The following is a 72089-nucleotide window of genomic DNA, read 5'->3' on the forward strand; positions in this document are numbered from 1 at the left end:
CAGAGACCCCCAAACAATGGGTCTAAAGTCCTGTCATTCCGGATGCTCCTATCTGGAAGCCACAAGTGTTTTTGAAAAAGCTTCCCTACGCTATGACTACAAATGGCTTGAACATCTGGACGCCTTTTTGGCTCTGCCATTTCAAGCCATCTATTAAGCTGTATCGCTTTATAGTACATCTGGTAGGCCTAGTCCTCCTTTTTATTTTCTTCTATATATGCTATCAGGTGCACCCACTGTGATCTGATGTACATAGGTAGCACAGCCCGCAAATTTAAAAGCCGCATCCTTGAACACCTGAACTACATTAGCAATCCAAACATTCTGAACATTTCAAACATAGCTAGGCATTTTATACAAGAATATGCGCGTCAGGTTTCGTTTTTCCAGGCATATGCTATAGAGAGAGTACTTGTACCCAAAAGGGGAGGGGATCATCGGAAAAAAATCCTTCTTTGTGAGGCCTACTGGATTTTTAGACTTGGTACTAGAACTCCAGCAGGTCTCAATCTGAAAAAAGAATTAATGTATTTATACCAGTGAATTATTGGATATTCAGATTACTACCAATATTATATGAAAGCTGAATACGAAGGTTTAATACATAACTAATAGATTAATCTTCCTCTATCTATAAGTAACTAGAGTCCAGACAGGTAAAGACGTGATACATACATCCCCCGACTGCATACAGGACATTGATCACATGGGACGTGAGTCCACATTATCCTGGTTTAAACGTAGTAATTATAAGACATAGTACACTAAGGGTTAATGGAAGACTATTGTCATATACCCCATTCAAATAGTGCTTGCAACTGACAAATATGAGATATTCCAACCTGTGCTCAGCGAAATAACAAGTTCATGTATCCGCAGGTTGTAATAATTATGAGTATTGTAACATTTCAATGTAATGTGTCATAATGTTATGAATTTTAGCCAGTAACAGGGCAGAAGGCCATTTTTTGTTAGTACTATATGTTTTTAATCTGTAAAGTGACGGCTATTCACATTCTGCGGCTTTCTCTTCTGAATGATTAAGCACCTTGGTATCGCCAGGGTTAATATGCTCAGTGAATGTCCGCCCAATGTGTTACCCATCACATCTGTGATTGAAGTAGAGAATGAAAAGGTGTGTCAATATGTGGCAACCAATGGGACTGGAGACTCCTTCCCTGATTTTGGAGGAGGAGTTCTCCAAGCTCTTTAAATTGTGGGGTCACACTTGGCAAACTGTTACGACTAAGGGTACTCACCCGAAACGCGTCAACGTCCTTGCCATGTATGAAGTGGCTATGTCCGTTTTTATCATCTGATCAATAAAGAAGAGCTAAAAGAGGATCTCAATTGTCTCTGGGACCTTCCTTATTTACTTGCAGCCTGCTACAGGAACGCTCCCCCAGGGCCCCAGGAGCCGGGATAATTTAACATACCAGAAAGGTGAGCTGGATTAAAGTTCCTTTAAAATCTTTGCTTCTGACTAAGATTTCATGAGATATCCTAGGTTTCCTACCATTCCACAAGAACTTGGAAAACATACTTTTCACACTCTTAAAGAATGATTTGGGAAGCCAGATCGGGACCAGCTGCATAGTATAAAGGACTTTCGGCATGACATATGCCTTCAGAACGTTTTTCCGCCCCATCAGAGAGAGATAGGGGAGATTGTATGTTTGTAACAAGCGCTGTATATCCCCCAAAAGAGAGGCCTAATTTTGTTGGTATAGATCGTTGATGTGCCTGGGGATTAAAATCCCTAGATATTTAATTGGTCCTTTGGTCAAATGAAATGCAAGGAAGTGGTTTTGGATTCAGGTAGGGAGATGTTCAATATCTCTGATTTAGAGTGGTTGACTTTAAAATCTGATAGAGAACTGTACTCGGCTATTTTCTCTACTAACGGATCTAACCCTTTCTCCGGATCCATTATCAGGAACAATAAGTCATCAGCGAATGCAGTACATGACTTAGGGAGGAAAGACCTTTTTTCAGACCCTTCACAACACCCACCATCCCCATTAACACACGTAGACCGTAATTGTTGGTGTAAAGGCCATAGCAGCCGTTTATTAAACAGCCAAAATATTCCACCATCATTTTTAAATTATACATTAATAAACATCAACCAATACACACAAACATGTAAATACACTGTAATAATAACATTCACTTATTGGAAGGATCCTAGAAGGCAACCCTAGCAAGCTGCGATCTTCACTCCACACATCTCCATCCTTACCCTCGGCCGCACTCGCCGACCCAAGGGCACCAAATCCTCCAGAACCAAATATATTCCTCCACCCCTGCAGGCCTTCCAGCCCAACAGGAGCCCCCAGCTTTCAGCTTACCGAACCACATAGATGCACGTTCCAACGTGTCATGCACCTACTAAACATAGTATTGCCTTCCAGGACCCCCCTGTTAACCAGCCCCTCTGCTATGACATAAGAAACAAACATACAAATAAAGGGCGGGAGGGTGGGCAACTTCTCCTGAACTATGATGGCCTCTGGTGCCGCCCCCTTCACCCCCCTGCATATAAATGGCCCGCGAAAATGCAGCACCGCCCCCCCTGTACGTCCCCAGCATCACTCCACCCACCCACTAGAATTAACCCCATCCTGGTCTTCAGCTTCCCCCCTCAGTCAGTTTTCACTGCGCTACGTCTGCGCCCCGCTCCGTTGTCCCTATGACTTAGGGAGGAAAGACCTTTTTTCAGACCCTTCACACCACCCACCATCCCCATTAACACACGTAGACCGTAATTGTTGGTGTAAAGGCCATAGCAGCCGTTTATTAAACAGCCAAAATATTCCACCATCATTTTTAAATTATACATTAATAAACATCAACCAATACACACAAACATGTAAATACACTGTAATAATAACATTCACTTATTGGAAGGATCCTAGAAGGCAACCCTAGCAAGCTGCGATCTTCACTCCACACATCTCCATCCTTACCCTCGGCCGCACTCGCCGACCCAAGGGCACCAAATCCTCCAGAACCAAATATATTCCTCCACCCCTGCAGGCCTTCCAGCCCAACAGGAGCCCCCAGCTTTCAGCTTACCGAACCACATAGATGCACGTTCCAACGTGTCATGCACCTACTAAACATAGTATTGCCTTCCAGGACCCCCCTGTTAACCAGCCACAGACGCACATTGGGGACACCTCACCTATGGGCGTCCCGCCACACCCGGAATGCTGTCTCCAAACCACCCTGCAGCCCCAGAGCCCACAAATCAATGCCAATCTCATTCAAATGCACCCCGTCCGACCGAAGGAACTGAGGCGACGCCACCTCCAACTCCCTATGTCGGACCACAAAACCACCTTGCCTGCGCACAAAACGCCCCACCTCCTTATTCAACTTCGCCCTAGCCTTGTTGATCCGATCCACCGACCTCGCAAAACGCCACGAACTCCTGGCTACCACCTCCGACCACACTACCAACAAATCCGGGAACTCCGCCATCAGACGCAACAAATCCAGTTTGATGTCCCTGATCACATCCCTCGAGCGACGAACGCCCAAGTCGTTCCCGCCCACGTGCAAAACCACAATATCCGGGCACCTATCCAATGAGACAAAAGCATGAAACTCAGGCAACACGCGGCCCCATAACATACCCCGGACCCCAATCCACCGGACCTGCAACTCATCCGGCTGGAACCCCAACTGCCGACCACTTCTCCTCACATCCGCTCTCAACGCTCCCCAGTACACATAAGAATGGCCAAAAATCCACGCCAAACAAGCACGCGAACCTGCAAAACATGAAGGAAACGATTACCCCACATGAAGAAAACAAACATAACCACCCCCAGCTCACTCCCCCCACCAACCTTACAACAAATGAGGCCGAATATATGACCGAAAACACGCAGACTCCCACCGGCCAATCCGCATAATCGCATCCTCACCCAAACCCCATCTAGCAGCCTCCGTCGCCGCACCAATGCGAAAAGAATGAGACGCAAACTCACTCGCCACCAAACCCGCCGCCGTCAAACATTTACGAAAAACCGCCACAAACTGATAACGGGACAAGGCCGAGCCATCCTGATGCACCAGCAATCCCGTCCCTCCAAGCGGTCGACGGGCCACATACTCTTCCACACAGCGAACCGGGCACACCACTGATCCAGACAAAGGTCGCAACCAAATACACACCCCCTTGCCCACCTGATCCGTCTTGGACCTGCGTAACACACACCGCAAACCCTCCGCACCAAAGCTCACATCCTCCCGTAATAAACCACCTCCACGCACCCGACTGACCGCCACCAGCTCAGAAACCCGGAACGCCCCAAAGAAAGCCAAGGAAAAAGCTGCACGAAATAAACACACCTCATACCCCGACTCGCACACACACCCCACCTTATCCCATAACAACTGCAGAACCTGAAAAGACACCGGACGCCGGGAATCCTTCCTCACCACACTGCGACGATACCCTTTTAAGGCTTGCCTCACCAAAAAACTCCGAGACACATCCGCCAACCCCCGCATTCGTAACCAAAAAGCCACCGCCGCAACCCTCTTAGTAGCAACAGAAAAAGACAAACCATCGCTAAACGACTGACCTACGAAATACACCAGCAAAGAATGGAAATCTCCAACCCCCTCACAACCCCCCACCTGCTCAATCAAACGCTCCCAGTGCGACCACACAGCAGAATAAGCCAACCACGTACCGCTACTCACGGACCGCCGAACCAGATCTACCGAGACCCCAAGGCCACGCTCCAGAGCCACTGAGGACACAGCAGACCCGACACCTCTGCTCCCGGCACCAAACTGCGAAAACGATCCCACTGGAAACTGAGAAAGAGCATCAGCAATAGAATTATCAACCCCAGGTACATGAACCGCCACAAAACATGCATTTAACTTTAAACCGTTCAAAACCAAGTGACGAAGCAACCGCACCACCGGGGGCGAATTCGCTGACTGACTATTCACCGCCTGCACCACCCCCAAATTGTCACAACAAAACCGCACCCTCTTATTTCGCAACAAATCCCCCCACAACTCAGTCGCCAAAACAATAGGGAACAACTCCAATAAGGCCAAATTCCCCAACAAACCAGCCACCCTCCATTCCACCGGCCACGCACCCGCGCTCCATTGACCCTGACAAAAAGCCCCGTAACCACAGGACCCCGACGCATCTGTAAACAACTCCAAATCCACATTACAAACGAGCGCCTCCATCCATACCGACCGACCGTTATAGTCCCTCAAAAAACGCTCCCACACTTCCAGATCCGCACGCACCTCCGCAGACAACCGTACAAAATGAAACGGGGCCTTCACACCCGCTGTGGCCATAGCCAAACGTCTACAGAAAACCCTACCCATAGGCAAAATCCTACAGGCAAAATTTAACTTCCCCAAAACAGACTGCACCCGTCTAAGCTGCACCTTCTTCGCCATCCGCAACCAACCCACCTCACAACGCAAATCCTCCACCTTATCCAAAGGCAACCGACACTCCATGGCTACGCTATCGATCTCAATCCCTAAAAACCGCATTGTCGTAGCCGGGCCCTCAGTCTTCTCCCGTGCCAACGGCACCCCAAAACTAGCGGACACTCGCTCCATGGTGTGCAACAACACAGAACACACCCTGGACCCAGCCGGCCCCAAAAACAAAAAATCATCTAGGTAATGCAAAACGGAACTCCAACCCGCCTCCTGCCGCACAACCCATTCCAAAAAGGAACTAAACGCCTCAAACAGTGAACACGAGATAGCACATCCCATAGGCAAACAACAATCCACAAAAAACTGCCCCTCCCACTTAAAACCCAACAAACGAAAACTATCCGGATGAATCGGCAACAAGCGAAAAGCAGCCTCAATATCCGTCTTAGCTAACAACGCACCCCGCCCAAAAAGACGGACCCACTTCACCGCCTCATCAAAGGACGTGTACGAAACCGAGCACAACTCATCCTCAATGCCGTCGTTGACCGAACACCCCGCCGGGTATGACAAATTATGAATTAACCGAAATTTGTTAGGCTCCTTCTTCGGGACCAACCCCAAAGGAGAAACCCGCAAATCCGGCAACGGACACTCGCCAAATGGGCCTACCACCCTCCCCGCTGCCACCTCCTTCGCAATCTTTTCCGAAACCACCTCCGGCCGCATCAACGCTGACGACAAATTACGCCCGGCTACACCCGCCCCAACCGCCGAACACGGAATCCTAAAACCGTCCCTAAACCCAGCCAGCAATAAAGCCGCCGCCTCCCTATTTGGATATCTCTCTAGAAACGGCTCCATCACGTCCACCCTCACCGGGGTCACCCCTCTTCTGCGCAACCTCAAAACCCCTTCCCCGTCCCCGCTTGAAACACCGCGTAAAGCTATGGGCCCCCCCGCAGCCCGAGCACTCATGCTTGAAGCGACAATCGGACAGGTATTTACAGTGACCCTCGTTGAACTGCCAACAACAACCCTTTCGGACCCCCCCAGCTGACTCTGACGCCGAGGGACCCCCGGCCGCCCCACGAAAGGGCTGACTCACACCCTTTGGGGCCGTCATCAAACGCATCCACAGACCTATATCCTTGTGATCCCAACGAATACTAGGCCTGACCGCCTTCCTCTGGCGAAACTGCTCATCATACCTGAGCCACGCCACCCCACCGTACGTCCGGTACGCCTCCCCAATGGCATCCATGTAGCAAAACAGAGCCGAACAGTGTTCCGGCGCCTTTTCGCCCACCACACTGGCTAGAATAGCAAACGCCTGCAGCCAATTCTGGAAAGTACGCGGGATCAACCTGTACCTCCGCTTCTCCTCCTCCTCCTTCTTACTCTCGTCCGGTTTCACCCTGTCCAATTGAAACTTATCCAACGGAAGCAGCGAGAAAATCTCCACATACTCATCCCTCCAAATTTTCTCCCTGACCTCCACCTTCAAATGGGCCCCCAACGGCCCTTCAAAGCACACATAGACTTCACCCTTGGCCGCGTCCGCTAACCTGACCTCATCTCCAGCACCCTGACCCCCACTACCTCCAGCGACTGCAACCGCCGCCGCACCCTCCCTCGACTGCAGAAGGGCCCCCCACAGCAGCCGCACAACACCGCTCCCCGCCCCCAACCGCAGGCGCAGCAGCCCAAACTGCGGCCGGAGACGACTCCGCCCCGGACTTCCATTGCGATAACAGAGTCCACATACCCGCCAATAAATCTCGCGCTAAACTGTCACCCCCCGCCTGACCCCCCCCCACCCCCCCAGCTGGGCCCGGACCCGACATCGTCTCACCTGGCCGTCCCTGGGACGTTCCCCCAGCAGCCGCCGACCGCACCGTTGCACCTCTCTGCGAAGACTCCATCGCCGACCCGGACGCAGCAGGACATGCGCCGACAGCATCGTCCCTCCGGTCCCCGACCTCCCAAGCCTCCTGGCTGAGTTCACCGTCCTCCAGCGCTTGATCTTCGACGAAACCCCCACCAACATCCCATTGGCGAGGTTGCACTGTAGCATCATCCCTGTCGACAGACCCACCTCCTGGCGGCCGTGAACCATAGGCATCATCCGCTGCAGTCCCACCAAAAACCAGCTCCACAGAAGTCCCTCCATGAGCCGCATCAGACCTGTGCACAGTCCTGCAGTCCCCCAGCTGCACTGAGGGCGGAGCCAAGCCAGTTCCCCCAGCCAGCGCACTCCGCTGAACCTCTCTGCCCGGCACCTCAAAGGCACCAGCAGGTGGCGACATCCCAGCTCCATCACGCAGCTGCGCACCCGACCCCCGCCGCCGGCCAGCAGACCGGGACCGCAGGGCCGCCCTCCTACTCCCAGCCAAGTCTCCCGCCGCCGCACCAGCGCCCGCAGACCGAGCCGCCTCCAACTCAGGACTCTGCGCTGCCTCCGCACACCTCCTGCGCTCAGCCGCCGCCCGATCCTCACCCAGGGTAAGTGAGACCGCACTGCAGCTGCCACCGACACCGCCAGCCACTCGAGACCCAAGGCCCTGTCCGCCCGCCCGCGCCTCACCCCGCTCCACTGCATCGCGCCGCGCACTCCTAGCCGGCCGCGCCGCCTCCCTACCTCGTCCCCTCTGCACCTCCGACGCATCTGCGCAACGCCGCGCCGAACTCCGACCGCTGCGCCGGCACACCGGACCATCAGCCGCACCACCCGGGGCAAAGGCAGGGGTAACCGTGGGGCTCCCAAGCCGGCGCCTCGACCGGGGAGTCACCTCCGGACTCAAGCGCTCCGGCGGGACAGATCTCCTCGCCCTCACTCTGCCAGCCACCGCCACCGGAGGGACAACCGGGGCCCCCACCGCCGCTTGCAGACTACTCACAAGCCAATCCGAGCCATGCTGCTCCGCCGCTGCCCGCACCGCCGCCAACAAATCCTCAAGCGCCGACATGCCTCAACACTACGCCTACAGCTACCAACAACCGCAACTGCTCCCAACTTCGCAACTTCTCCTGAACTATGATGGCCTCTGGTGCCGCCCCCTTCACCCCCCTGCATATAAATGGCCCGCGAAAATGCAGCACCGCCCCCCCTGTACGTCCCCAGCATCACTCCACCCACCCACTAGAATTAACCCCATCCTGGTCTTCAGCTTCCCCCCTCAGTCAGTTTTCACTGCGCTACGTCTGCGCCCCGCTCCGTTGTCCCTATTTCAGTTCCCTGCCACCATATTTAACACCTGAGATTTCTGGGGACTACCTAACTAATTGTAGGAGCCACTCTACTACTAAAATAAACAAGGAGGGGGACAGGGGACAACCCTGCCTAGTTCTGTTTGTTATGTCAAAGGATAGTGAGAGCGTGCCATTTACTTTCAGCCTGGCATATGGGTTTTGGTAGAGAGTAAATATCGCTCTAGTAAATGCATCTGGGAAGGCAAAGTGCCGGAGAGTTAATTTCATGAACAGCCAATTGACTCTGTCAAACGCCTTTTCAGCGTCAATACTTAGTAAGGCTAAGGGTAGTTTCTTTCTGTGTGCCATATGTATAGCATGAAATATCCTGTAGGAGTTGTCTTTTCCCTCTCGACCCTGGATAAAGCCAGATTGTTCATTGCCAATCAAGGCTGGCAGGAACTTACTTAGTCTACCAGCCAAAATCTTGGCCCACAGTTTTAAATCCAGGTTCAGGAGGGAAATCGGGCGGTAACTGCCGCAATTCAAAGGGTCTTTACCCTCTTTAGGTATCAGAGTGACATAGGATTCAAGCGTCTGCTTAGGCAGAGAGTTCCCCTGCATGAGTGCATTGCACATTTCCGTAAACCTAGGGATGAGGATATCTTGCATTCCCTGCCCTTTTATATGCCATCATAGGAGGATCTCTAAAGGCCGCTATTGTAGCGTGGCCACTACTAAGTAGTGCCCAATGCCGCCTCACTATATGTTCTATGTTTGGACTCAATTCATTATAGGATGACACAAAATGTAACCTTTCACTTGCCTGCTTCTGTTTTGTAATTAACAGTTCATCTCTGGACATTTTTCTTACTTTCTCTGCATGTCTTTTAACCAAATTTCTAGGGTAGCCTCTGTTCACAAATGACATCTCCATATTTCTTAGTGCCTGATTCATATTCTCTTCTTTATCCACTATCCTCCTCACTCTGAGCATTTGGCTGAATGGTAAAGAGTTCAACATCCTCCTTGGATGTCCACTTGCAAAATGCAATAATGTGTTCTTATCAGTTGGTTTAATATTCAAATCCATATGTATTGTTTCATCCTCTATAGGTGACTTGATAAAGGTTCTGTGAGAGAACCAAAATGTTGTCAATATTTGATATGTGTGAATAACGAGCACATTTTATTCTTCAAGGAGTGCTGCGGATCTTCTTTATTATATATATATATATATATATATATATATATATATATATATATGTAGAGAATCGGACAGCACTCCAAGACTTGAAAAAAGTAGAAATCTTTATTCACCCATGTGAAAAATAATTGCAACGTTTCAGCTCACAATCGAGCCTTTCTCAAGCCTTGAGAAAGGCTCGATTGTGAGCTGAAACGTTGCAATTATTTTTCACATGGGTGAATAAAGATTTCTACTTTTTTCAAGTCTTGGAGTGCTGTCCGATTCTCTACATATATAAGAAGGTGAAAAGCTCATTCCTTTGGACATAGCACCTGAGCCAACAGACTGGTGCCGCCGAATCTCTTTTTCTGCTATATATATATATATATATATATATATGTGTAGGGCTTGAAAAATTTGGCGGTGTTTCACCAGTCAGCATGACCTGACTATTGCCTTGCAATATATGCAGCAAAAAAAAAATTCAGGAGAGATAGAGCTTTCTTTTGTGATCCCACGGGGTGTTATTTATTTTTTACTATATAATGAAAAAAGTACCATAAATGTAATAAAAAAAAGTTTCACTATTTCCCTATGTTATAAAACATTTATTCTTACCCATATTTTTACTAAAACATAAAAGTCGGGGTCACGTCGGGTAAATAGACACCAAACATGTCAATCCTTAAAATTGTGTGTGCCCGCAAAATCGCCAAAAACGCCCATATGCGACGATTAAAATGCTTTCACTGCTCATCAGTTTAGTGTTATCAGTGATTAATGGCTCTAGAATTATTGCTCTCACTCAGACATTTGCAGCGATATGTAACATGTGCGGCACAATAGGAGAAATCGTCGTTTTTGCACCTGACGCATATCTATGTGGGGGGCGGGGACTTAAAAAAGTTTTATTTTATGATTCTTTCATTTTTATATAACTTTATATATATATATATATATATATATATATATAGATATATATATTTATTTTAAACACAGAACTTTATTGCTATTACATGGGGGGATAAGAAGCCCCCTATGGGATAGCTAATTTACATGACAGGTCCTCTTAATGGAGACATCAGGGGTCTCCAAGACCCCTAAAGTCAACTAGGGACCCCCAGAGAAGCTGATGAAGCAGAGATCGGCTACATCAGCTTCTGTAGCTGGAGAGTGACACTGAATGCAGGAAGTGATGTAATATACATCACTTCCTGCATTCAGGGACTGGAGAGGAGATCAAAGGGAGTTTGTATACTAAACTCTCTTTGATCTCCTGTCACAGAGCCGTGCTGGTCCCGGCCGCATCGGGCACAGCGGATCTCGGGACCGGCAACGGCAGTGACAGCTGCTGATACAAGCGATCAAGTGTCTATAGAGATGCTCGATCGCTTGACTGTGTCAAGCTCCCGGCCGGCCGGCTGTGTAATTGCAACGGCCAGCCGGGAAGCTGCTCGTCGGGCTCCACCGTCCTGTCGTCGGGCTCCACCATCCTGTCGTCACAGACGAGTGGACGAGTGGATTTCTCAAGCCCTAAGCTTTGAATATACAGTGGATATACAGTTTGGTGTGACTCTTTGTTCAAAAAAACTTGTCTGAACATGGCAGCATGAACAAATCCCAATAAACCAAGTTAAGTCCTACTGGCAGACGTGGGTTTGAGCACCCTTAGAATTGCCTTCCTGAGGGACCCTAACATAATATATACATATATATAGGAGGTTGGCTCCAGCATCGGCACGTGGAGGCAGGCGGGGGGCTCTGGCAGTGTAGCGTGGAGGCGGGTGGGGGCAGCTCTGAAAGCGTCGAGCATGAGGCGGGGAGGAGGTGCAGCGCGTGTGGATTGATGAACAGGGACAAGTAATAGAAAGCCAATCAATCCATAATTGAAAATGTTGATAAATTTTTCATTTGTGGATTATATTCGAATTAGCTGATTAGTTGTTGCAGAACTAATAACATGTAGTTGTACTATGGATCATTTAACCTATTTATATTAGCAGGGAATCATTGTAAATCTATTGCTGCAGCAAACAAATGCAAGCTTTTTTTCCTTTGTGCCTAAAATTCAAACATAACAATGTATGATTTTAAAACTGTAAAAATATTTTTTTTAAACTTTTATAAATGTGTGGGAAAAACTTTGAATGTAGCACAGTAATCATTTCTACAAGCATGCAGTTCTTGTAGCCCTCTAGATAATTTAGCTTTAATATTTAGTTTTGTCTTTCCAGCCCATTGTTTATGTGGATTGCAATTAGCATTTCTGAAGTTTGGTGGAGATGTGCCCATTTCTGATTTTAGAAGAAAAAAAAAATGTCAAAACATTAAAATATGTGTGAAGGCAGTTTGCCTGGATTTGTGGGAGGGGCTGAGGTCCGCCTCCAGCCTATTTAGGGCACCCCCTTTACCTGGCTCCTGCACCGTCCGAGGTCTGAGCTTTGAGAGAGAGAGTCGCTTGGGGAGGCGCTGGAGTTTTGCTTGCGAGTTGCTGAGTTTTCTGAAGTTCGTTGCTTTCGGGTCCAGGATTTGGAGCATTCCGGTTTCATCCGTCCGGCTTCACCTGGTTCTCTGCGGGTCGCGTTTGCCCGTTAAACTGTGAGTCATCCATACGGTACAGCACAGGGCCTCACGGTTGCCCCCTGTACTAGCTCAATTCATTTCACCATTTTCATTTCACCCATGTCACAGTTTCACTCCAAGTCACGGTTCATGTCTGCCACGATTTCCGGCATGCATGCACGCGTACCACACCGCATCCCCACTCCAAGCACTGCCAGCACGTGTACCAGGTTTCCCATGGCGGCCACCAACGCCGTTTCCCCTCCTCACCAACATCTCTCTCACACACATTCCGCCGCCCTCCCCTCACACCCCTCGTCCAGCTCCACTGCCGCGGTCCCCCCTTTCCCCACCGCCGCGCCTCCGTCCTTCTGCCGCGCTGCCGATGGCGGCCGCCGCGTCCCGGCGCCCGATCTGCGCATGCGCGCGGGGGTGCTGCACGTGCGCGGTCGCGTCGGCGCATGCGCGGTAGCCTGGCGGCCGGCCACCGGCGCCGCGCATATGCGTATGTATGTGGGGGGGGGGGGGCCGAGGGGTGCCGCATGCACACCCCTGCACCAGCACCACAGATCCAGCTACCGCTCCCCTCCATCAGGCAGCGCTTTTCAGGGGGAGCGCAAGTCAAATCATCAACTGAGCATGCATCAGGGAGCACCCGCCATGCCAAAAAATAAATGAATAAATAAAATCCACCATATCAATACCACTCAAAACACATCATAAAATCACAAAGAAACCCGCCATATAGTGAAAAAAATAAAAATAAATAAATAAATAAGTCTGCTCGGCTCCAGTCAATCAGTGTTCCGCCATAGGGTTTCAGCCGCTGTCCCCCTCCATCAGGCGGCACAATTCAGGAGGGGCTCAGACTGTTTCCCCTCCACACCCCCCCCCCCCTTTCACACCAATACCCCCCACCACACCAGGCCACAGTTCCCTCCATCATAAACCCGCCACATCACCCACGCGCCCCGGAAAAAAAAAAAAAAATCAATTATTTAAAGTTCCAATAGCGTCATAGGTAGAAACCCGCCATACAGCCCTGGGACACAAAAAAGGAGAAAGGAAAATAATTGTGCCACCTCATCGCCGCCCGGCACACGTGCCGCGACCACAGAGCCCCCGCTCTGCCTCCGGTTCCTGCTTACCTCCGTCCCTCCTGTCACGCGGCCGGCCGCGTCCTCCTGGCTGGTCTGCGCACGCGCGGCCTGGCGGTACTGCGCATGCGCGGCGGGTCCCGTCCGCCGCATGCGCGATGGTCGGCCCGGCATCCACGGCCACGGCTAAGTACGGGGGACCGCCGGCATCCAGGGTTGTCCGTCTCTACCAGCTGCCGGCGGAGCCCGGAGCAGGCGGTCAGCTTCCTACCCCACACTCAATTAGGCAGCACGATCCCCCCAACAGGTCAAGCACCACAATCACAACACAAACCCGCCACATCACCCGCGTGCCCCATGGTCCAAAGTAAACAAATAAACAGATAAAAGAGAGGGAATCTCGCAATATAGTCCATGGCCACAAAAATAAATAAATAAATAAATAAAAAAAATAAAAAAATTAATTCTGCCATTAGTCGCTCACGCATGGCTTCTCCGTTTTAGTTTCACTCACAGCACTCCGCCATTTGGTCTCCCACGCGTGTCTTCTCCGGTTTAGCACGCACCCACGACTCCACCATTAGTCTCCCACGCATGGTTTCTCCGGTTCAGTTGCATACATACGACCCCGCTATTTGAGTCTCACGCCTGGCTCCGCCATTAGAGTCTCTCGCGCATGGCTTTCTCCATTTTAGTGTTTCACACACAAATCCGCCATTAGTCTCACACATGGCTTCTCCGTTTCAGTGTTTCACATATAACTCCGCCATTAGAGTCCCTCACGCATTACTTCGCCGGTTAGTTTCACACACATTTCTCCGCCATTACAGACTCTCACGCATCACTTCGCCGTTTTAGTTTACACACAATTCTCCGCCATTACAGACTCTCACGCATTACTTCGCCGTTTTAGTTTACACACAATTCTCCGCCATTACAGACTCTCACGCATTACTTCGCCGTTTAGTTTCACACACATTTCTCCGCCATTACAGACTCTCACGCATTACTTCGCCGTTTTAGTTTACACACAATTCTCCGCCATTACAGACTCTCACGCATTACTTCGCCGTTTAGTTTTACACACATTTCTCCGCCATTATAGACTCTCATGCATTACTTCGTCGTTTAGGTCACACTCATAACTCCGCCATTAGAGTCTCACGCATCACTTCGCCGTTGGTTTCACACAATAACTCCGCCATTAGAGACTCTCTCGCATCACTTCGCCGTTGGTTTCACACAATAACTCCGCCATTAGAGTCTCTCACATATGACTCCGCCATTAGAGTTTTCTCACGTATGGCTTCTCCGTTTTAGTGTCACACACATGACTCCGCATTAGTCTCACGCATGGCTTCTCCGTTTGGTGTCACACATATGGCTTCGCCAGTAGAATCTCTCACGCACGGCCCTGCCATTAGAGTCTCTCACGCATGGCTTCTCCGCATTTTACACATATGGCTCCGCCATTAGTCTCTCACGCACGGCTCCGCCATTAAAGTCTCACGCATGGCTTCTCCGTATTAATTTCACACACATGACCCCGCCATTAGAGCCTCTCACGCATGGCTTCTCCGTATTATTTTTACACAGATGGCTCCGCCATTAGCGTCTCTCACGCATGGCTTCTCCGTATTAATGTTTATACATATGGCTCCGCCATTAGAGTCTCACGCATGGCTTCTCCGCATATATCTCATTCACATGACCCCGCCATTAGAGTCTCTCACGCATGGCTCCGCCATTAGAGTCTCTCACGCATGGCTTCTCCGTATTAATTTCACACACACGACCCCGCCATTAGAGTCTCTCACGCATGGCTTCGCCATTAGAGTCTCTCACGCATGGCTTCTCCATATTATTTTACACACACGACCCCGCCATTAGAGTCTCTCACGCATGGCTCCACCATTAGAGTCTCTCACGCATGGCTTCTCCGTATTTAATTTCACACACACGACCCCGCCATTAGAGTCTCTCACGCATGGCTCCGCCATTAGAGTCTCTCACGCATGGCTTCTCTGTCAATTTTCACACATATGGCTCCGCCATTAGAGTCTCTCACGTATCGCTTCCCCATTCAAATTCCACACACATAACTCCGCCAGTCGAGGCCGGCTGCGTGGTCCCACAACCAGCAGGTTCCATGTCTTTTCTGCCTTCAGACCCGCTCGCATGGCTCGGTCATCTGTGGCTCGCAATACATTATCTTGTGGTGACTCGCACGCGTGGCTTGCGCCATTAGAGTCTCTCTCACGTTATCATTTTCTCTGACTTTTAATTTCTAGGTTGTCAGATTCCTCCTGGAGCATAACATCACGCCCCCTTTTGTCATGTCTTCTCTTCTGGGGTTTGCTTCTTTTTGCCACCTTAAACTCAAATGTCATACAACGCCATCATACTCTATCTCACTGGCATTTTACACCACATGCAAATCTTACACCCTAATAACATCAGTTGCGTGGCCTCTCACCAGATCAAAACCATACTCAGAGGTATTCAGAAGCGGAACCCGCACGTCCAGCCCAGAGGCTACCCGTTAACAATCATATTTTCGAGGCATTATCTGAATTACTAGACGCCAAGCCTTCTGAAGCAGATACCAACTCCATCCTCAAAACAGAAATTTACTTGGCCTTTTTACGGTTCCTGAGGCCCGGGGAATTCACTACAACCTACACGACCCAAGCCACACCTTGTCTTCTTGTCTCCCACTTGGCAAAACACATGGATCATTACGTCCTGACCTTACCTCACTCCAAGAGTAGTCAGCACTTACCCGTCAACATTTCATATCACCCCACGCACAACAGATGGTGTCCAGTCAGGGTTCTGGATGCTTACAGACAACGTCACAAGTTCTACCCTCTCAACCGCTACTTCACCACATGGTTCGGTACTCACCACCACCACCTTCATGACCCATGTCAGGTCATCCCTCACACAACTGGGCCTCACGCAGCCAACTACTCAGGGCACTCCTTTCGCTTTGGAGCCGCATCCACGGCCTCCAGTGCCAACGCCCCTACTCATGTCATCGGGAATTGGGGCGCTGGAAGTCATCCGCTTACTCGCGATACATTCCCAATCCAACACAAGAGTTAAGAGATACTTTCCAAAACATGTCGGGTTGAGCTATTCATGTATATTTGACTACAATAACTGGTTATTTCATTTTTGCCCTCTTCTTTCTCAGGCCTACCTCATCCTCGGTTTCGGCACACCACAACCGACTACGCTTATTCCCTGATTTCCTAGGTTTCTTCACTGTACTACCGTAAGCGCCTCACACAAGTGTGAAGGCAGTTTGCCTGGATTTGTGGGAGGGGCTGAGGTCCGCCTCCAGCCTATTTAGGGCACCCCCTTTACCTGGCTCCTGCACCGTCCGAGGTCTGAGCTTTGACCCTCCCACCACTCCACTCATTTACAACTCATTTCTTCCATATCTCTATCCTTGGGTGGGCCCTCTTCTTTCTCAGGCCTACCTCATCCTCGGTTTCGGCACACCACAACCGACTACGCTTATTCCCTGATTTCCTAGGTTTCTTCACTGTACTACCGTAAGCGCCTCACACAAATATATATATATATATATATATATATATTACAAGTATTTTTTTTTTTTTTTATGGTCAATGACTTTGAATATTATCATACATATAAAGATATAGATATTTTTTATGTAAAGTTAATAAAAATAATTTTATACCTTTTATAGGCATCCATTTGTGTGAAAATCACTTCCTTAATGAGTTCGTTTTTTTCCAAATATTTGAATGAGTTAAAGTTTGCAATGCCATGTTATAATCTTCGACATATGAGGCAATTTTACGTAACATGTTCAGCACAGTATTGTGACTCTCATACCCCATGATCTCGTTTGTTCACCCATTCAGTCCAGGCTTTTTCACGGTGGAAGTCACAAGCAGTATATTTGCATCTAGATTGAAAAGTAAAAAATAATTTCAATTAGTAATACATCTCATAATTAAATAATAGTGTTCTGTGCAATGTATGTGTATACATCATAGTGGTCAGTCACCATAAATATGATTACTTTGTTGTAGCAGAAGGACATACATGCATACATTCTATAAAACTAAGATTTATAGTTATTATATATTGCAAGACAGACATTTGACAAATAGCAAAGTAAAATATAAACCACTACCTTGAAATGTTCCTGAGATTGCATTTATTTCCTCAAGGCAAAAATCTACCAAGAAGCAATTTGGATTCCATGCCTCGTTCCAGGATTTAAATATTTCCAATGCCTCATGTGTGCTTGCTGCTGTTTCATTTTGAGTGACAAAAGTACCAGCAACAACGTAGCACACATTTGTCCGTACACAGGAAAAACAGTAATAGTGCATATCTTGTGGTTCGATACGTTGCATCTAAAGCAATTTGGTTTTCATATCTTTGTACGTTTTTTTTTCTGCCATGCGGTCTGGTAAGCAAAAAAAAAATGTTTCTGGATTGCTGAGATCATCTGGCATTGTACTCAACCAGCAATAATGATTGAGGTCTGGCATATCTACCTTCCATACATTAAGGTGACCCAATAATTGTGCCTGATCTAACACAGAATTACGACCTTCTTGTCTGGATCTGCTCAATAAATTGGAAATATCCTTTTGCGTTGGATAAAACCTTCTCCGGCTCTCCTCTGGAAAAGTTATTTTACAAACGTATCCATGTGCCTAAGAATTTCATTTACTTTCCACTGCTGTAGAAATTAATTATTTTTTCTTGCACTCTTGGATCCACCTTTTCCCTTATGTTTGCCAACTGAAAAATATAAATATTTAGTTTGCAAAGAGGACATATAATTTTGTGTCTTACTGTATAGAACATGCACTTAACATGTTTCCTAAATTTATTGGATTGTCTTTATTCATCACAATGCAATATCATATTCATCTCCTAATCATTGGAATCCAAAATTTAAATCATATTTATGAAACCCTGATTTGGAGTATAATCTGATTGTACTGCATTAAAAGTATGAAAGTGAACATAAATTTAATTATAATAAAATGTGTTTTATATATATACCGCAATAGAGGTCAATAGTCCAAAAATTTTCAATACATTGTCATTAGGTTGTGATTTATACATTTATATTCACAGTTCTTTCAAAAGTTGATGAAAAATCGGAATATATACAATTATTTTAATTAAAAAAACATAAATATAATACTTAAATCTTAAGTTAAGTTTAAGGATTATTAATTAGACTTAACTATAGTCAGCATTATCTTCATAGTTTTTTTTTTTTTGCAATTGTCAAACTTGTCTTATACCAACTGAATGGACACATTTTGATCTAATAATATCAATTAGAAAAATAATAAACTAATCGTAGCTAAAAGAGCAAAATATTGCTTCTCATCATAATTACAAATAGATCCCACATCCATGCATTGGCAATTGGTGCGACATAGTACACATGTGCATTCAGATTTGGACAAAACTGAACATGAACAAAATTCAGTTGATTTTCACAAATCAGAAATAACAATGTTATTATGTGCCTGAACATACAAAGCCTATAGCTGGACATACATAAATGATTTTGAGGAACAAGCTTGGGAAATATTGGCCAGCGGTACATTCTGCGCAGGAGCGCCGCCATCTTTGAGTATAGCTTGCTATACACCAAGATGTGGGCGCCCAAACATCCGGCATCTTTGTGTATACCAAGATACACTCAAAGATGGCGGCAGGCAAGCACAGAAGGTGCCGGCGGCCAATATGACTATTGCTCTTTCTGCATTTTCAGTGTGCAGTTTTTGACTCGGATGCTCGTTGACTCTGAATCTGAAACTGCAGAAAAATATATTTTTTTTTCTCAAAATGAATGGAAACATTATTAGGGATGAGCAAACCCGAACTGTATAGTTCGGGTTCGTACCGAATTTTGGGGTGTCCGTGACATTTTCGTAAAAGTCCGGGGTCGGGTTCGGAGTTCGTCGCTTTCTTGGCGCTTTTTGAAAGGCTGCAAAGCAGCCAATCAACACGCGTCATACTACTTGCCCCAAGAGGCCATTACAGCCATGCCTACTATTGGCATGGCTGTGATTGGCCAGAGCACCATGTGACCCAGCCTCTATTTAAGCTGTAGTCACATAGCGCCGCCCGTCACTCTGCTCTGATCAGCATAGGGAGAGGTTGCAGCTGCCACGTTAGGGCGAGATTAGGCAGTGATTAACTCCTCCAAAGGACTTCATTCAGAGATCGATCTGCAGCTGTGGATGATTGAACTGCTGCTATTGAATTGCTCACTGTTTTTAGGCTGCCCAGAGCGTTTTTCAGTCACTTTTTTTTGGGGTGATCGGCGGCCATTTTGTGTCTTGTGGTGTGCCAGCACAAGCTGCCACCAAGTGCATTTAACCCTCAATGGTGTGGTTGTTTTTTGGCTAAATCCTACATCAGGGTGAAGCTGTCACACCAAGTGCATTTAACCAGCAATAGTCTGTTTATTTTTTGGCCATATACTACATCAGGGGCAAGCTGTCACGAAGTGCATTTAACCCTCAATGGTGTGGTTGTTTTTTGGCTAAATCCTACATCAGGGTAAAGCTGTCACACCAAGTGCATTTAACCAGCAATAGTCTGGTTATTTTTCGGCCATATCCCAGTCTAATTCTGTCAGTAAACGTATACCTGTCACCCAGCGCCTAAATACTAGGCCTCAAATTTATATCCAGCTAAATCTGTCGTTACTGCTGTGGCTGGTCAAGTTATTTAGTGTCCGTCAAAGCACATTTTTTGTTCTGGGTTGAAATACAAATCCCAATTTAGCAATTTCATAATTTAGTGGTTTCTGCTGTATCAGGCCTACTTTAAATTTATCCCTAAAAGGGTATATTAGATTCAAGGTGCAGATAGGGTCATTCTGAATAACTTCAAACACACGCTACTGAGCATATCCCAGTCTAATTCTGTCAGTAAACGTATACCTGTCACCCAGCGCCTAAATACTAGGCCTCAAATTTATATCCAGCTAAATCTGTCGTTAATGCTGTGGCTGGTCAAGTTATTTAGTGTCCGTCAAAGCACATTTTTTGTTCTGGGTTGAAATACAATTCCCAATTTAGCAATTTCCTAATTTAGTGGTTTCTGCTGTATCAGGCCTACTTTAAATTTATCCCTAAAAGGGTATATTAGATTCAAGGTGCAGATAGGGTCATTCTGAATAACTTCACACACACGCTACTGTGCATACCCCAGTCTAATTCTGTCAGTAAACGTATACCTGTCACCCAGCGCCTAAATACTAGGCCTCAAATTTATATCCAGCTAAATATGTCATTACTGCTGTGGCTGGTCAAGTTATTTAGTGTCCGTCAAAGCACATTTTTTGTTCTGGGTTGAAATACAATTCCCAATTTAGCAATTTCCTAATTTAGTGGTTTCTGCTGTATCAGGCCTACTTTAAATTTATCCCTAAAAGGGTATATTAGATTCAAGGTGCAGATAGGGTCATTCTGAATAACTTCACACACACGCTACTGTGCATATCCCAGTCTAATTCTGTCAGTTAACGTATACCTGTCACCCAGCGCCTAAATACTAGGCCTCAAATTTATATCCAGCTAAATCTGTCCTTACTGCTGTGGCTGGTCAAGTTATTTAGTGTCCGTCAAAGCACATTTTTAGTTCTGGGTTGAAATACAATTCCCAATTTAGCAATTTCCTAATTTAGTGGTTTCTGCTGTATCAGGCCTACTTTAAATTTATCCCTAAAAGGGTATATTATATTCAAGGTGCAGATAGGGTCATTCTGAATAACTTCACACACACGCTACTGTGCATATTCCAGTCTAATTCTGTCAGTAAACCTATACCTGTCACCCAGCGCCTACTTGGTGGGGCCCAATGCCGTTCTAAGGATGGTAAGGCCTGAGCAGGTACAGGCATTAGTCAATTGGGTGGCCGACAGTGGATCCAGCACGTTCACATTATCTCCCACCCAGTCTTCTGCAGAAAGCGCACAGATGGCGCCTGAAAACGAAGCCCATCAGTCTGTAACATCACTCCCATGCATATCAGGGAAACTGTCTGAGCCTCAAGTTATGCAGCAGTCTCTTATGCTGTTTGAAGACTCCGCTAGCAGGGTTTCCCAAGGGCATCCACCTAGCCCTTCCCCAGCGGTGGAAGACATAGAATGCACTGACGCACAACCACTTATGTTTCCTGATGATGAGGACATGGGAATACCACCTCAGCATATCTCTGATGATGACGAAACACAGGTGCCAACTGCTGCGTCTTTCTGCAGTGTGCAGACTGAACAGGAGGTCAGGGATCAAGACTGGGTGGAAGACGATGCAGGGGACGATGAGGTCCTAGACCCCACATGGAATAAAGGTCGTGCCACTGACTTTCACAGTTCGGAGGAAGAGGCAGTGGTGAGACCGAGCCAACAGCGTAGCAAAAGAGGGAGCAGTGGGCAAAAGCAGAACACCCGCCGCCAAGAGACTCCGACTGCTACTGACCGCCGCCATCTGGGACCGAGCACCCCAAAGGCAGCTTCAAGGAGTTCCCTGGCATGGCACTTCTTCAAACAATGTGCTGACGACAAGACCCGAGTGGTTTGCACGCTGTGCCATCAGAGCCTGAAGCGAGGCATTAAAGTTCTGAACCTTAGCACAACCTGCATGACCTTGCACCTGCATGCAAAGCATGAACTGCAGTGGAGTAAACACCTTAAAAACAAGGAAGTCACTCAGGCTCCCCCTGCTACCTCTTCTGCTGCTGCCGCCTCGGCCTCTTCCTCCGCCTCTGGAGGAACGTTGGCACCTGCCGCCCAGCAAACAGGGGATATAACACCAACACCACCACCACCTCCGTCACCAAGCATCTCAACCATGTCACACGGCAGCGTTCAGCTCTCCATCTCACAAACATTTGAGAGAAAGCGTAAATTCCCACCTAGCCACCCTCGATCCCTGGCCCTGAATGCCAGCATTTCTAAACTACTGGCCTATGAAATGCTGTCATTTAGGTTGGTGGACACAGACAGCTTCAAACAGCTCATGTCGCTTGCTCTCCCACAGTATGTTGTTCCTAGCCGGCACTACTTCTCCAAGAGAGCCATGCCTTCCCTGCACAACCCGGCCTGGTGGTGTGCGATAATGGGCGAAATCTTGTTGCAGCTCTGGGACTAGCCGGTTTGACGCACATCCCTTGCTTGGCGCATGTGCTGAATTTGGTGGTGCAGAAGTTCATTCACAACTACCCCGACATGTCAGAGCTGCTGCATAAAGTGCGGGCCGTCTGTTCGCGCTTCCGGCGTTCACATCCTGCCGCTGCTCGCCTGTCTGCGCTACAGCGTAACTTCGGCCTTCCCGCCCTCATGTGCGACGTGCCCACCAGGTGGAACTCCACCTTGCACATGCTGGACAGACTGTGTGAGCAGCAGCAGGCCATAGTGGAGTTTCAGCTGCAGCACGCACGGGTCAGTCGCACTACGGAACAGCACCACTTCACCACCAATGACTGGGCCTCCATGCGAGACCTGTGTGCCCTGTTGCACTGTTTCGAGTACTCCACCAACATGGCCAGTGGCGATGACGCCATTATCAGCGTTACAATACCACCTCTATGTCTCCTTGAGAAAACACTTAGGGCGATGATGGAAGAGGAGGTGGCCCAGGAGGAGGAGGAGGAAGAGGGGTCATTTTTAGCACTTTCAGGCCAATCTCTTCGAAGTGACTCAGAGGGAGTATTTTTGCAACAGCAGAGGCCAGGTACAAATGTGGCCAGCCAGGGCCCACTACTGGAGGACGAGGAGGACGAGAATGAGGAGGAGGTGGATGAGGATGAAGCATGGTCACAGCGGGGTGGCACCGAACGCAGCTCGGGCCCATCACTGGTGCGTGGCTGGGGGGAAAGGCAGGACGATGACGATACGCCTCCCACAGAGGACAGCTTGTCCTTACCTCTGGGCAGCCTTGCACACATGAGCGACTACATGCTGCAGTGCCTGCGCAACGACAGCAGAGTTGCCCACATTTTAACGTGTGCGGACTACTGGGTTGCCACCCTGCTGGATCCACGCTACAAAGACAATGTGCCCACCTTACTTCCTTCACTGGAGCGTGATAGGAAGATATGCGAGTACAAGCGCACGTTGGTAGATGCGCTACTGAGAGCATTCCCAAATGTCACAGGGGAACAAGTGGAAGCCCAAGGGCAAGGCAGAGGAGGAGCAAGAGGTCGCCAAGGCAGCTGTGTCACGGCCAGCTCCTCTGAGGGCAGGGTTAGCATGGCAGAGATGTGGAAAAGTTTTGTCAACACGCCACAGCTAACTGCACCACCACCTGATACGCAATGTGTTAGCAGGAGGCAACATTTCACTAACATGGTGGAACAGTACGTGTGCACACCCCTCCACGTACTGACTGATGGTTCGGCCCCATTCAACTTCTGGGTCTCTAAATTGTCCACGTAGCCAGAGCTAGCCTTTTATGCCTTGGAAGTGCTGGCCTGCCCGGCGGCCAGCGTTTTGTCTGAACGTGTATTCAGCACGGCAGGAGGCGTCATTACAGACAAACGCAGCCGCCTGTCTACAGCAAATGTTGACAAGCTGACGTTCATAAAAATGAACCAGGCATGGATCCCACAGGACCTGTCCATCCCTTGTGCAGATTAGACATTAATTACCTCCCTTTAACCATATATTATTGTACTCCAGGGCACTTACTCATTTTATCCTATTTTTATTTTCATTTTACCATTATATTGCGGGGCAACCCAAAGTTGAATGAACCTCTCCGGGGCCTAAAAATATCTGACAGTGGCCTGTTCCAGTGTTGGGTGACGTGAAGCATGATTCTCTGCTATGACATGAAGCCTGAATCTCTGCTATGGGACCTCTCTCCTCTGCCTGGTTGACGGGGCCTAAATATCTGACAATGGACTGTTCCAGTGTTGGGTGACGTGAAGCCTGATTCTCTGCTATGACATGAAGACTGATTCTCTGCTGACATGAAGCCTGAATCTCTGCTATAGGACCTCTCTCCTCTGCCTGGGTGCCAGGGCCTAAATATATGACAATGGACTGATCCAGTGGTGGTTGACGTTAAGCCTGATTCTCTGCTGACATGAAGCCTGAATCTCTGTTATGGGACCTCTCTCCTCTGCCTGGGTGCCGAGGCCTAAATATCTGACAATGGACTGTTCCAGTAGTGGGTGACGTGAAGCCTGATTCTCTGCTATGACATGAAGACTGATTCTCTGCTGACATGAAGCCTGAATCTCTGTTATGGGACCTCTCTCCTCTGCCTGGGTGCTGGGGCCTAAATATATGACAATGGACTGTTCCAGTAGTGGGTGACGTGAAGCCTGATTCTCTGCTATGACATGAAGACTGATTCTTTGCTGACGTGAAGCCTGAATCTCTGTTATGGGACCTCTCTCCTCTGCCTGGGTGCCGGGGCCTAAATATATGACAATGGACTGTTCCAGTCTTGGGTGACGTGAAGCATGATTCTCTGCTATGACATAAAGACTGATTCTCTGCTGACATGAAGCCTGAATCACTGTTATGGGACCTCTCTCCTCTGCCTGGGTGTCGGGGCCTAAATATATGACAATGGACTGTTCCAGTGGTGGCTGACATGAAACCTGATTCTCTGCTATGACATGAAGAGTGATTCTCTGCTGACATGAAGCCTGAATCTCTGTTATGGGACCTCTCTTCTCTGCCTGGGTGTCGGGGCCTAAATATATGACAATGGACTGTTCCAGTGTTGGGTGATGTGAAGCATAATTTCATGCTATGACATGAAGACTGAATCTCTGTTATGGGACCTCTCTCCTCTGCTTGGGTGCTGGGGCCTAAATATATGACAATGGACTGTTCCAGTGTTGGGTGACGTGAAGCATGATTCTCTGCTATGACATGAAGACTGATTATCTGCTGACAGGAAGCCTGAATCTCTGTTATGGGACCTCTCTCCAATTGATATTGGTTAATTTTTATTTATTTTATTTTTATTCATTTCCCTATCCACACTTGTTTGCAGGGGATTTAACTACATTTTTGCAGCCCTTTAGCCCTTTCCTGGGCTGTTTTACAGCCTTTTTAGTGCCGAAAAATTGGGTCCCCATTGACTTTAATGGGGTTCGGGTTCGGGACGAAGTTCGGGTCGGGTTCTGATCCCGAACCCGGACATTTCCTGGAAGTTTGGCCGAACTTCTCGAACCTGAACATCCAGGTGTTTGCTCAACTCTAGTTCTAATCCCTTTTTTGCACCCATATAGTGCTAGCAAGCAGTAGATATAGGCAAAAAAATCTAATAAATGAATGAAATGCTTTAACAGTAGTTCACACTTACCCTCTTTTTCAGGACCTCTGCAATTCGACTGGGCATGCTCTCAATCAACTTCTGGGCCAATTCCTGACTGATAGCAACCCAATCTTTCATAATCACTTCTTGGAGTTGTCAGAATTAGTGGATTTTTGTTTGTCCACCCGCCTCTTGTGGATTGACCACAAGTTCTCAATGGCATTAAGGTCTGGGAAGTTTGGGGCGTGGCTTGGCCGCTGAGAGGAATGGCCGCTTGATCCTTCAGCTCCTGCACCTCAGCGTGTTCAGAACAGCTTCCCAGAGCGACGGACGCTGCCTCCTCTGTGCCTGCAGTGGCGATACATGCTGGACACTCTCCTGGACGACATGGGCAAGTCAAAGAGGCAGCTTCCCAGGCTGCAAAGCGGAAACCTTGATGGCTTCTTTGAGCGGGGCCCAGCTAAAGATGGCGCGGGCTCCCGCACCGGAATACGTACCTCGTCTCCTCATGGCAGCGCATCGCCGAGAAGTCCTTCTGGATCCCTCTCACCTCCACTAGAGCCCGACATCCTCTCTTTAACGGAAACAGAGTTTCCTTCGCTCCCACCGACACCTAGTGACCTGGGAACTCCGGGGGGTACAGCTACGCAGGGCGGCGCCATTTCTGACCTGGCAGGGCTCTCTCCATCTTGCAGCCCCCAGAAACAAAAGCCGCGTTTGGATCCATCATGCTCCCTGGAGGTCAGTACGGGATCATGGGCACAAGCAGTGATGTCCCCAGCAGTGGTTTTTACTGCATATCAGGCCTCAGATAAGCCCTTATGTGAAGATTCCATGAAAAATATGCTGATGGCCTTGCACCAGTCCTTGCGTGCAGACATGGCAGGGTTGATTAACCCCTTTGCGTCCAAAGTCAAAGAGACTTCAGATAAGCTTTTGCATGTGGAGAACAAAATGGCAGATTTTGCCACTTCACAAAACAATATTATTGATGCTCACAATGATTTAGCTGATGAACGAGAAAATGTTAAGAGCAAACTGGCTGATATGGAGGACCGTTCCAGAAGGAACAATGTGAAATTCCGGGGTATTCCAGAAGAAATAGCGCCCCGTGATTTACAAGCATATCTCAAAAGCCTCATAAAAGCGCTGATGCCTAAAATACCGGTCCCTGACATGATTATTGATAGGGCACACAGACATCCAAAACCACCACATCTCAGTGCCAATGTTCCAAGAGATGCGATTGCTCGGATCCATTTCTTTCATACTAAGGAAGCCTTAATGTTAGCAGCCAGAAACTGCAATAAACTGCCTGCTCCTTTTTAAACAGTCAGACTTTTCGCTGATCTTTCCATGGCAACACTGAGACAAAGAAGAGAATTGCAACCGATCACTCTGGCTCTCAGGGATAATGACATTCCGTATAAGTGGGGATACCCGCAGAAATTGCTGATCCGTAAAGATGGAAAAACTCACGTGGTGAAATCTGTCTCTGATGGACGAAATCTACTGTTGTCATGGGACATTTCTCCCCAGATGGAAAGAAGAGAGAATCGCTCCCGGAATGATCGAATATCCGCATCTGGTACTCGGGAGGACTGATTTCCCTACACTGAACCTACAAGATTTCTGATAAAACACAAAGGGGCTGTTACTAGGGATGAGCGAACTCGAACTGTATAGTTCGGGTTCGTACCGAATTTTGGGGTGTCCGTGACACGGACCCGAACCCGGACATTTTCGTAAAAGTCCGGGTTCGGGTTCGGTGTTCGTCGCTTTCTTGGCGCTTTTGTGACGCTTTCTTGGCGCTTTTTGAAAGGCTGCAAAGCAGCCAATCAACAAGCGTCATACTACTTGCCTCAAGAGGCCATCACAGCCATGCCTACTATTGGCATGGCTGTGATTGGCCAGAGCACCATGTGACCCAGCCTCTATTTAAGCTGGAGTCACATAGCGCCGCCCGTCACTCTGCTCTGATTAGCGTAGGGAGAGGTTGCGGCTGCGACAGTAGGGCGAAATTAGGCAGATTAACTCCTCCAAAGGACTTGATTATTGATCGATCTGCAGCTGTGGGTCATTGAGATGCTGATACTCAATTGCTCACTGTTTTTAGGCTGCCCAGACCGTTTGTCAGTCACATTTTTCTGGGGTGATCGGCGGCCATTTCGTGTCTTGTGGTGCGTCAGCACAAGCTGCGACCAAGTGCATTTAACCCTAAATGGTGTGGTTGTTTTTTGGCTAAAGCCTACATCAGGGTGAAGCTGTCACACCAAGTGCATTTAACCAGCAATAGTCTGTTTATTTTTTGGCCATATACTACATCAGGGGCAAGCTGCGCCTGTCACCAAGTGCATTTAAACCTCAATGGTGTGGTTGTTTTTTGGCTAAAGCCTACATAAGGGTGAAGCTGTCACACCAAGTGCATTTAACCAGCAATAGTCTGTTTATTTTTTGGCCATATACTAAATCAGGGGCAAGCTGCGCCCGTCACCAAGTGCATTTAACCAGCAATAGTCTGTTCATTTTTTGGCCATATACTACATCAGGGGCAAGCTGCGCCCGTCACCAAGTGCATTTAACCCTCAGTAGTGTGGTTGGTCAAGCTGTGACACCAAGAGCATTTGACCAGCAATAGTCTGTTCATTTTTTGGCCATATACTACATCAGGGGCAAGCTGCGCCCGTCACCAAGTGAATTTAACCCTCAGTAGTGTGGTTGGTCAAGCTATCACACCAAGTGCATTTAACCAGCAATAGTCTGTTCATTTTTTGGCCATATACTACATGAGGGGCAAGCTGCGCCCGTCACCAAGTGCATTTAACCCTCAGTAGTGTGGTTGGTCAAGCTGTGACACCAAGTGCATTTAACCAGCAATAGTCTGTTCATTTTATGGCCATATACTACATCAGGGGCAAGCTGCGCCCGTCACCAAGTGCATTTAACCTTCAGTAGTGTGGTTCGTCAAGCTATGACACCAAGTGCATTTAACCAGCAATAGTCTGTTCATTTTTTGGCCATATACTACATCAGGGGCAAGCTGCGCCCGTCACCAAGTGCATTTAACCAGCAATAGTGTGGTTATTTTTTGGCCATATCCCAGTCTAATTCTGTCACTAAATCCATACCGGTCACCCAGCGCCTAAATACTAGGCCTCAAATTTATATCCCGCTAAATCTGTCGTTACTGCTGTACTGTTCTGGCTGGGCAAGTTATTTAGTGTCCGTCAAAGCACATTTTTTGTTCAGGGTTGAAATACAATTCCCAATTTAGCAATTTCATAATTTAGTGGTTTCTGCTATATCAGAGATTTTTGAAATCTATCCCTAAAAGGGTATATAATATTCAAGGTGCACATAGGGTCATTCAGAATAACTTCACACACACGCTACTGTGCATTTCCAAGTCTAATTCTGTCACTAAATCCATACCGGTCACCCAGCGCCTAAATACTAGGCCTCAAATTTATATCCCGCTAAATCTCTCGTTACCGCTGTACTGTTGTGGCTGGGAAAGTTATTTAGTGTCCGTTAAAGCACATTTTTTGTTCTGGGTTGAAATACAATTCCCAATTTAGCAATTTCATAATTTAGTGGTTTCTGCTATATCAGAGCTATTTGAAATCTATCCCTAAAAGGGTATATAATATTCAAGGTGCACATAGGGTCATTCAGAATAACTTCACACACACGCTACTGTGCATTTCCAAGTCTAATTCTGTTAGTAAATCCATACCGGTCACCCAGCGCCTAAATACTAGGCCTCAAATTTATATCCCGCTAAATCTCTCGTTACCGCTGTCCTGTTGTGGCTGGGAAAGTTATTTAGTGTCCGTCAAAGCACATTTTTTGTTCAGGGTTGAAATACAATTCCCAATTTAGCAATTTCATAATTTAGTGGTTTCTGCTATATCAGAGCTATTTGAAATCTATCCCTAAAAGGGTATATAATATTCAAGGTGCACATAGGGTCATTCAGAATAACTTCACACACACGCTACTGTGCATTTCCAAGTCTAATTCTGTTAGTAAATCCATACCGGTCACCCAGCACCTAAATACTAGGCCTCAAATTTATATCCCGCTGAATTTGAATACAATACATTGGGCCAAATAATATTTTTGTTGTTGTGGTGAACCATAACAATGAGGAAAACATCTAGTAAGGGACGCGGACGTGGACATGGTCGTGGTGGTGTTAGTGGACCCTCTGGTGCTTGGAGAGGACGTGACCGTTCTGCCACATCCACACGTCCTAGTGTACCAACTTCCTCAGGTCCCAGTAGCCGCCAGAATTTACAGCGATATATGGTGGGGCCCAATGCCGTTCTAAGGATGGTAAGGCCTGAGCAGGTACAGGCATTAGTCAATTGGGTGGCCGACAGTGGATCCAGCACGTTCACATTATCTCCCACCCAGTCTTCTGCAGAAAGCGCACAGATGGCGCCTGAAAACCAACCCCGTCAGTCTGTCACATCACCCCCATGCATACCAGGGAAACTGTCTCAGCCTCAAGTTATGCAGCAGTCTCTTATGCTGTTTGAAGACTCCGCTGGCAGGGTTTCCCAAGGGCATCCACCTAGCCCTTCCCCAGCGGTGAAAGACATAGAATGCACTGACGCAGAACCACTTATGTTTCCTGATGATGAGGACATGGGAATACCACCTCAGCATGTCTCTGATGATGACGAAAACACAGGTGCCAACTGCTGCGTCTTTCTGTAGTGTGCAGACTGAACAGGAGGTCAGGGATCAAGACTGGGTGGAAGACGATGTAGGGGACGATGAGGTCCTAGACCCCACATGGAATGAAGGTCGTGCCACTGACTTTCACAGTTCGGAGGAAGAGGCAGTGGTGAGACCGAGCCAACAGCGTAGCAAAAGAGGGAGCAGTGGGCAAAAGCAGAACACCCGCCGCCAAGAGACTCCGCCTGCTACTGACCGCCGCCATCTGGGACCGAGCACCCCAAAGGCAGCTTCAAGGAGTTCCCTGGCATGGCACTTCTTCAAACAATGTGCTGACGACAAGACCCGAGTGGTTTGCACGCTGTGCCATCAGAGCCTGAAGCGAGGCATTAACGTTCTGAACCTGAGCACAACCTGCATGACCACGCACCTGCATGCAAAGCATGAACTGCAGTGGAGTAAACACCTTAAAACCAAGGAAGTCACTCAGGCTCCCCCTGCTACTTCTTCTGCTGCTGCCGCCTCGGCCTCTTCTGCTGCTGCCGCCTCGGCCTCTTCCTCCGCCTCTGGAGGAACGTTGGCACCTGCCGCCCAGCAAACAGGGGATGTACCACCAACACCACCACCACCACCTCCGTCACCAAGCGTCTCAACCATGTCACACGCCAGCGTTCAGCTCTCCATCTCACAAATATTTGAGAGAAAGCGTAAATTCCCACCTAGCCACCCTCGATCCCTGGCCCTGGCCGTGAATGCCAGCATTTCTAAACTACTGGCCTATGAAATGCTGTCATTTAGGCTGGTGGACACAGACAGCTTCAAACAGCTCATGTCGCTTGCTGTCCCACAGTATGTTGTTCCCAGCCGCCACTACTTCTCCAAGAGAGCCGTGCCTTCCCTGCACAACCAAGTATCCGATAAAATCAAGTGTGCACTGCGCAACGCCATCTGTAGCAACGTCCACCTAACCACAGATACGTGGACCAGTAAGCACGGCCAGGGACGCTATATCTCCCTAACTGCACACTGGGTAAATGTAGTGGCAGCTGGGCCCCAGGCGGAGAGCTGTTTGGCGCACGTCCTTCCGCCGCCAAGGATCGCAGGGCAACATTCTTTGCCTCCTGTTGCCACCTCCTCCTTCTCGGCTTCCTCCTCCTCTTCTTCCACCTGCTCATCCAGTCAGCCACACACCTTCACCACCAACTTCAGCACAGCCCGGGGTAAACGTCAGCAGGCCATTCTGAAACTCATATGTTTGGGGGACAGGCCCCACACCGCACAGGAGTTGTGGCGGGGTATAGAACAACAGACCGACGAGTGGTTGCTGCCGGTGAGCCTCAAGCCGGCCTGGTGGTGTGTGATAATGGGCGAAATCTCGTTGCAGCTCTGGGACTAGCAAATTTGACGCACATCCCTTGCTTGGCGCATGTGCTGAATTTGGTGGTGCAGAAGTTCATACACAACTACCCCGACATGTCAGAGCTGCTGCATAAAGTGCGGACCGTCTGTTCGCGCTTCCGGCGTTCACATCCTGCTGCTGCTCGCCTGTCTGCGCTACAGCGTAACTTCGGCCTTCCCGCTCACGGCCTCATATGCGACGTGCCCACCAGGTGGAACTCCACCTTGCACATGCTGGACAGACTGTGCGAGCAGCAGCAGGCCATAGTGGAGTTTCAGCTGCAGCACGCGCGGGTCAGTCGCACTACAGAACAGCACCACTTCACCACCAATGACTGGGCCTCCATGCGAGACCTGTGTGCCCTGTTGCGCTGTTTCGAGTACTCCACCAACATGGCCAGTGGCGATGACGCCGTTATCAGCGTTACAATACCACTTCTATGTCTCCTTGAGAAAACACTTAGGGCGATGATGGAAGAGGAGGTGGACCAGGAGGAGGAGGAGGAGGAAGAGGGGTCATGTTTAGCACTTTCAGGCCAGTCTCTTCGAAGTGACTCAGAGGGAGGTTTTTGGCAACAGCAGAGGCCAGGTACAAATGTGGCCAGCCAGGGCCCACTACTGGAGGATGAGGAGGACGAGGATGAGGAGGAGGTGGAGGAGGATGAGGATGAAGCATGGTCACAGCAGGGTGGCACCCAACGCAGCTCGGGTCCATCACTGGTGCGTGGCTGGGGGGAAAGGCAGGACGATGACGATACGCCTCCCACAGAGGACAGCTTTTCCTTACCCCTGGGCAGCCTGGCACACATGAGCGACTACATGCTGCCGTGCCTGCGCAACGACACCAGAGTTGCCCACATTTTAACCTTTGCGGACTACTGGGTTGCCACCCTGCTGGATCCACGCTACAAAAACAATATGCCCACCTTACTTCCTGCACTGGAGCGTGATAGGAAGATGCGCGAGTACAAGCGCACGTTGGTAGACGCGCTACTGAGAGCATTCCCAAATGTCACAGGGGAACAAGTGGAAGCCCAAGGCCAAGGCAGAGGAGGAGCAAGAGGTCGCCAAGGCAGCTGTGTCAATGCCAGCTCCTCTGAGGGCAGAGTTAGCATGGCAGAGATGTGGAAAACTTTTGTCAACACGCCACAGCTAACTGCACCACCACCTGATACGCAACGTGTTAGCAGGAGGCAACATTTCACTAACATGGTGGAACAGTACATGTGCACACCCCTCCACGTACTGACTGATGGTTCGGCCCCATTCAAATTCTGGGTCTCTAAATTGTCCACGTGGCCAGAGCTAGCCTTTTATGCCTTGGAGGTGCTGGCCTGCCCGGCGGCCAGCGTTTTGTCTGAACGTGTATTCAGCACGGCAGGGGGCGTCATTACAGACAAACGCAGCCGCCTGTCTACAGCCAATGTGGACAAGCTGACGTTCATAAAAATGAACCAGGCATGGATCCCACAGGAACTGTCCGTCCCTTGTCCAGATTAGACATTAACTACCTCCCCTTAACCATATATTATTGCACTCCAGGGCACTTCCTCATTCAATCATATTTTTATTTTCATTTTACCATTATATTACGAGGCTACCCAAAGTTGAATGAACCTCTCCTCTGTCTGGGTGCCGGGGCCTAAATATATGCCAATGGACTGTTCCAATGTTGGGTGACGTGAAGCCTCATTCTCTGCTATGACATGCAGACTAATTCTCTGCTGACATGAAGCCAGATTGTCTGTTACGGGACCTCTCTCCTCTGCCTGGGTGCTGGGCCTAAATATATGCCAATGGACTGTTGCAGTGGTGGCTGACGTGAAGCCTCATTCTCTGCTATGACATGCAGACTAATTCTCTGCTGACATGAAGACAGATTCTCTGTTACGGGACCTCTCTCCTCTGCCTGGGTGCTGGGCCTAAACTTATGAAAATGGACTCTTACAGTGGTGGCTGACATGAAGCCTGATTCTCTGCTATGACATGAAGACTGATTCTCTGCTGACATGAAGCCAGATCCTCTGTTACGGGACCTCTCTCCTCTGCCTGGGTGCTGGGCCTAAACTTATGAAAATGGACTCTTACAGTGGTGGGTGACGTGAAGCCTCATTCTCTGCTATGACATGCAGACTAATTCTCTGCTGACATGAAGCCAGATTGTCTGTTACGGGACCTCTCTCCTCTGCCTGGGTGCTGGGCCTAAATTTATGACAATGGACTGTTGCAGTGGTGGGTGACGTGAAGCCTGATTCACTGCTATGACATGCAGACTGATTCTCTGCTGACATGAAGACAGATTCTCTGTTACGGGACCTCTCTCCTCTGCCTGGGTGCTGGGCCTAAATATATGCCAATGGACTGTTGCACTGGTGGCTGACGTGAAGCCTCATTCTCTGCTATGACATGCAGACTAATTCTCTGCTGACATGAAGCCAGATCCTCTGTTACGGGACCTCTCTCCTCTGCCTGGGTGCTGGGCCTAAATTTATGAAAATTGACTTTTACAGTGGTGGGTGACGTGTAGCCTGATTCTCTGCTATGACATGAAGACTGATTCTCTGCTGACATGAAGCCAGATTGTCTGTTACGGGACCTCTCTCCTCTGCCTGGGTGCTGGGCCTAAATATATGCCAATGGACTGTTGCAGTGGTGGCTGACGTGAAGCCTCATTCTCTGCTATGACATGCAGACTAATTCTCTGCTGACATGAAGCCAGATTCTCTGTTACGGGACCTCTCTCCTCTGCCTGGGTTCCGGGGCCTAAATATCTGAGAATGGACTGTTCCAGTGGTGGGTGACGGGAAGCCAGATTCTCTGCTATGGGACCTCTCTCCAATTGATTTTGGTTAATTTTTATTTATTTAATTTTAATTTTAATTCATTTCCCTATCCACATTTGTTTGCAGGGGATTTACCTACATGTTGCTGCCTTTTGCAGCCCTCTAGCCCTTTCCTGGGCTGTTTTACAGCCTTTTTAGTGCCGAAAAGTTCGGGTCCCCATTGACTTCAATGGGGTTCGGGTTCGGGACGAAGTTTGGATCGGGTTCGGATCCCGAACCCGAACATTTTCGGGAAGTTCGGCCGAACTTCTCGAACCCGAACATCCAGGTGTTCGCTCAACTCTAGCTGTTACCAATATAGTGCCACAGTCGACAGATGTTTATTGGCATGGAGACCAGATTGCGTTTTTCACAAAGGGTCTGTTGTCTAACCTTCTATTTTAGGTGCGGTCTCTATGCTGCAGGTCTGATTCCTCTCAGCCTCACTTGTGGACTTACGCCACCTTTGTCGCACAGACAGGTCCTGCTGTCTGGTGTTTAATTTCTTCCTTCTGTTATCCCTAACCCAATTACTTCTCTTCACCAATTGCCACTTTAACCATCTCTCTGTGGCCACTTGTTATTTCTGCTTATTGTTAGGCAGTTGCCTACTGTTATTAGAGTTGACTTAATAATCTGTCATTGTCTGTCAGGCCGTACTAAACTTGGTCCCTCCTTCCACTCATATGGGTCTTAAAATACTATCACTGAACGCTAAAGGACTTAACTGTCCACAGAAGAGGTCATATGTCTGGAAGGAGGCAGCCAAAGCTGGAGCGGACCTCATTTGTATCCAGGAAACTCACTTACTACAGGCGGATGCTAAACGTGTGCATAATCGATCTTTTCCTCATATATTGCATTCTCATTTTAGCAAGAAGTCTAGAGGGGTATTCATAGCTGTCAAGAACTCAGTGGCCTTTACTATCATTTCCTCAAAAGTGGACTCCAACGGCCGATACATCATCCTGGTATGTTCCATCAATAACATCACATACACGATAGTCAATGTCTATGCGCCTAACAATCGCCAAATTACTTTCCTGAGAAAATTACTGAAACAGCTAAACTCCTTGAAACAGGGGAAGGTAATTGTCTGAGGGGATTTTAACTTGGTGATGGATCGGTCGTTGGACACTTCCAACTTAACCCAGCGTTCTGGAGGGGACTTAGCCTCTCTCTTTCATGCAGAGGGACTGATTGATGTGTGGAGGGCTCAGCATAGCATGGAAAGGGATTACACATTTTTCTCTGCTCCTCATCTCTCATACTCGCGCATTGATATGTTTCTCGTAGACCAAGCCACCTTATTGCATACAATTTCATCCGACATTGGGCTCATTCAGTGGTCTGATCATGCCCCTATACTATTGACCTTAGAGGATTTATATCAGTTCCCACGTGCTCCCATATGGCGTAATGACACGTATTTATTTTCCAACCCTGATACCATTAAGGAGCTGTCTGCTGAGTTGCAGGAATTTTTCAATTTCAATGTTGGCTCAGTCGCGGATAAATATATTCTGTGGCAGTCCCATAAAGCTTTTATTATAGGCTACCTGATTAGATTAAAATGCAAAATACGGAAAATTAGAGAAAGAGAGATATCTCAACTGCTTAAATCTATTGCAGATCTTGAAAATCGTAATAAATTATTACCAACATTTTAAGTGTCTTCCTTACTGAAGGCAGAGAGAGATAAATTAGGAAGTCTATTATCTCGTGATTATTCCAGATCCCTGCTCAGGCTGAAGTCGAGATATTATGCCCAGGGGAACAGAGCTGGCAAGCTGCTGGCTAATCAACTCAAGGCCCAGCAAACTAAATCAAAAATTCCATTCCTTATACACCCGACCTCTAAAGCGAAGCTTCTAGATCCTAGAGACATTGCTGAACAATTCCTCAGCTATTATCATAGCCTTTATAACCTTAAAGAAACAGTTACCTTGCTCTGAATTGGTGGAGAACTTTCTGAATCAATCAGATTTACCTACCCTTTCTCCGGACCAGCTTCTTTTGTTAAATGCCCCCCTCACGTCCCTTGAACTCCAAAAATTAGTGGCCACTCTACCATCCGGTAAATCCCCAGGCCCAGACGGGTTGTCTAATGAGTACTACAGACACTTTCTTCCTGTATTATCCCCCTATGTACTGGATATTTTCAATAGAGCTCTTGAGGGAACCCCATTCCCATCTGAGATGCTCACGGCCCTTATTGTTACCTTACCAAAGCCTGGTAAGTCCCCGGACACTCCTCAAAATTTCAGACCAATCTCGCTGCTGAATTCAGATATCAAACTTTTCGCCAAGTTGATTGCCAGTAGATTGTCAGCTATTCTTCCTTCCCTGATTAAAGACGACCAGACAGGATTTGTTAAGGGTCGTATTTCATCAGATAATACTAGGAGATTGATTAATCTGTTTGACCACGCTGAGTGCAATAATCTCCAAATGCTGGCGGTGACGCTAGACGCTGAGAAGGCGTTCGACCGTTTACATTGGTCGTTCGCGTTCTCGGTCCTCCGCAGGATGGGTTTTCATGGTAGCATATTGAACGCTTTCTCTAGCTTATATGCCTCCCCCATGGCCAAGGTGTGGGTTAACGGGGTGTTGTCGGTCCCCTTTCCAGATCACCAATGGGTCCCGTCAAGGGTGTCCCCTGTCACCCCTACTGTTCATTTTAGCTCTAGAGCCATTAGCTCAGCATATTAGAAAAGCTCCCCTTGTTCAAGGAATAAATATTGGTGGGAGAGACCATAGAATCTCGCTATATGCTGACGATATCATCCTCACATTATCGAGCCCTCTCCAGTCGTTGAGATCCGCTTTTGACATAATAGCACATTTTGGCACACTTTCGTATTACAAGATCAATAATTCCAAGTCACAAGCTCTTTTAATCAATATCTCTCAGACGGTTGCCAGGGAGTTAAAATCCAGTTTTTCCCTAGATTGGCAAGATAGGGAGCTCCCGTATTTGGGGATCAAGCTGACGTACCCCTGCTCTCTTCTATATAAGCAAAATTACGAGCCTCTCCTTGACACTCTGTCATCTGATTTTTCCCTTTACTCCATGAAAGATATATCATGGGTCGGCAGGGTAGCAGCGTTTCAGATGATGACGCTCCCTAAATTGGTTTATATATTTAGAGCTCTCCCTATCTCGGCTCCTGACCAGTTTTTTCGGAAGGCGCAAGCAATATTATCCAAATATATTTGGAAATCATCTAAACCCAGAATTGCCCAAAGACAGCTTTTCCTAAGGAAAAAAGCCGGTAGTTTAGGATTGCCCTGTATAGGGGACTATCACAAGGCTATTGGTTTATCACTAGCAAGGGAATGGTGGGATGGAGACTGCGACAAAGCGCGGCACCAAATTGAATCCCATTCAATTAAGGGGGGCTTGTTGAGGGATCTACTTATTAATGTACTGTGGGAGGGGAAAGTGCCTGATCTTTCCCTCCGGACAGTGAAACATGTAGGGAAGCTCTGGTTGCAATTTCACAGTATGTGTGCAGACTCTACCGACACCTTGTTTTCACACTTAGATACCCGTTCACTTGAATGGATTTTGAAAGATATCAATCTTAGCAGATGGCGAGATCAAGGTTTCGAGAGAGTTTCTCAGCTTATTGGACCTGAGGGTGTTCTCTCGTTTAACAAAGCTCAGCAGGTATTTAACTACCTTAGGGTAAAGCACTTACTGGAGTCTGTCACTTCTAAGCCTCCCTCTGTACATGTGGGGATTCTTCAGCTTTTTCACTCCCGAAACTTATTAAGGAAGGGGGCAACAGAAAGGATATATGAATATATGGGAGCTAAATCTAAGTTTGCTAAATCCAAGCCGTTCCTGAACTGGGAGCGAGACCTGGGTCGTACGTTCTCTGGAGAGGATTGGACCTATGCAATAAGTTTCTTGACCTCTAACTTTAAATGTGTTACACATTATGAAGCTGGGGTTAAGACACTCCTAAATTGGTACTTTACACCCAAGAGGCTACATGTCATTTACCCTACCTCTTCTCCTCTGTGCTGGAGGGGATGTGGAGTTGTGGGCTCATTGCTCCATGTTTTGTGGGCATGCCCAGTTATTACTGGGTTCTGGAGACAGGTGTTTGTGCTGCTGAGAGAATTATCTGGCCATGACATTTCCCCTTCTTCGGAGCTCGCTCTTTTATTTTTGGGTATCCAACATATTCATCCACCATATAGACCCATCACGGGGCGTGTTTTACTTGGAGCTAAATTAGTCATAACCCGCCATTGGAAAAAAGTGGTCTCTCCTGATATTTCAGAGGTGATAGTACAGTTGAATAACAACTGTCGATATGAGAGAATGGTTCCTTCCTCAACACTCCCTCCTGCTAAGCATAGGTATACCTGGGGTCCCTGGATTGCGCACTCGAAATTCTCCCAATGAGTGACTTTTACAGATCGTGTTTATATAAAAGAGGGTGCTTAGACTCACTCTCAGATATCTTTCTATTTGGGTCCCTCCTGTAGTTTAGCCTACTGATTTGACAGATACGTTACTATACGAATTAGTTATGGCGCCTCGGTGTCTATTTAAAAGCATTTAACTGACATGCCTTTGTCCGTTTGATAATATTATTGCAATATAATATTGTTTCTACTTATTTTTGATTTGTGGTTCTGTATGTCAATGTTATGCCATGCCTTCCATGATAATGGAAAGTTTGTTACTGGATTAACCTCTTTGGTGGTTGCATCCACCTTAACATATCTCTGTACAGCCTTGATACGCTGATACTTTTGTTGAAAAGAAAAACATCAATAAAAATGTTGAAATAAAAAAAAAAAAAAAGATCTGGGGAGTTTCCAGGCCATGGACCCAAAATGTCAGCGTTTTGGTCCCTGAGCTACTTAGTTATCACTTTTGCCTTATGGCACGGTGCTCCATCGTGCTGGAAAATGCATTGTTCTTCACCAAACTGTTGTTGGATTGTTGGAAGAAGTTGCTGTTGGAGGGTGTTTTGGTACCAATCTTTATTCATGGCTGTGTTTTTGGGCAAAATTGTGAGTGACCCCACTCAGGATGCTTTACTGTTGGCATGACACAGGACTGATGGTAGCGCTCACCTTTTCTTCTCCGGACAAGCCTTTTTCCTGATGCCCCAAACAATCGGAAAGAGGCTTCATCGGAGAATATGACTTTGCCCCTGTCCTCAGCAGTCCTTTCACCATATTTTCTGCAGAAGATCAATCTGTCCCTGATGGGGTTTTTTTGGAGAGAAGTGGCTTCTTTGCTGCCCTTCTTGACACCAGGCCATCTTCCAAAAGTATTCGCCTCACTGTGCGTGCAGATGCGCTCACACCTGCCTGCTGCCATTCCTGAGCAAGCTCTGCACTGGTGGCACTCCAATCCTGCAGCTGAATCCTCTTTAGGAGACGATCCTGGCGCTTGCTGGACTTTCTTGGACACCCTGAAGCCTTCTTAACAAGAATTGAACCTCTTTCTATGAAGTTCTTGATGATCCTATAAATTGTTGATTGAGGTGCAATCTTAGTAGCCACAATATCCTTGCCTGTGAAGCCATTTTTATGCAACACAATGATGGCTGCACGTGTTTCTTTGCAGGTCACCATGGTTAACAATGGAAGAACAATGATTTCAAGCATCACCCTCCTTTTAACAGGTCAAGTCTGCCATTTTAACCCAATCAGTCTGACATAATCTCCAGCCTTGTGCTCGTTAACATTCTCACCTGAGTTAACAAGACAATTACTGAAATTATGTCAGCAGGTCCTTTAATGACAGTAATGAAATGCAGTGGGGGGATTAAGTTAATTTTCATGACAAAGAAGGACTATGCAATTCATTTGATCACTCTTCATAACATTTTGGAGTATATGCAAATTGCTATTAAAAAAAACTTAAGCAGCAACTTTTCCAATTTCCAATATTTATGTAATTCTCAAAAACTTTTGACCACGACTGTAGATAACTTCTGCCTGATCGCACGTCCCTGTGACATCCACGATGATTTTGGATATCTTCCCTATCAACTTTCGATGTAACAGTCAGCTCAAAACCATTGTAACTGCCCGAAAAGGGGAATCAGTGTTTGATTCCGGAGAGAGGGCCTGAGAAACGGCTATGGCTACCACATCCAAGCAAGAAAATTACTTATTAGGTATAATTAGCTGAGGGCCTGCAGATGAGCTGACCCTTTAAAAGATTTGAGTTGCGGGCCTGCTGGTGAGCTGCGGTGTGAACATCATACAGCTCTACAGATTTGTTCCCATCTGCATCTTTCTCAATAATCTGTGGCCTCAGTCTTTTATCCAGACTCAGTCATTGTGCCACTATGTGGCCTTCTCATGCTGCCATCTCCACACCATGTCACCTTGCCACTCATTTTTATCACCATGCTGATGCTGATGCTGCTTAAAAGGCCTTAAACTGAAACCAGGCCCACAATTTAATTAAAGTTTTGGAATCGATAAACCCAACTTGCTTTTGCGGGCTGCATCAGTGGCATAGCTAGAAATGACTGGACCCCACAGCAAGTTTATTAATTGAGCTCCATCCCACAGTAATTTTTTAGCGACCCCTTCCTTTCATGCCACCCCCATTCCTGTGGCTAGTAATGATCACTCTCAGACCAGGCCTGGCAGCTGTTCCATTAGTTTTATACACTGTCTATATTTTCATTGTGTAATACTGCTGAGGAGGCCCTGACCAAATCATTTAGTCCTTCTCCTCCTGGATGGGCTCCTTCTGGGTCAGGGCCCCAAAGCTGCAGCTTCCACTATAGCTACGCCCCTGGTCTGCATTAATCTGCAGGTGACCGTGATATAGCTCCACAGATTGTTTCCATCTCCATCTTTGTAAGCAATCTGTGGCCCTAGTCTTTTATCCAGACTCACCATGCTGCTGCAGCTTAAAAGGGCTTAAAGTGATCGCCAGGCCACAATCTAATTATGGTTGTGCTGCCAAATATTACAAGTGAGCTGACCCTGTAAAAGATTTGAGTTGCGGGCCCGCAGGTGAGTGAACCCTGTAAAAAATTTGATGTGAGGGCCTGCTGGTGAGCGGACCCTCTAAAAATGTATATGTGAAGGCCTGCTGGTGAGCGGACACTCTAAAAAATTATATTTGAAGGCTATATATGTGAGGGCATTATATGTGACGAAAAAGCAATGTATGTTGATATAGCGGAAGAGGAGGAGGAGGATGAGAAAAGATTCAACCATATACCCTTGTTTGTGGTGGAAATACAGTCTAGTAACTACATTAAAAACAACACATGTAAAGTGCCTTTATGTTCATCAGCATTCCTCTGGTGGAATCAAGAAATCATGGTCAGTCCAGGCCTTGTTCATTTTTATATGAGTCAAATTGTACGCATTACTGTTGACAGGCCAATACGCTTATCTGTCATAATGCCACCAGCAGCACTAAATACATGCTCAGACAAAACGCTGGTTGCAGGGCAGGCCAGCACCTCCAAAGCGTAGAGCGCCAGTAAGTGCCAGCTTGGACACCCAGGGATCATTGAGGACGCTGACACGGTCTGCTATGTACTCCTTCACCATCTTCCAAAATGTTTCTCTCCTTGAGGCAGTAGGCCGCACATGAGGGTGAGGGTGCTGGCGTCATGAAACTGTCCCAGGCTTTGGAGAGTGTTGCCCTGCCTCTGTTGGAACTGCTGTGTGTTTCCCTTGTCTCCTCTCCTCAGTTGGCCAAGGAAGTAGCATTGTCAGATGGAACATTTTGGAGCAATTTTTCAAGGATCTTCTGGTATTGCACCATTTTGCTCGTCCTTTCCACCAGAGGAATGAGAGATGAGAAGTTGTCTTTGTAGCGGGGGTCAAGAAGGGTGAACAACCAGTAATCTGTATTGTTTAAAATACATATAATGTGCGGGTCACGGTAAAGGCAGCCTAACATGAAGTCAGCCATGTGTGCCAGAGTACCAACAGGCGAGACTTTACTGTTGTCATCAGGAAGATCACTCCCAATCTCCTCATCCTCTTCCTCCTCTTCTGCCCACCCACGCAGAACAGATGGAATTAAGCTTCCATAGGTACTACCCTCTGTAGCTGAGGCAACCGTCTCCTGCCCCTTCTCCTCCTCCTCTTCAGCCTCCAATTCCCACTAAGAAGACGAACTGAAGGTGGTCTGGCCATCATCAACCTGTGTAATGTCTTCCCGATTTCCACCTCTTCCACATGCAAAGCGTTGTCCTTATTTGTGAGCAACAAGCATTTGAGTAGACACAGAAGTGGGATGGTGACGCTGATAATAACGCTATTGCCACTCACCATCTGTGTTGATTCCTCAAAGTTGCGTAAAACCTCACAGAGGTCACACATCCATGCACACTCCTCGCTTGTGAATAGTGGAATCTGACTGGAAAGTTGACGAGCATGTTGCAGCTGGTATTCCACAACTGCCCTTTGCTGCTCACAAAGCCTGGCCAACATGTGGAACGTGGAGTTCCAGTGCGTGCTCACATCTCACAACAGCCGATGAGCTGGCAATTTCAAGCACTGCTGTAGCATTGACAGACCGGCAGAAATGTGCACACATGCTGCACACTTTCACCATTAGCTCAGGCAAATTGGGGTATGCTTTTTAAAACTGCGGAACCACAAGTTTGAATTTGTGGGCAAGGCATGGGATGTGTCTAAGGTTGCCCAGCTCCAAAGCCGTAACCAAGTTATGGCCATTATCATACACATAACCATGCTTGGTTCTAGGTTGAGTGGCGAGAGCCACAGCTTAGTCTGGTCTCTTCTCCTCTGCCACAGCTATGCGGCGGTGTGCTGTTTGTTACCTAGCCAGATCTACTTCAGCGCGGTCTGTTGCCGCTTCCTCACTGCAGTGCTACAATGCTTCCAGCTACCGAATGATGACTGACTGGTGCTGCTCGCAAATAATTCGGAGGTGGAAGTGGAGGAGGAGGCGGAGGAGGAGAAATGGGGGTTGGAGCCACTAACATAGGTGGTGGTGGAAACCCTGATGGAATTGGGGGCCCGCAATCCTTGGCGTTGGTAGCATCTGTGCCACCCCAGGGTATGAGTCGCTCCCGGACTCCACAATATTCACCCAGTGTGGTGTCATGGAAATGTAGCGTCCCTGGCCGAAAGCACTTGTCCATGTGTCTGTGGTTAAGTGGACCTTCCAAGTAACTGCATTGGTCATGGCACGTGTGATGTTAAGGGACACATGTTGGTGTAAGGCTGGCACGGCACACCTTGAAAAATAGTGTTGGCTGGGGACTGCGTAACAAGGGACGTCCGCCGACGTCAAGCTGCGGAAGGCCTCAGTATCCACAAGCCTAAATGACAACATTTCCCGAACCAGTAATTTGGAAATCTGCACATTTAGTGCTATGGCCTGTGGGTGGGTGGGTGGATGGGTATTTGTGCTTGCTTTCAAATGCCTGGGGTAATGACATTTGGATGCTGTGCTGGGACACAGAAGTGGATATGGTCACTGATTGTGCTTGTGAAGGTCCAGGTGCAGGGTGGGAGGCATCCAGGCCTCCGTCTTGGACAGGGGATTGGTCAGCACATAAAACTGGGAAAGAGAAGGCAGTGGCATGACCCGCAGACACAGATTGTGGACCCAGGTGTTCGGCCCACCTATTAGGGTGCTGCAGGGACCTTTTATATGAAAAATGTGGATGGATTATGGATAAAATATAATTGTTTTCATTAATATTTTTCACAATATCTGGGCCTGAAACACACATGCTATTGCAGCACAGATGTGACAATTCACTGCAGGGACTGTTTATAGGAAAATTATGCATAGATTATGGAAAAAATATATTTGTCACAAATATTTTTCCCAATACCTGGCCCTGACACATAGCACCCGATGACGCATTTCAGCCAGCCATTCACTGTAATGCCAGTAGCCAACATGGCTTCTGGCATTACAGTGATGGCAGTACTTACCTGCACGTTTATTGGCTGTTTAGCAGCCACAAAACGTGCGGAAAGGAGACTCGAGTCGAGTACCGCCATGTGCCGAGCATAGCGATGCTCGAGCCGAACAGGTATTCGGTCAAGCATGCTTGCTCAACACTAGTTGGCAGCCATCAGCTCTGCTCAGCGTAGATGCTCCCTGGCCCATGCAAGACAATGACGCCTGTGGTCAGGTACCCTTGCAGGTAGGGATGAGCGAATCTGAACTTAAAAGTTTGGGTTCGTACTGAATTTTGAGAGTTCAGATACCCGAACCTACACTTTTTTAGTGAAGTTTGGGTGATTTTATTATTTTCCATTATAACTAAGTTATAGTGGAAAATAATAGCATTCTTAGGTCAGAATGCAAAAGAATATGGCCATTAAAAAAAAAAAAAAAATCATTCACTTGATAACGCTGCCGCCATGTCTTTTATCTTCTTTCAGCAGGACGTACAAAAGGACCTACGATGATGTTGAATTGGGTCTTCGCAGGTCCTTTGGCAGGTCCTCCTGAAAGAAGATAGATGACACTATGGCAGTGTGATCAAGTGGATAAGAGAGAATTTATTTATTTTTCCCCTAAATGGCCATATTCTTCTGCATTCTGTCTTAACAATGCTATTATTTTCCAATATAACCATGTTATAACGGAAAATAAAAGTGAAGTTCAGGTCCCCATTGACTTCAATGGGGTTCGGGGTCAAGTTCGGGTCCTGATGTTTCAAATAGTCTAGTGTGACACTTGGGTCTCTCATCTCCCATAAAAGTGCTTATAAAAGTTTATTTATAAAAAAACATACAAACTTTACAAACAATTTGGTAAGATTTGCTAATTAGCACATTTCAATTTCTATACTTTTATAATAGAGAGTAATACCTCCAAAAATAGTTATTACTTTAAATTCCCCATATGACTACATTTTTGGATCATTTTGTTAATACCATTTTATTTTTTGGGGACGTTAGAAGACTTAGAAGTAGGGATGAGCGAACTCGAACTGTATAGTTCGGGTTTGTACCGAATTTTGGGGTGTCCGTGACACGGACCCGAACCCGGACATTTTCGTAAAAGTCTGGGTTCGGGTTCGGTGTTCGTCACTTTCTTGGCGCTTTTTGACACTTTCTTGGCGCTTTTTGAAAGGCTGCAAAGCAGCCAATCAACAAGCGTCATACTACTTGCCCCAAGAGGCCGTCAAAGCCATGCCTACTATTGGCATGGCTGTGATTGGCCAGAGCACCATGTGACCCAGCCTCTATTTAAGCCGGAGTCACATAGCGCCGCCCGTCACTCTGCTCTGATTAGCGTAGGGAGAGGTTGCGGCTGCGACAGTAGGGCGAGATTAGGCAGATTAACTCCTCCAAAGGACTTGATTATTGATCGATCTGCAGCTGTGGGTCATTGAGCTGCTGATACTCAATTGCTCACTGTTTTTAGGCTGCCCAGACCGTTTGTCAGTCACTTTTTTCTGGGGTGATCGGCGGCCATTTTGTTTCTTGTGGTGCGCCAGCACAAGCTGCGACCAAGTGCATTTAACCCTCAATGGTGTGGTTGTTTTTTGGCTAAAGCCTACATCAGGGTGAAGCTGTCACACCAAGTGCATTTAACCAGCAATAGTCTGTTTATTTTTTGGCCATATACTACATCAGGGGCAAGCTGCGCCTGTCACCAAGTGCATTGAACCCTCAATGGTGTGGTTGTTTTTTGGCTAAAGCCTACATCAGGGTGAAGCTGTCACACCAAGAGCATTTAACCAGCAATAGTCTGTTTATTTTTTGGCCATATACTACATCAGGGGCAAGCTGCGCCCGTCACCAAGTGCATTTAACCCTCAGTAGTGTGGTTGGTCAAGCTGTCACACCAAGTGCATTTAACCAGCAATAGTGTGGTTATTTTTTGGCCATATCCCAGTCTAATTCTGTCAGTAAATCTATACCTGTCACCCAGCGCCTTAATACTAGGCCTCAAATTTATATCCTGCTAAATCTGTCGTTACTGCTGTACTGTTCTGGCTGGGCAAGTTATTTAGTGTCCGTCAAAGCACATTTTTTGTTCTGGGTTGAAATGCAATTTCCTAATTTAGTGGTTTCTGCTGTATCAGAGCTATTTGAAATCTATCCCTAAAAGGGTATATAATATTCAAGGTGCACATAGGGTCATTCAGAATAACTTCACACACACGCTACTGTGCATTTCCAAGTCTAATTCTGTCAGTAAATCTATGCCTGTCACCCAGCGCCTAAATACTAGGCCTCAAATTTATATCCCGCTAAATCTGTCGTTACCGCTGTACTGTTCTGGCTGGGCAAATTATTTAGTGTCCGTCAAAGCAAATTTTTTGTTCTGGGTTGAAATACAATTCCCAATTTAGCAATTTCATAATTTACTGGTTTCTGCTGTATCAGAGCTATTTGAAATCTATCCCTAAAAGGGTATATAATATTCAAGGTGGACATAGGGTCATTCAGAATAACTTCACACACACGCTACTGTGCATTTCCAAGTCTAATTCTGTCAGTAAATCTATACCGGTCACCCAGCGCCTAAATACTAGGCCTCAAATTTATATCCCGCTAAATCTGTCGTTACCGCTGTACTGTTCTGGCTGGGCAAGTTATTTAGTGTCCGTCAAAGCACATTTTTTGTTCAGGGTTGAAATACAATTCCCGATTTAGCAATTTCCTAATTTAGTGGTTTCTGCTGTATCAGAGCTATTTGAAATCTATCCCTAAAAGGGTATATAATATTCAAGGTGCACATAGGGTCATTCAGAATAACTTCACACACACGCTACTGTGCATTTCCAAGTCTAATTCTGTCAGTAAATCTATACCTGTCACCCAGCGCCTAAATACTAGGCCTCAAATTTATATTCAGCTGAATTTGAATACAATACATTGGGCCAAATTATATTTTTTTTGTTGTGGTGAACGATATCAATGAGGAAAACATCTAGTAAGGGACGCGGACGTAGACATGGACGTGGTGGTGTTAGTGGATCCTCTGGTGCTGGGAGAGGACGTGGCCGTTCTGCCACATCCACACGTCCTAGTGTACCAACTACCTCAGGTCCCAGTAGCCGCCAGAATTTACAGCGATATATGGTGGGGCCCAATGCCATTCTAAGGATGGTAAGGCCTGAACAGGTACAGGCATTAGTCAATTGGGTGGCCGACAGTGGATCCAGCACGTTCACATTATCTCCCACCCAGTCTTCTGCAGAAAGCGCACAGATGGCGCCTGAAAACCAACCCCATCAGTCTGTCACATAACCCCCATGCATATCAGGGAAACTGTCTGAGCCTCAAGTTATGCAGCAGTCTCTTATGCTGTTTGAAGACTCTGCTGGCAGGGTTTCCCAAGGGCATCCACCTAGCCCTTCCCCAGCGGTGGAAGACATAGACTGCACTGACGCACAACCACTTATGTTTCCTGATGATGAGGACATGGGAATACCACCTCAGCATGTCTCTGATGATGACGAAACACAGGTGCCAACTGCTGCGTCTTTCTGTAGTGTGCAGACTGAACAGGAGGTCAGGGATCAAGACTGGGTGGAAGACGATGCAGGGGACGATAAGGTCCTAGACCCCACATGGAATGAAGGTCGTGCCTCTGACTTTCACAGTTCGGAGGAAGAGGCAGTGGTGAGACCGAGCCAACAGCGTAGCAAAAGAGGGAGCAGTGGGCAAAAGCAGAACACCCGCCGCCAAGAGACTCCGCCTGCTACTGACCGCCGCTATCTTGGACCGAGCACCCCAAAGGCAGCTTCAAGGAGTTCCCTGGCATGGCACTTCTTCAAACAATGTGCTGACGACAAGACCCGAGTGGTTTACACGCTGTGCCATCAGAGCCTGAAGCGAGGCATTAACGTTCTGAACCTTAGCACAACCTGCATGACCAGGCACCTGCATGCAAAGCATGAACTGCAGTGGAGTAAACACCTTAAAAACAAGGAAGTCGCTCAGGCTCCCCCTGCTACCTCTTCTGCTGCTTCCACCTCGGCCTCTTCCTCCGTCTCTGGAGGAACGTTGGCACCTGCCGCCCAGCAAACAGGGGATGTACCACCAACACCACCACCACCTCCGTCACCAAGCATCTCAACCATGTCACACGGCAGCGTTCAGCTCTCCATCTCACAAACCTTTGAGAGAAAGCGTAAATTCCCACCTAGCCACCCTCGATCCCTGGCCCTGAATGCCAGCATTTCTAAACTACTGGCCTATGAAATTCTGTCATTTAGGCTGATGGACACAGACAGCTTCAAACAGCTCATGTCGCTTGCTGTCCCACAGTATGTTGTTCCCAGCCGGCACTACTTCTCCAAGAGAGCCGTGCCTTCCCTGCACAACCAAATATCCGTTAAAATCAAGTGTGCACTGCGCAACGCCATCTGTGGCAAGGTCCACCTGACCACAGATACGTGGACCAGTAAGCACGGCCAGGGACGCTATATCTCCCTAACTGCACACTGGGTAAATGTAGTGGCAGCTGGGCCCCAGGCGGAGAGCTGTTTGGCGCACGTCCTTCCGCCGCCAAGGATCACAGGGCAACATTCTTTGCCTCCTGTTGCCACCTCCTCCTTCTCGGCTTCCTCCTCCTCTTCTTCCACCTGTTCATCCAGTCAGCCACACACCTTCACCACCAACTTCAGCACAGCCCGGGGTAAACGTCAGCAGGCCATTCTGAAACTCATATGTTTGGGGGACAGGCCCCACACCGCACAGGAGTTGTGGCGGGGTATAGAACAACAGACCGACGAGTGGTTGCTGCCGGTGAGCCTCAAGCCCGGCCTGGTGGTGTGCGATAATGGGCGAAATCTCGTTGCAGCTCTGGGACTAGCCGGTTTGACGCACATCCCTTGCCTGGCGCATGTGCTGAATTTGGTGGTGCAGAAGTTCATTCACAACTACCCCGACGTGTCAGAGCTGCTGCATAAAGTGCGGGGCTGTCTGTTCGCGCTTCCGGCGTTCACATCCTGCCGCTGCTCGCCTGTCTGCCGGTACAGCGTAACTTTGGCCTTGACGCTCACCGCCTCATATGCCCACATTTAACTTGTGTGGACAACTGGGATGCCACCCTGCTGGATCCACGGTACAAAGACAATGTGCCCACCTTACTTCCTGCACTGGAGCGTGATAGGAAGATGCGCGAGTACAAGCGCACGTTGGTAGATGCGCTACTGAGAGCATTCCCAAATGTCACAGGAGAACAAGTGGAAGCCCAAGGCCAAGGCAGAGGAGGAGCAAGAGGTCGCCAAGGCAGCTGTGTCACGGCCAGCTCCTCTCAGGGCAGGGTTAGCATGGCAGAGATGTGGAAAAGTTTTGTCAACACGCCACAACTAACTGCACCACCACCTGATACGCAACGTGTTAGCAGGAGGCAACATTTCACTAACATGGTGGAACAGTACGTGTGCACACCCCTCCACATACTGACTGATGGTTCGGCCCCATTCAACTTCTGGGTCTCTAAATTGTCCACGTGGCCAGAGCTAGCCTTTTATGCCTTGGAGGTGCTGGCCTGCCCGGCGGCCAGCGTTTTGTCTGAACGTGTATTCAGCACGGCAGGAGGCGTCATTACAGACAAACGCAGCCGCCTATCTACAGCCAATGTGGACAAGCTGACGTTCATAGAAATGAACCAGGCATGGATCCCACAGGTCCTGTCCATCCCTTGTGCAGATTAGACATCCTCTCCTCTGTCTGTGTGCCGGGGCCTAAATATATGCCAATGGACTGTTCCAATGTTGGGTGATGTGAAGCCTGATTCTCTGCTATGACATACAGACTAATTCTCTGCTGACATGAAGCCAGATCCTCTGTTACGGGACCTCTCTCCTCTGCCTGTGTGCTTGGCCTAAATATATGACAATGGACTGTTGCACTGGTGGCTGACGTGAAGCCTAATACTCTGCTATTACATGCAGACTGATTCTCTGCTGACATGAAGACAGATTCTCTGCTACGGAACCTCTCTCCTCTGCCTGGGTGCTGGGCCTAACTATCTGACAATGGGCTGTTGCAGTGGTGGCTGACGTGAAGCCTGATTCTCTGCTATGACATGCAGACTAATTCTCTGCTGACATGAAGACAGATTCTCTGTTACGGGACCTCTCTCCTCTGCCTGTGTGCTGGGCCTAAATATATGCCAATGGACTGTTGCAGTGGTGGCTGACGTGAAGCCTGATTCTCTGCTATGACATGCAGACTGATTCTCTGCTGACATGAAGCCAGATCCTCTGTTACGGGATCTCTCTCCTCTGCCTGGGTGCTGGGCCTAAATATATGACAATGGACTGTTGCAGTGGTGGCTGACGTGAAGCCTGATTCTCTGCTATGACATGAAGACTGATTCTCTGGTGACATGAAGCCAGATTTTGTGTTACGGAACCTCTCTCCTCTGCCTGGGTGCTGGGCCTAAATTTATGAAAATGGACTGTTACAGTGGTGGGTGACGTGTAGCCTGATTCTCTGCTGAGATATGAAGACTGATTCTCTGCTGACATGAAGCCAGATTGTCTGTTACGGGACCTCTCTCCTCTGCCTGGGTGCCTGGGCCGAAATATATGACAATGGACTGTTATAGTGGTGGCTGACTTGAAGCCTGATTCTCTGCTATGACATGCAGACTTATTCTCTGCTGACAAAGCCAGATTCTCTTTTACGGGACCTCTCTCCTCTGCCTGGGTGCTGGGCCTATATATCTGACAATGGACTGTTGCAGTGGTGGGTGACGTGAAGCCTGATTCTCTGCTATGACATGCAGACTGATTCTCTGCCGACATGAAGCCAGATTGTCTGTTACGGGACCTCTCTCCTCTGCCTGGGTGCTGGGCCTAAATATCTGACAATGGACTGTTACAGTGGTGGCTGACGTGAAGCCTGATTCTCTGTTATGACATGAAGACTGATTCTCTGGTGACATGAAGCCAGATTCTGTGTTACGGAACCTCTCTCCTCTGCCTGGGTGCTGGGCCTAAATTTATGAAAATGGACTGTTCCAGTGGTGGGTGACTTGAAGCCTGATTCTCTGCTATGGGACCGCTCTCCAATTGATTTTGGTTAATTTTTATTTATTTAATTTTTATTTTAATTCATTTCCCTATCCACATTTGTTTGCAGGGGATTTATCTACATGTTACTGCCTTTTGCAGCCCTCTAGCCCTTTCTTGGGCTGTTTTACAGCCTTTTTAGCACCGAAAAGTTCGGGTCCCCATTGACTTCAGTTCGGCCGAACTTCTCGAACCCGAACATCCAGGTGTCCGCTCAACTCTATTTAGAAGCAAATCTCAAAATTTTTCAGAAAATTTCCAAAACCCACTTTTTAAGGACCAATTCAGGTCTGAAGTCAATTTGTGAGGCTTACATAAAAGAAACCACTAAAAAGACCCCATTTTTGAAACTACACCCCTCAAGGTATTTAAAACTGATTTGTACAAACTTTGTTAACCCTTTAGGTGTTCCACAAGAATTAATGGAAAATGTAGATGAAATTTCAGATTTTCACTTGTTTTGCCGATTTTCCATTATAATCATTTTTTTTCCACAAACAAAGCAAGTGTTAACAGCCAAACAAAATTCTAAATGTATGGCCCTGATGCTGTAGTTTACAGAAACACCCCATATGTGGTCATAAACGGCTGTATGGGCACACAACATTACATAGAATGGAAAGCAGATTTCACTGGGATGATTTTAAGCTGCCATGTAACATTTGAATACCCCATTTGCACCCCTAGAGTAGAAACTCCCCAAAAGTGACCCCATTTTAGAAACTATACTCCTCGAGGCATGCAAAACAGATTTAACAAACTTTGTTGAACCTTTAGGTTGTCCAAAAGAATTAATGGAGAATAGAGATGACATTTCAGAATTTCACTTTTTTGGCAGATTTTCCATTTTTTCCAGTTACAAAGGAAGGGTTAACGGCCAAACAAAACTCTAAATTTATGGCCCTGATTCTGTAGTTTACAGAAACACCCCATATGTGGTTGTAAACTGCTGTATGAGCACTTGGCATATTTGGAATATTTGCATGCCTTCTGTGTTTTGTACCCACTCCTGCTTTTGGCTACTAAATCATAAGCCAATTCTGATTGGACCATCCAGGCCTTACAACTGCTACACAGACAGGATCTGTTGTTCATCTCACTTTTCCTTCCTTCTGACAGATCAGAAGAAGGGTCAAATAAATGATTGTTATTGATGTCAATCAGGTAAAATAGTGGCCCAGTCATGGAGTGGGGAGGGTAGGAGAACAGCTTGAGAAATCCAAAGAGTGGCCCAATGACATAGTGTTGAGTTAGTAGCAGCATGGGGAGACCACAGAGTGGCAAGGTGACATAGTGTGGAGGTGGCAGCAGCACGAGGAGGCCACAAACTGGCAAGGTGACAGTGTTGATGAGGCCACAGAGTGGTCCAGTGACATAGTGTTGAGCAGCATGAGGAAGCCACAGACTCGCAAGGAGACATAATGTGGAGGTGGCAGCAGCAACAGCATGAGTAGTCCACAGACTGACAAGGTGACTGGCAAGGTGACAGAGTGTTGAGTAAGCAGCAGCAGCAGCATGAGGAGGCCACAGACTGTCAAGGTGACAAAGTGTGAAGGTGGCTGCAGCGACAGCACGAGGAGGCCACACAGTGGTACAATGACAGTGTTGAGTTAGCAGCAGCATGAGGAGACCACAGACTGGCAAGGTAATATAGTGTGGAGGTGGCAGCAGCAGCATGAGGAGGCCACAGACTGGCAAGGTGACATAATATGGAGGTGGCAGCAGCAGCATGAGGTTAAATGAGTGGTGAGGTGGCAGCAGCATCAGGAGACCACAGAGTTACCCGGTGACAGAGTGGGGAGGTGGGTGGCAATAACAGTACCCGCTTACGATGATGGGTTTAAGAAGCATCACTTGGCATCAGATGTGTGGCATCAGGCGGGTGGCAGCATCAAAATAGTAGCTGAGGCAGGTATCCAGAATAATCCAGTCTTTTTTGTCAAGGTTTGGGTGAGGCAGCATGGATGATCTAAATTGATGCATCAGGCATTGGTGGAAATCGTGGCTGATCCACGCCTAATGTATCTTGACACAAGTCAGTCTCTCCAAATTTTGCATGGGCATCCGAGTTCTCCTTGGGGTAACTATGGGCCCCGCCGCACTAAACACCCACTCTGATGCCATATTACTGGCCAGGCAGGACAGCTTTTCCATGGCAAACTTGGCCAGTTGCAGCCACAAATAAAGTTTGGCTGCCCAGTAGTCAAATGGATCTTCAATGTGGGGTGGCAGGGTGCTGTCCACGTATGCAACCACCTGCTGGTTTTAGATTTTGCTCCATGTCTAGCTGCTGCTGCTGCTGGTGAGTAGTTTCTTCACTATGTGCATGAATAAAGCTGCTCTTCAGCGACTCTAAAGTTAAAGGGGTTCTGCACTTTCATTTAACTGATGATCTATCCTCTGGATAGATCATCAGCTTCGGCTCGACGAGGGTCCGACACCCGGGACCCCCACTGATCAGCTTTTTGAGAAGGCAGCGGTGCTCCAGCAGCGCCGCAGCCTTCTCACTGTTTACTGCCAGCCCACTGACGTCACGACTAGTATCCACTAGCGTGGGCGGGGCTAAGCTCTGTTCACTTGAATGGAGCTTAGCACCGCCCACGCTAGTTGATACTAGTCGTGACGTCAGTGGGCCGGCGGTAAACAGTGAGAAGGCTGCGGCGCTGCTGGAGCGCCGCTGACTTCTCAAACAGCTGATTGGCGGGCGTCCTGGGTGTCGGACCCCCGCCGATGAGATGCTGATGATCTATCCAGAGGATAGATCATCAGTTAAATGAAAGTGCAGAACCCCTTTAAGTTGCTGCTGATTGAGCTGGTACTTCTCCTATCCCCAAAAAGCTCAGCAGCTCAACCTCTCACCGTATGAGATAAGGTGCTCACCTATAGGTCCCACCCTAAGGACCAAAGTGAAACATGGATGTGTATAGGCAATGAAGGGCACACTCAAAAGGGCTCACTTGAATAAGTAATGATAGACACTTTATTAAAAATATCCCCTAAAAATGTACATAAAATATAGGCTGAATACAAATATATAACCTCTATAATCATAGGATTGAGTCCTGTATATCGGTACACCCATCCCAGGGTGATTCCTGTAACAGGTATATCGGCTGAGACCCTTAATAATTGATAGGGAGGTGGTGCATGTATGCTGGCTGTATATCACTCCAATGTGACACACGTGCGTCAATATGCCGCAACCAAATGTAACTCAATGGACGTGCAGCACCTGTATAGGTGTAACTATGAGGGCTGTATAGCACTAGATCGTTCTCAGTACAAGTCCAATTGGTATAGGCGGCAACACTCACAGTTGATAACATCGCCCAAAGTCACTTAGTGCATTCACAATGCCACAATAGAAGATCCCCAGGAGCTGGGTCTTACCCATCTTCACTGCCTCTGATGCAGCGCTGATTCCAGGCGACCACACACCAGCGGCATCCCACGTGGTGTGATAGACCTCGGCATAGCGTCCCACGTGACCTTGTTGTTTTGGAGACCAGGTGACGCTGGGATGACGTTACTAATCGGCGACCGCCTTGTTAAGAATCCGGACAAAAGCTTCCTTTGTCTTTATTTATTGCAGGTATTCCGTGCAAAGCTCACTCCTCACACCAGACACGTTTTGAGGTGCTGTACCTCTTCCTCAGTGGTCAACTGAGTGAGCGTATCCTCACTCTTATATAAGGGACAACTACTCCCATAATCCTTCACATTATTGTGCATTCATTAAACACTGGAGTGGACCAGGGTCATATTCCTTCTCCATATCACATTCCATAACTGCCTAATACAGAGTTAACCGATCCTACTTCCATCCTCTTATAAAAGAAATATCTACCATGAATAAAACAAATGTGCATATATAAAAATAATGAGTCAAACATATATAAAATTATCTAAAAATGTATATAAAAACATCCATTACTGTATATATTTCCTTAAATGAATCTGGAGAAAAATTGCAAGGTCATCTAGCAACCTGCCAAAAATACATCAAAAACGCATGGGTATACACCTGTGTTTCTTGTGCAATTTTGTTCCTTTATCAATATGGGTGCATTCATACTGCCCCATGTAGGTAACCATCCTGTAGACACTGAAGGACATGTCAATAATCAACCAACATGTCGACATATAGACCCCAAATTTAGTCCAAACTACACATTACTTCGCAGGGACCCTCTGAAAATGGAGATTCCAAGTCCCCGAGTAAAAGTGAGGATAATATAAAAATATGATGTAAAAGGGAGAGTTGTCCGACAGGGAGGGGAAATTGGGGTGTCGATAAACGTCCAGATACCAATGTCCCATCACCACTGGGCAACCATCCCACTACTCACAGGAAACCAAAGACCTCCATTTCAGCGTTCAGGCCCCTCGGTATTATCGTATCATATTAAAAAATCCTTTGCGATTCCTGTCTGGACGTGTGCACTATATGGTTCCCCCTCTCCAGAGCATTTTAACCTTCTCAATTGCCGTAAATCTTAAACCGGTGGGGTCACAATTGTGTATTAATGTAAAATGTCTCGACACTGAGTGAGTGTCTAACCCCTTCTTAATGTTTGAGATGTGTTCCGCCACCTTCTTTTTGTTCTCTGCACCTGCATTCCAGCATATAGCTAACATCCGTGGAATCATATGTCAAACATTCCTGCATCTCAAGACTAAAGGAGTTGACCGTTGACTCCACCTTAGTGGTGTTCCTAGAGAATGTAGTAATTCTACAATTGGCACATCTGCCACATCAAAAAAAAAAAAAAAAAACACTAACCGCCAACCAATTTTATGCGGTTATTATGCGACTCCTTTTTCACAGTTGGGGCTAATTTTCCCGCCAAGTTTCCGTCTCTTGTGTACGTGATCTTTAGGGTCTCACTCAAAAGAGGACCTATAAGTTTATCATTTAGTAGGTGACCCCAGTGTCTCCGTATAATCCTTTCCATTATCCTATATTGGGAATTGAATGGAAGAACCATTCTCCAAGTATCATCTTGTTGTTGGGGGGTGCTAACAGAGAAAAAATCCTTCCTTTCAATTTTTTTCACCTTTTCTAGTGAACAATCTATTACCTGCACTGGATAGTCCCTTTCCAGTAGTTGTTGTCTCAAACAGGCAGCTTCATCCTCAAATTTACTATCTTAAGTACAATTCTGTTTCAATCTCCGGAATTCACTGGTAGGGACATTAGTGAGCCAACGTGGGAGATGACAGCTTGAGAACCTGATAAAACAGTTTTAGTTGCTGGTTTGAAGTATGTGTTGCAACATAGTTTGTCCCCATGCACACATATCTCAAAATCAAGAAACTCCACTCTTACTTTGCTAATGAATACTAAGTTCCTCTCATTGATGATAATATTCTTTAGGAACAAATCCAAAGATTCAGGTGTGTCTCGCCATATAAACAAAATGTCATCAAAATATCTCCGCCATAGCACCAAACTCGTTCCCAGCCTTGGCATGATGACTTCCACTTCCCACTGGGCACACTGCTCCTATCCCGCCACAGCAGCCATGGCAGTGGAACATGAGTGCAGAGGGCCTCCCCAGTCAGACCTGCGAGAAGGATGGACGATGGCTCAGATAGGCAGCGGCCAACTGACTACATAGGATGTCTAGATCGTAGTTCAGTTTGTCCTCCGTCTCAGAGGGTGTAAAGAAAACCGGTAGCTAGGGTCTAACATTGTGAAAAGCCAGCAATCCTCCCTCTGCCGAATGGTGACAATTCGTCTGTCACTACACAAGCAACTGAGCATGCATCAGGCCATTTGTGCAAGTGACTAGGAGGGACTCCCTCCACTGAATACTGTCATGGTGTGTCTGGATCCTCTTCCTCATCTCCCTCTTGCTTCTCCGGCTGCTCCTCCTGTCCTGTCACCTAAGTAGAAAAACCACCCATTTCTCTACACATTGCTTGTGCTCCAATTTCTTCCTCCTCCAGTTCAGCCCCCACAGGGCTCATGTGGCCGTGAGATGTAGGCGCCATGTCTCCAGTCCCCTGACCAGCCAGATTTACCAGCATCTTTTTGAGGACATGAATAAGTGGAATGACATTGTTCATCTCGTAGTCCTGGCGACTGACAAATAAAGTGGCCTCCTCAAAGGGCATGAGCAAACGACAGGTGTCACGAATGAGCCACGCATGAGCTGCCACTGGCTAGCATCAAAGTTACACAGCGGAGTATCTGTGTCCACCTGTATCATCAAGAAATAGTTTATGGCCTTTCACTGTTCGTATAGTTAGCCCAACATATGGAGGGTGGAATTCCAAAGGGTGGAAATGTCACATCAACCTATGTTGGGGGATGCCGTTCTGCCGCTGCAGCTCAAGGAGGGTGTGCTTTGCGGTGTACAAGTGGCTGAAGTGCATGCAAAGTTTCTTGGCCATTTTTAGGATGTCTTGCAGATGGGTGGAAGACTTCAGGAACATCTTGAGAACCAGATTGAACACGTGTGTAATGCAGGGTGCATAGCTCAGCACTCTTTGACGCAGCACCGACATCATGTTCTACCTGTTGTCAGTGCTCTTACGTTCCCTACCAGTATTCTGGTGTACCCTGTATAAAAATTGATACATACGTGGCTTTATCAATGCAGACTTGTTTAAATTTGTTCTATCGCTCCAGGATTGCTGGGCCTTGCAGTCCGTCCCCGCGCTTGTGCTGGCACTTTTATTAGTGCATGGGTATTGGAAATGTGGGGACGACAAGTCCGCTTCACAGTATGTATCTTGTACTTTCGGTAGACAATTATTATTTTGGATACTGCAGCTAATCTTTTATAGGTCTTGGTCAGAAGCGTTTTGAAACTTAAGTAGTTTTTCCAAAGTGGTCTGGATTCCTATATGAATTGTATTTTCAAATAAATGTTATATGAATTACTTAGAGCTGGCCATTGGTTGAATGATATGTTACTGTAGCTAGCTGTTATAGTGGGCCTTGCTCTTTTATGGTGAGCTCTTCACATAGAGAGTAGGAACCAAATTTACTGTACGCAGTGGGCTATAAAGGACATATATTGTCCTTGGCCGTAGTTGCAGCTCCACACGGTACATGCTCTCAGTAGCGCGTCTACCAACGTGCGCTTGTACTCGCGCATCTTCCTATCACGCTCCAGTGCAGGAAGTAAGGTGGGCACATTGTCTTTGTACCGTGGATCCAGCATGGTGGCAACCCAGTAGTCCTCACACAATAAAATGTGGGCAACTCTGCTGTCGTTGCGCAGGCACTGCAGCATGTAGTCGCTCATGTGTGCCAGGCTGCCCAGAGGTAAGGACAAGCTGTCTTCTGTGGGAGGCGTATCGTCATCGTCCTGCGTTTCCCCCCAGCCACGCACCAGTGATGGGCCCGAGCTGCGTTAGGTGCCACCCCGCTGTGACCATGCTTCATCCTCATCCTCCTCCACCTCCTCATCCTCATCCTCTTCGTCATCCTCGTCCTCCAGTAGTGGGCCCTGGCTGGCCACATTTGTACCTGGCCTCTGCTGTTGCAAAAAAACTCCCTCTGAGTCACTTCGAAGAGACTGGCCTGAAAGTACTAAAAATGACCCCTCTTCCTCCTCCTCCTGGGCCACCTCCTCTTCCATCATCGCCTTAAGTGTTTTCTCAAGGAGACATAGAAGTGGTATTGTAACGCTGATAACGGCGTCATCGCCACTGGCCATGTTGGTGGAGTACTCGAAACAGCGCAACAGGGCACACAGGTCTCGCATGGAGGCCCAGTCATTGGTGGTGAAGTGGTGCTGTTCCGCAGTGCGACTGACCTGTGCGTGCTGCAGCTGAAACTCCACTATGGCCTGCTGCTGCTCGCACAGTCTGTCCAGCATGTGCAAGGTGGAGTTCCACCTGGTGGGCACGTCGCATATGAGGCGGTGAGCGGGAAGGCCGAAGTTACGCTGTAGCGCAGACAGGCGAGCATTGCTTCAGGATGTGAACGCCGGAAGCGCGAACAGACGGCCCGCACTTTATGCAGCAGCTCTGACATGTCGGGGTAGTTGTGAATAAACTTCTACACCACCAAATTCAGCACATGCGCCAAGCAAGGGATGTGCGTCAAACCAGCTAGTCCCAGAGCTGCAACGAAATTTCGCCCATTATCGCACACTACCAGGGCGGGCTTGAGGCTCACCGGCATCAACCACTCGTCGGTCAGTTGTTCTATACCCCGCCACAACTCCTGTGCGGTGTGGGACCTGTCCCCCAAACATATGAGTTTCAGAATGGCCTGCTGACGTTCACTCCAGGCTGTGCTGAAGTTGGTGGTGAAGGCTTGTGGCTGACTGGATGAGCAGGTGGAAGAAGAGAAGGAGGAAGCTGAGTAGGAGGAGGTGGCAACAGGAGGCAAAGAATGTTGCCCTGCGATCCTTGGCGGCGGAAGGACGTGCGCCAAACAGCTCTCCGCCTGGGGCCCAGCTGCTACTACATTTACCCAGTGTGCAGTTAGGGAGATATAGCGTCCCTGGCCGTGCTTACTGGTCCACGTATATGTGGTCAGGTGGACCTTGCCACAGATGGCGTTGCGCAGTGCACACTTGATTTTATCGGATACTTGGTTGTGCAGGGAAGGCACGGCTCTCTTGGAGAAGTAGTGCCGGCTGGGAACAACATACTGTGGGACAGCAAGCGACATGAGCTGTTTGAAGCTGTCTGTGTCCACCAGCCTAAATGACAGCATTTCATAGGCCAGTAGTTTAGAAATGCTGGCATTCAGGGCCAGGGATCGAGGGTGGCTAGGTGGGAATTTACGCTTTCTCTCAAATCTTTGTGAGATGGAGAGCTGAACGCTGCCATGTGACATGGTTGAGATGCTTGGTGACGGAGGTGGTGGTGTTGGTGGTGCATCCCCTGTTTGCTGGGCGGCAGGTGCCAACGTTCCTCCAGAGGCGGAGGAAGAGGCCGAGGCGGCAGCAGCAGAAGAGGCCGAGGCGGCAGCAGCAGAAGAGGTAGCAGGGGGAGCCTGAGTGACTTCCTTGTTTTTAAGGTGTTTACTCCACTGCAGTTCATGCTTTGCATGCAGGTGCCTGGTTATGCAGTATGTGCTAAGGTTCAGAACGTTAATGCCTCGCTTCAGGCTCTGATGGCACAGCGTGCAAACCACTCGGGTCTTGTCGTCAGCACATTGTTTGAAGAAGTGAGATACTAGGGAACTCCTTGAAGCTGCCTTTGGGGTGCTCGGTCCCAGATGGCGGCGATCAGTAGCAGGCGCAATCTCTTGGCGGCGGGTGTTCTGCTTTTGTCCACTGCTCCCTTTTTTGCTATGCTGTTGGCTCGGTCTCACCACTGCCTCTTCCTCAGAACTGTGAAAGTCAGTGGCACGACCTTCATTCCATGTGGGGTCTAGGACCTCATCGTCCCCTGCATCGTCTTCCACCCAGTCTTGATCCCTGACCTCCTGTTCAGTCTGCACACTGCAGAAAGATGCAGCAGTTGGCACCTGTGTTTCGTCATCATCAGAGACGTGCTGAGGTGGTATTCCCATGTCCTCATCATCAGGAAACATAAGTGGTTGTGCGTCAGTGCATTCTATGTCTTCCACCGCTGGGGAAGGGCTAGGTGGATGCCCTTGGGAAACCCTGCCAGCGGAGTCTTCAAACAGCATAAGAGACTGCTGCATAACTTGAGGCTCAGACAGTTTCCCTGGTATGCATGGGGGTGATGTGACAGACTGATGGGGTTGGTTTTCAGGGGCCATCTGTGCGCTTTCTGCAGAAGACTGGGTGGGAGATAATGTGAACGTGCTGGATCCACTGTCGGCCACCCAATTGACTAATGCCTGTACCTGCTCAGGCCTTACCATCCTTAGAACGGCATTGGGCCCCACCAAATATCGCTGTAAATTATGGCGGCTACTGGGACCTGAGGTAGTTCGTACACTAGGACGTGTGGCTGTGGCTGAACGGCCACGTCCTTTCCCAGCACCAGAGGGTCCACTAACACTACCACGACCATGTCCGCGTCCGCGTCCTTTACTAGATGTTTTCCTCATTGTTATCATTCACCACAACAACAAAAATATTATTTGGCCAAATGTATTGAATTCAAATTCAGGCCTTTTTTTGCAGACACCTAACACTATCTGGCTACCTATTTAGGTACCGTATTACACTAATACAGGCACAGCAGTAACCACAGATGTAGCTGACTATAAATTTGAGGCCTATTATTTAGGCACTGGGTGACAGGTATACGTTTACAGACAGAATTAGACTGGGATATGCAAAGTAGCGTGTGTGAAGTTATTGAGAATGACCCTATCTGCACCTTGAATCTTATATACCCTTTTAGGGATAGATTTAAAGTAGGTCTGATACAGCAGAAACCACTAAATTAGGAAATTGCAAAATTAGGAATTGTATTTCAACCCAGAACAAAAACTGTGCTTTGACGGATACTAAATAACTTGACCAGCTACAGCAATAATGACAGATTTTGATGAATATAAATTTGAAGCCTATTATTTAGGTGCTGGGTGACAGGTATACGTTTACGGACAGAATTAGACTGGGATATGCACAGTAGCGTGTGTGTGAAGTTATTGAGAATGACCCTATCTGCACCTTGAATCTAATATACCCTTTTAGGGATAAATTTAAAGTAGGCCTGGTACAGCAGAAACCACTAATTTAGAGAATTGCTAAATTGGGAATTGTATTTCAACCCAGAACAAAAACTGTGCTTTGACGGACACTAAATAACTTGCCCAGCTACAGCAATAACCACAGATTTAGCTGACTATAAATTTGAGGCCTATTATTTATGCGCTGGGTGACAGGTATACGTTTACAGACAGAATTAGACTGGGATATGGCCAAAAAATAACCACACTATTGATGGTTAAATGCACTTGGTGTGACAGCTTGACCCTGATGTAGGATATAGCCAAAAAATAACCACACTATTGATGGTTAAATGCACTTGGTGTGACAGCTTCACCCTGATGTAGGATATAGCCAAAAAACAACCACACTATTGTGGGTTAAATGCACTTGGTGACAGCTTGCCCCTGATGTAGTATATGGCCAAAAAATAACCACACTATTGATGGTTAAATGCACTTGGTGTGACAGCTTCACCCTGATGTAGGATATAGCCAAAAAATAACCACACTATTGAGGGTTAAATGTACTTGTTGGCAGCTTGTGATGGCGCACCACAAGACATAGAATGGCCACCGATCACCCCAGAAAAAAGTGAATGAAAAACGCTCTGGGCAGCCTAAAAACAGTGAGCAATTGAATAGCAGCAGTTCAATCATCCACAGCTGCAGATCGATCTCTGAATGAAGTCTTTTGGAGGAGTTAATCACTGCCTAATCTCGCCCTAACAGTCGCAGCTGCAACCTCTCCCTACACTGATCAGAGCAGAGTGACGTGCGGCGCTACGTGACTCCAGCTTAAATAGAGGCTGGATCACATGCTGCACTGGCCAATCACAGTCATGCCAATAGTAGGCATGGCTGTGACGGCCTCTTGGGGCAAGTAGTATGACGCTTTGCAGCCTTTCAAAAAGCGCCAAGAAAGAGCGACGAACACAGAACCCGAACCCGGACTTTTACGAAAATTTTCGGGTTTGGGTCCGTGTCACGGACACCCCAAAATTCGGTACAAACCCGAACTATACAGTTTGGGTTCACTCATCCCTACTCCCTATCCTTTCCCTACACCTTGACTAATCATTCCCTGAACTTGTAAATCATTTTTTTTAGCACAATAAAGTATTTTCTAGCACTGTCCCTAGCTCCTGCTGACGTCTCTCCCTGCACTTAGAACACAGGAAAATTGCTAAATCCAAAATGGCTGATGCTATTTAAAGAGCTGTGACATCACAGGGTCTGGCTGGCTGCTAATTGGCTGCATGCATGGCATTGTAATAGATCCCTCGTTCCCAGAGTTCTTTGCTCCAACATTCTCTACAACTCCCTCATCACTCTGTAAATGGCCAGCACTTTCAGATGGAAACTTTTTACAGTTTTTATAGTGTACTCTTTGGCAATGAATCTCTGTCTCCAGTTTGGCTGCTTTTATCTGTCTCTTATATATTCTAGTTTATTATTTTTTATAATGTTTCAATGCTTATTGATGATTATAGACATTCAAGTTAAAGAGTGTGTGTGTTATTCCTGCTACATCTGTACTTAGAATGTAAATAAAGTACTGAAATTCCAATATATTTATTTATTTATTTATTTAGAACTGAGGACAACCTAGAGGATGAAGGTGATGAGTCGGCCCCGCACCATTCAAGTGCATGTGAGGAGGACATCACATCAGCACAGCATGATAGTGGAGCTGGACCAAGCACAGCACCATCCAGGCCTCCAGCAGCATCTGGTGCAGATTCTCGCCCCCCCCCCCACACACACACACACACTGGCTGTACCCAGCAGGGCCAGACGACGGGCAATGCCTCCTGCCGAATCCAACATTAATATGCAGGTACTAGATTATTTATCTAGAGCACAGCAGGAGGATCATCATGACATGTTTGCCCGTAGTCTGGCCCATTTTATGCGTCAGCTAAAAGTTTTGAGAATGCGAACTGCTCTTCTGGAGGTAGCAAATTGCCCACAAGAGCCTAATGATATATTTGATGCGCTGGAAAGCCTGCGCTGTCATGGGAACATGTTTTTCCCCCACCACCCCCAGGTAGTCAGCCCTCACAGGGCTCACAAGGCTCACAACACTTTCCTCCCCAAAGGGATCAGCATGGGCCACCAATAGCGCCATATGTGCCCCAGTATCAGGGGGAACCCAGCTATAGTCAGCAGGGCCCATCGTCCAGCCAACCTGGACCAAGCCAATACTCTGGACCCCCTTCCCAGCAACAATTCACTGGACCTCCTTATCAGGGACCCTCATCCAGTCAACCTGGGCCTAGCCAATACTCAGGGCCCCCTTCCTAGCAACAATTTTCAGGTCCTCGTTATCAGGGACCCTCATGCAGTCAAACTGGGCCTAGCCATTACTCAGGGCCCCCTTCCCAGCAACAAGTTTCTGGCCCTCATTATCAGGGACCCTCGTCGCCATCAATGTGTTATGTTAATTTATAATTTGTTTTGCTTAACTGAGTATTTTATTTAAAAAAACAGAGTATATTTCTATAGTTTGCAATAAAACACTTATTTTTCAAGTTTATAATTGTTCACATTTGTGTTTATGTTTCATCAACACACACACAATACAATATAGATTTATGCTTTGTGTAAAACATCATTAGCAAACAAAGAGCCATAAATTAAAAATTTATAAATCGCAATCAGTAAAAACACATTAATGTATAGGATTTTCAGGTCATAGATTAAAATGTTTAGAAAACAGATTTATGGACATCATGCTTTATTAGACATATATACATTAGTGTTGAGCGCGAATATTCGAATATCGATGTTTTTTTGCGAATATCGACACTTCGTTAATTTGCGAATATTTCGAATATAGTGCTATAAATTCGATATTTCAAATATTCATTTTTTTTTTGTTATATTTTTTTCTTTCCCACTTCCCTAAAGTTGTTCTTACCTGTCCTTAGGATTCCTGGCTTCCTGGCTGCTCCAGTCAGTGCCCGTTGCCGCTTCTGCCTACTTCCGTGATCATGGAGCGTCCCCATCACCATGGGAACGTCTCCATATACTAGAATGTACTGTTGGATTTGAGAATTACGTTGAAATCGCAATTCGATTAATTCAAGTTATAATAATCGAATTGCGAATTCAACTTAACACTGCTATATTCCATATTCGTTAATTCTAGCCTAATATGGAATATAGCAGTGCTAAGTTGAAATCGCCATGCGATTACTTCGAGCTATATTAATCGCATTGTGATTTAAACTTGGACCTGGTTTACTATGGTTGGCTTGGTAGAATTAGCGAATATGAAAAATGTATTCGTCATATTCCACAAAACGAAGATAACAAATGTATTCGTCATATTCCACCAAACAAAGATAACGAAGTATTATCCATCTTCGTTTTAGCTACCTATTCATCAACTTCGCTAATTCTAGCAATCATATAGGAAAGTTTACTATAGAGACAGCTAAGTTTAATTCGCTATGCGATTATATTACTTTGCTTTTTTTTTATAAATAGAATAATTATAATAATTATCAGGTATTATAATTATTCTATTCATTTTAAAAAAAAGCAAAGTAATATAATCGCATAGCGAATTAAACTTAGCTGTCTCTATAGTAAACTTTCCTATATGATTGCTAGAATTAGCAAAGTTGATGAATAGGTAGCTAAAACGAAGATGGAGAATACTTTGTTATCTTCATTTTGTGGAATATAACGAATACATTCGTCATATAAGCTAATTCTACCAAGCCAACCACAGTAAACCAGGTCCAAGTTGAAATCGCAATGCGATTAATATAACTCAAAGTAATCGCATGGTGATTTCAACTTAGTAATGCTATATTCCATATTCGTTAATTCTAGCCTAATATGGAATATAGCAGTGCTAAGTTGAAATCGCAATTCGATTATTCTAACTTGAATTAATTGAATTGCGATTTCAACTTAGCACTGCTATATCCCATATTAGGCTAGAAATAACGAATATGGAATATAGCATTACTAAGTTGAAATCGCCATGCAATTACTTTGAGTTATATTAATCGCATTGCAATTTCAACTTGGACCTGGTTTACTATGGTTGGCTTGGTAGAATTAGCGAATATGACGAATGTATTCGTTATATTCCACAAAACGAAGATAACAAAGCATTCTCCATCTTCGTTTTAGATACCTATTCATCAACTTTGCTAATTCTAGCAATCATATAGGAAATTTTACTGAAGAGACAACTAAGTTTAACTCGCTATGCGATTATATTACTTAGCTTTTTTTTAAAAATAAATAAAATAATTATAATACCTGATAATTTTTATAATTATTCTATTTATTAAAAAAAAGCAAAGTAATATAATCGCATTGCGAATTAAACTTAGCTGTCTCTATAGTAAACTTTCCTATTTGATTGCTAGAATTAACGAAGTTGATGAATAGGTAGCTAAAACGAAGATGGAGAATACTTTGTTATCTTCGTTTTGTGGAATATGACTAATACATTCGTTACCTTCGTTTTGTGGAATATGACAAATACATTTGTCACATTCCCTAATTCTACCAAGCCAACCATAGTAAACCAGGTCCAAGTTGAAATCACAATGCGATTAATATAGCTCGAAGTAATCGCATGGCGATTTCAACTTAGCACTGCTATATTCCATATTAGGCTAGAATTAACAAATATGGAATATTGCAGTGTTAAGTTGAAATCACAATTCGATTATTATAACTTGAATTAATCACATTGCTATTTCAATAGGAGAGTAGCCTTTAAGTTAAAATCGCAATACGCGATTATTTAAATAGCATATTAATCGCGATAACTAGAATAATGACGAATATTCGATTTCGACGAATATAAAACAAATATTCTATCGAATATTCGTGAATTTCGTCGAAATCGAATATGGCACTAATGAGAATGAGACCCACCTATTATACTTGACACATTTTTTTTATTCCAAAAACATGCATTCCTTTGGTAAACTAATTTCCAATATATATATAAATGAGGTATTAGTACATATTTCACATACTGTGTTGATTAAACTATGTGTACGCAAAATATATATGCTCGCAAGCCACGTCAAGGGTCCTCATTATCTTGCGAGTCCCTAACTAAAAAATGAAAAAAAGTAACTAAACTCAAATCATCCTGGTTAGGAAAATATACTGGCAAACACAAAAGTCCATGAATCGAGGACTACTGCTGAAAAGGAAAAGAACCGATAGGGGACATAAAATTATCCGAAAATAATTCCCGCACTTTCAGTCCAGCAGATCCAGATCGTTCAAGTAGTAAAGTCTCTCTTGCTGATGGTGTACTGTACACTTGGGCATCTTCATCAGGTGTGGCCTCATAGGTGCGTATATAGTTATGCAGCACTACACACGCCTTGATGACCACATTGACATTTTGTGGTGCCAGCTGTATTGCCGACTGGAAAACCCGCCATTTATTTGAAAAAATGCCAAATGTGTGCTCTACTTAACTGATAATTAAAATTGCGCTTCTTGGGATCCAAACCGCGTCGAGGGAAAGGGCAAATCCCTCGTCCCCTACAACCACATAAGGCGCTGGTGTCCCAGTAGAGCCAGGAAGGTTTGCTGGCTGTGGTACGTCCAGTTGGTTGGACTGAATCCAGCGACCCATTCTGGAAGCCCTGAAGATGTGAGCATCTGCAGAACTTCCATAGGACCCAATATCTACAATTATAAACCCGTAGTTTGTGTCAGCCAAAGCCAACAAAACTACGGAGTAAAACTGCTTATAATTATAGTATTGGGACCCTGAGTTTGGTGCCTTCTTAACCCGTATGTGCTTCCCGTCAAGGGCGCCAATACAATTTGGAAATTGAGCCCTCTCCTGGAAGCCATGGGCTATATCAAGCCACTGCTGCCTGGTTGGTTGTGGCAGCACTGAAGCCTTCAGTGTCAACCAAATGGCGGCACATGTAGCCCGTACCACGCCAGCAATTGTGGAGGTGCCCATTTGAAAATCAAAATGTAAAGACGAAAAAGAATTACCAGTCGCCAGACATCTGAAAAGACAAAAAAAATATATAATTAGACACTTTCATAGCATATGTTTATAAATCTAGCACATTACTTGACATTATTTAATGGCAAAGTGGCTGGTAAGTATCAATGAAACAAGCACATAGTGGTATATTTTTTAAACATATGATTTATATTCTTAGACAAAACTAAATATATATATATATATATATATATATATATATATATATATTGCAGTTGCCTGGCTGCAGGCTCAGTCATAGAAAGCACTGTGTGCACAGTGTGCACAGTTCACACCATTCATATAGGGTGTGACAGAAAATACCTTGCAGATAAAAAAGAAAATCTATTTAATATTTTTCTGTGATCTGTGATCACATTTGCAAGCCTGTGTGTGTCAGGTGCCCACACATACTGTATTGTAGCCACTGGCTAGTGGCTGGCTAGGCCTGCACTCATTCCGTTACAGGGTGTCATTCACCCAAATACCTTTCAGAAAAAATATATATATATTTAAAATTTATCTGTGATCTAATCACATTTGCAAGCCCGTGTGTGTCAGGCCCCCACACATACTGTATTGTGGCCACTGGCTAGTGGCTGGCTAGGCCTGCACTCATACCGTTACAGGGTGTCATTCACCCAAATACCTTTCAGGGAAAAAGAATCTATTTTAACTGTAACTGTGATCTAATCACATTTGCAACCCGTGTGTGTCAGGCCCCCACACATACTGTATTGTGTCCACTGGCTAGTGGCTAGGCCTTCACTCATACGGTTACAGGGTGTCATTCACCCAAATACCTTTCAGAAAAAAAAAAAATCTATTAAAAATGTAACTGTGATCTAATCACATTTGCAAGCCAGTGTGTGTCAGGCCCACACAGACTGTACTGTGCCCACTGCCCACCACTTATATAGAGTGGCACACTACCTTGCACGCATAGTAACACTTATCTAATAAAAAATGACAGGCAGAGGCAGGCCACGCCGCAGTGGCCGTCGTGTTCGTGTTGCTGTGATTTCCACTGGCCCTGGAATAATGTCCAGTGTTCAGAGGCCACGTACCCTGAACCCCAAAAATTCTGAGAAAATAGTTGACTGGCTTACACAGGACACCCAATCTTCAACAGCTTCCGCTAAGAACCTTGACACACCATCCTCCTCCAGCTCAGCTTTAGTCACCACTCTCCCGCCCACTGCCACTACCACCACTACCACCACTACCACCACAGCCGCTTCACTTGATCCCTCAGAGGAGTTATTTACACATCAGTTGGATGAAATTAGTGATGCAGATAACAGGGATATGTCTCAGTCAGGCAGCATTACACACATGGACGCACAGTGTGATGATGATGCTGTACCCGCTGCTGCTTCCTTTGCTGAGGTGTCAGATACAAGTGAAGTGGTTGATGATGACGATGTGTCCGTGGATGCCACGTGGGTGCCTGCTTGAAGAGAAGAAGAAGAGGGGGAAAGTTCAGAAGGGGAGACAGAGAGAAGGAGGAGACGAGTTGGAAGCAGGGGGAGGTCATCGCAAGGATCTAGTGGCACAGTCAGACAGCATGTATCGGCACCCGGGGTCAGCCAGACAGCACGCAAATCAATGCATGCTGTTGCCACCAGCAAAATGCCGTCATTGCAAAGCTCAGCAGTGTGGCATTTTTTTTGTGTGTCTGCCTCTGACAACAGAGATGCCATTTGCAAACTGTGCCAAAAGAAACTGAGTCGTGGGAAATCCAACACCCACCTAGGTACAACTGCTTTGCGAAGTCACATGATCGCACATCACAAACGCCTATGGGATCAGCACACAAGCTCAAAGCCACCATCCTCCTGGTCCAGCATCTTCAGCCAGGTCAACCACTGCTGTCCTCCTTGCCCCCTGTCAACCACCCGCCACTCCGCCTCTCACCTTGAGCAGTCTCATCTCATCTGCCCACAGTCAGGTGTCTGTAAAGGAAATGTTTGAGCGTAAGAAGCCAATGTCACAGAGTCACCCCCTTGCCCGGCATCTGACAGCTGGCTTGACGGAACTCTTTGCCCGCCAGCTTTTACCATACCAGCTGGTGGAGTCTGAGGCCTTCAAAAAATTTGTCGCTATTGGGACACCACAGTGGAAGGTACCTGGACAAATTTATTTTTCTAATAATCTAATAAGGCAATCCCAAACCTCTACTCGGTGATTGAAAAGGAAGTCATGGCATCTCTGGCATACAGTGTTGGGGTAAGGGTCCATCTGACCACTGATACCTGGTCTGCAAAGCACGGTCAGGGCAGGTATATCACCTACACTGCGCATTGGGTCAACCTGCTGACGGCTGCCAAGCATGAAATGCGTGGCTCTGCAGCGGAGTTGGTGACACCGCCACGACTTGCAGGCAGACCTACTGCCACCTCCTCTACTCCTCCTACTCCATCCTCTTCCATAACCTCCTTGGCTGAGTCATCTTCTGCTGCAGCGTCTAGCTGCACATCAACTGAACCCCCCCAGCTCCCCTGGGGCTATTCCACATCCCGGATACGACAGTGTCTCGCTGTCTTGGGGTTGACTTGCCTGAAAGCAGAGAGCCACATCGGACCAGCACTCCTGTCCGCCCTGAACGCACAGTTGGATCAGTGGCTGACCCCGCACCAACTGGAGATCGGCAAAGTGGTGTGTGACAATGGAAGCAATTTGTTGGCGGCATTGAATTGGGCAAGTTGTCACATGTGCCATGCATGGTACAACGCTTTGTGTCTAAGTACCCAGGCTTACAGGAAGTCCTCAAGCAGGCCAGGAAGGTGTGTGGCCATTCCAGGCGTTCCTACACGTCCATGGCACACTTTGCAGACATTCAGCGCCGAAACAACATGCCAGTGAGGCGCTTGATTTGCGACAACCCGACACGTTGGAATTCAACACTCCTAATGTTCGACCGCCTGCTCCAACAAGAAAAAGCCGTCAAGAAGTATTTGTATGACCGGGGTGCTAGGACAGCCTCTGCGGAGCTGGGAATTTTTTTGCAACGTTACTAGACTCTCCTGCGCAATGACTGTAGGCTCATGCGTCTTTTTGAGGAGGTGACAAACCTAGTCAGGCACCATCAGCGACCTCATCCATTTCTGGATCAGGCTGTAGATGAGCGTGAAGAGGAAGAGTTGTGGTCACCATCACCACCAGAAACAGCCTTGTCATCATCGCTTGCCGGACCTGCGGCAATGCTGCAAGAGGAGGAAGAGGAGTCAGAGCAGGAATGTGGCTTTGAGGAGGAGGAAGACCAATAATAGCAGGCATCCCAGGGTGCTCATTGTTGTCACCTATCTGGGACCCATGGTGTTGTACGTGGCTGGGGGGAAGAATAGACCGTCAATGACATCAGTGAGGAGGAGGAATGGGAAATGAGTAGCTCGGCATCCAACCTTGTGTAAATGGGGTCTTTCATGCTGTCATGTCTGTTGAGGGACCCTCGTATAAAAAGGATGAAGGAGAATGACCTGTACTGGGTGGCCACGCTACTAGACCCCCGGTATAAGCAAAAAGTGGCGAAAATGTTACCAAATTACCAAAAGTCAGAAAGGATACAGCAGTTCAAAACCAAACTAAAAAATATGCTTTACACAGCTTATAAGGGGGATGTCACAGCACAACGGGAATCTAACTGGGGAAGAGGTGAAAGTAATCCTCCTCCTACCACGACCACAGCGGCAAGGACAGGACGCTTTACAGATGTGTTGTTGATGGAGGACATGCAGAGCTTTTTCAGTCCTACACATGGCCACAGCCCTTCGGGATCCAGCCTTAGAGAACGACTCG

This window comes from Bufo gargarizans, chromosome 2 (assembly GCF_014858855.1).
Source record: "Bufo gargarizans isolate SCDJY-AF-19 chromosome 2, ASM1485885v1, whole genome shotgun sequence".
NCBI classification, from domain to species: Eukaryota; Metazoa; Chordata; class Amphibia; order Anura; family Bufonidae; genus Bufo; species Bufo gargarizans.